Genomic DNA, 66,259 nt, shown 5'->3' with positions numbered 1-66,259 from the left:
TGGTATTGGAGTAATCCAAAAGTAATCGAAAGTAATCAAGTTGAAGTAACCCTACCCAACCCTGTTTATTAGCATATTTGGTATTGGAGTAATCCAAAAGTAATCGAAAGTAATCAAGTGAAAGTAACCCTACCCAACCCTGTTTATTAGCATATTTGGTATTGGAGTAATCCAAAAGTAATCGAAAGTAATCCAGTTAAAGTTACCCTAACCAACCCTGTTTATTAGCATATTTGGTATTGGAGTAATCCAAAAGTAATCGAAAGTAATCAAGTTAAAGTAACCCTACCCAACCCTGTTTATTAGCATATTTGGTATTGGAGTAATCCAAAAGTAATCGAAAGTAATCCAGTTGAAGTAACCCTAACCAACCCTGTGTGGAGAGTATAGGAGTCAACAGCGCTCATATATGCAGAGGAGATGTTAAGCTCTCTGTCTCCCCCTAGTGTTCAGACTCTGCCATTGCAATGCATACCGTGAGAACCCCTGCTCTCCAGCTCCCATAAAACCACTCACTGTGTTTTGGCATTTGATCAACATGGTTGGTTTTGGAAGACATGTTTTTTTAAAGAACACATTCATTTAGTTTTTATTATTCCAAGATCTAGGATTAAGGATTTGGAGAGCTTTATATCTGACTCATACTAGCTGACAATGATAGACCAGCGGTGTCAAACTCATTTGAAGTCGGGGGCCACACGATAGAAAAAACATTCTGTCGGGGGCCGGACGAGTAGATTAAAGAGAAAGAAAAAGAGATAAAGAAATAAGAGAAAGAGGGAGGGAAAAGGAGAGAGGGCGGGACAAAGAAAGAAAAAGAGAGAGAGGGAGAGACCGTGAGAAACAAAAGATAAAAAGTGGTGAGAGAGGGGGAAAAGAAAGGGAGAGGAAGAAAGAAATTCAAAGAGAAATAGAAAGACAGAAGGAGAAAAAAAAGAAAAGAAAGCGCGAAGGGGTATAAAGAGAGAAAGAGAAAAGAGAGAAAAGGTAAAAAAGGAAGTTAGGGCAAAAGAGGTTAAAAGACACAGAAAGAGAAAGAGACAAAGAGCAACAAAGGAAGAGAAAAAGAGAGACACTGAGAGTGAAAGAGACAGAGACAGAGTGGGAGGTAGGGGGTGGAAAAGAAAGTGACAGAGGGAGAGAGTGTGAGAAACAAAAGATAAAAAGTCGTGAGAGGGGGGGAAAAGAAAGGGTCAGGAAGAAAGAAATTCAAAAAGAAATAGAAAGACAGAAGGAGTGAAAAGAAAGCGCAAAGGGTATGAAGAGAGAAAGAGAAAAGAGAGAAAAGGAAAAAAGGAAGTTAGAGCAAAAGAGGTTAAATGACTCAGAGAGAGAAAGAGACAAAAAGCAACAAAGGAAGAGAAACAGAGAGACACTGAGTGTGAAAGAGACAGACAGAGTGGGAGAAAGGGGGTGGAAATAAAAAGAGAGAGAGAGAGGGAGAGAGAATGGAAGATAAAAAGAAATAAAGAGAGAGAGAGAGAGAGAAAAAGAATGGAAGATAAAAAGAAATAAAGAGGGAGAGTAAGAGAGAGAGAGAAAGAATTGAAGATAAAAAGAGATAAAGAGAGAGAGAGAGAGAGAGAGAGAGAATGGAAGCTAAAAATAAATAAAGAGAGAGAGAGAAAAAGAATGGAAGATAAAAAGAAATAAAGAGAGAGAGTAAGAGAGAGAGAGAGAAAGAATTTAAGATAAAAAGAGATAAAGAGAGAGAGAGAGAGAGAGAGAAAGAATGGAAGATAAAAATAAATAAAGAGAGAGAGAGAGAGAGAGAGAGAGAATGGAAGATAAAAATAAATAAAGAGAGAGAGAGACAGAGAGAGAAAGAATGGAAGATAAAAATAAATAAAGAGAGAGAGAGAGAGAGAGAGAAAGAATGGAAGATAAAAAGAAATAAAGAGAGAGAGAGAAAGAATGGAAGCTAAAAATAAATAGAGAGAGAGAAAAAGAATGGAAGATAAAAAGAAATAAAGAGAGAGAGTAAGAGAGAGAGAGAGAAAGAATTGAAGATAAAAAGAGATAAAGAGAGAGAGAGAGAGAGAAAGAATGGAAGATAAAAAGAAATAAAGAGAGAGAGGGAAAGAATGGAAGCTAAAAATAAATAGAGAGAGAGAAAAAGAATGGAAGATAAAAAGAAATAAAGAGAGAGAGTAAGAGAGAGAGAGAGAAAGAATTGAAGATAAAAAGAGATAAAGAGAGAGAGAGAGAGAGAGAGAGAGAGAGAGAGAGAGAGAGAGAGAGAGAAAGAATGGAAGCTAAAAATAAATAAAGAGAGAGAGAGAAAAAGAATGGAAGATAAAAAGAAATAAAGAGCGAGAGAGAGAGAAAGAATGGAAGCTAAAAATAAATAGAGAGAAAGAAAAAGAATGGAAGATAAAAAGAAATAAAGAGAGAGAGTAAGAGAGAGAGAGAGAGAAAGAATTGAAGATAAAAAGAGATAAAGAGAGAGAGAGAGAGAGAGAGAAAGAATGGAAGCTAAAAATAAATAGAGAGAGAGAGAGAGAGAGAGAGAGAGAGAGAGAGAGAGAAATAAATACAAGTACAGTGTCTTTGTCCGAGGCACCTGGCTTTGGCAACATCAAGTTGACATATTCCAACCTGTTGCTTGTCTTTCTCTTGCGCTTCTCTGAGTGTTGTCTCGCGGGCCGGATTCAATCCCTTAATGTCCCGATCTGGCCCCCGGGCCGCCTGCTTGACACCTGTGAGATAGACTCATCTGAAATCTAGAGCCATACTCCTATTTTTTATATGACTTGCTTTGTTCCTACAGAGCTAATATTTTACACCAGTCCGAATATACAACATGGATATATATTGAAATAGCATAACTCACCAATTTATCTCGCTTTAATACATAGGTTCCCTTGATGTTGTGTCCTAAATGCGGTATTTTGAAGTCGAGTCGAAGTCGAACGAAGTTGAGTAAAGTTAGTAGAGAACCGGCTTCTTCGGCTCGGCTCACTAAAAGGAACCGGCTCTTTCAAGTCATAAACGGCTCTTCGGGGTTGTTTTTGCTTCTTTCATCCCAACGTGACCAAATATTATGTCAAATGATGCATAAAATGACTTCTGGCAATCGCGACAAGACATTGTGAAAGAGTTGTAAACGTGTGACTTACTGTTACAGAATTCCCTCACTGATTGTTCACAATTGCGTGTGATAACCGCACATAACAAATGGATCATGGGTTGCATTTACGCATGTCTGTTTTCGGGTCTGAAGAGTTTCCAATAGTGACTATTTGGGGACGACCGGTTTACAGCACAAAAAACTTTGCAACCGTGCATTTCATTTTGGCCAATCTTAAGACATGTCACAGACCAGAACAGACACAGGAATCAATAGCAGTGTTCCCTCTAAGCTGCGTGTATGCGCAATTACACACTGCCCAGAGCTTTTTCGCGCACAAGAAAATCTAGCCAGCGCACAAAAATCAGGGCTCAAAATTACTCATTAAGAAGCGATTTAAGTCAAAGTTACAGTGCATGAAGGTACAAATACACGGGTTCCCCTGACGTTGTGTCCTAAATGCGGTATTTTGAAGTCGAGTTGATGTAGAACGAAGTTGAGTAAAGTTAGTAGTTTGTCGAGAACCGGCTTCTTTGGCTCGGCTCACTAAAAGGAACCGACTCTTTCGGGTCCTAAACGGCTCTTCAGGTTGTTTTTGCTTCTTTCATCCCTACACGACCAAATATGATGTAAAATGATGCACAAAATGACTTAAATGAAGGGGGGAATAGAACAAAAAAGAAAAAAAATACCAAAATGAAAAGTAGTGAAAAGCTGAGGAAAAAAAACAAAAGGAAGAGAAAAAAAGAAGGAAAAATTTAGAAAAAAGCCAGAAAAGAAAGAAATGTAGGAAAAAAGTAAATAGAGAACAACAAGAAAAAAGTAACAGCTCGGAAAAGAGATTTTTTTTAAAGGAATTTTTTTTAAAAAGTAGAAAAAAACACGGAAAAAAGAAGAAAAAGTATGTGTTGCATTCAAATCATTTCCAATTATATCAAGTGAATCTTGTAGCCAACATTGTACTTCCACTCAAAAATGTGATTAAGTACCGTTCTGTATCTTACAACCGACAAAATAAGACCCCAAAAATGTTAATATTATGCGACAAAATATATCATTAAAAAAAATGTAACACAAACACAAAATGAACCCAAACCCGACTCTAAGTCCCGCGATTGAAACTGAATTTTTTTGGTTTGAACAATATTATTGACGCTATTAACAGCAAATAAACAATGTGAGGTTTGAACAATGTCCTTCATAAAAGTACACAGTCCAAAAATCACAAAATCAAAATGAACAGAAAATGATACCGGTACCTAAGGTTTGATGCAGACCTGCAGAGTCCGGGTCCCGTTGAAAGTAATCCAAGGAAAAAAGTGTATATTTCCAAAGGTAAGGCTGGGGAAAATATATATCCACTATTGTCCGCCGCGTCCACAAACACTCACCTTTACCGGTCCCCACTTCCCATCAGCCAGCGTTTTTTTCGCCCCTTTTTTTTTATTCGCCTGTGCAAAACATATCAGAATAAGTGTCTGACATAAATACATGACAAAAATATACAGTTGCAAATACATATACATGGTTACACATATTTACAAAGAAAGACGGTTCACCGAGAGAGTTTTCAAAGCTTTAATAATTAATAATATAACGTGCTTCGTTTTGCTTTCGCTCTTAATACAGGTGTACGAAGTGTTTTAGCCCTTTTTTTATTTTTACATGTTCCCGTTAGCGTAATCTTTCGTACGGAAGATTACGATAACGCGAACGTACGATTAGCCTGGGTTAGCTTTATGTTTACGTTAAACATTCAACATTCAAATACCACCACTGAAGCAAGTTATCACATTGCTCACTGCATAGCAAAGCACAGAAAACCATTTACAGTGGAACCTGGGTTTTCGAACGCCTCTCAGTTCAAACAAATCGGTATCCGAACGAAAATTTCGAGAAATTCTTGCTTCGCTGTTCAGTCAAAAAATCGGAGTTCGAACACCGGTAATGCGTGAGTGCGTACGCTAGGGTACGATGCTGTGCAGCGTACGGGTGTTTTAGTCCCTTATTATGCCTCCGAAGAAAGTCAGTGCAAGCGGCAAAGTTGCTAAAGGTGAAAAAAGAAGAGTAGTGCGTACAACTATTGCATTTAAGAAAGAAATATTAGCAAAATATGAAAGAGGTGTGCGAGCGCCTTCTGCTGACCACCACAAAGGTAAGAAATCCTATTCATAAGATTACGATGACGCGAACGTACAATTAGCCTGGGTTAGCTTTAGGTTTACATTAAACATTCAAGGTATTGGAACGGAGCCCAACATTGAGGGTGTTGGAACGGAGCCCCCTTTCCAATGAACCGCTCACCACTTGTGGAGACCCGAGTGCTAAATGACTTGTAAAGGACCTGATTTTTTTATTTTTACACGTTCGCGTTAGCGTCATCTTTCGTACGGAAGATTACGCTAACGCGAACGTACGATTAGCCTGGGTTAGCTTCATGTTTACGTTCATGGTAAGCATTCAGGGTGTTGGAACGGATTAAAACGATTTACATTATTTTCAATGGGAAAAATGATTTCGGTGATGGAACAAATCGGTTTCCGAACAGGGTTCTGGAACCGATTATGGTCGAGAACCGAGGTTCCACTGTATGCGCAAGCCAAGAAGTTACAGTCTTCCTCGGCGCATATATTCCACCGGTCTAAATCTTACCTTTTGTACTGGAGCGCCCCTGGTGGCCGTTAGAAAAATGACATCAATTGGCCGCACCACTGAATAAGCCGCAGGGTGTGGGAAAAAAGTAGCGGCTTATAGTCCGGAATTTACGGTAAGCAAATGTGTGATAACGGAAATATTTTTGGGTGTCATGGTTTCCGCAGAACGCTTCTCCAACAGCTCCAGAAACTCCAATCGCTTGTTTCCGGGAAAGTTGTCCAGCGCGCTTGTAAAATGGCCTCCACTCAAACGGGGACGTGCCTGATGGTAGGTGGTCTTCTCCACTTGGAAATGGACAGAAAGGGACAAAGTTTGACTGTCTCTGTCCAGGTGGTGGCGCTGTGTTTCGTGCTGGTTTGGAGCTCCTTTTCTCCTTGCCCCTCTACGCTCTCGACTTCCTCCTTCCATACTTCTACTCTTCCTTCTTCCCAGTCAGAGGAGCTCTACATTACCAGTGAAGGTAGGTTTAACCCACTGAGGCAAACAGGCGGCCCGCGGGCCGGATCTGGCCCGTTAAGGGATTGAATCTGGCCCGCCAGACAACACTCAGAGAAGCGCAAGAGAAAAACAAGCTGCAGGTTGAAATATGTCCACTTGATGTTGCCGAAGCCGGGTGCCTCCAACAAAGACGCTGTACTTGTATTTATTGCTCTCTCTCTCTCTTTTCTCTCTCTCTCTCTCTCTCTCTCTCTCTCTCTCTCTCTCTCTCTCTCAAACGTTCCATCGATATATCTCTCTCTCTTTTCTCTCTCTCCCTCTTTCTTTCTTTCTTTCTTTCTCTTTCTTTCTCTTTCTTTCTCTTTCTTTCTCTTTCTTTCTTTCTTAATTTCTTTCTTTTTTGTTTCTGTCTTTCTTTCTTTCATTCTTTCTTTCTGTCTTTCTTTCTTTCCTTCTTTCTTTTTTTGTTTCTGTCTTTCTGTCTTTCTTTGTTTCTGTCTTTCTTTCTTTCCTTCTTTCTTTCTGTCTTTCTTTCTTTCTTTCCTTCTTTCTTTCTTTCTTTCTTTCTTTCTGTCTTTCTTTCTTTCCTTCTTTCTTTTTTTCTGTCTTTCTTTCTGTCTTTCTTTATTTCTTTCCTTCTTTCTTTCTTTCTTTTTTATTTCTTTCTTTCTTTCTTTTTTCTCTTTTCCACCCCTTTTCTCCCACTCTGTCTCGGTCTCTTTCACTTTCTGTGTCTCTCTTTTTCTCTTCCTTTGTTGCTCTTTGCATCTTTCTCTCTCTCTGTGTCTTTTTAACTTCATTTGCTCTAACTTCATTTTTTCCTTTTCTCTCTTTTCTCTTTCTCTCTCTTTCTTTTCCACACATTTTCTCCCACTATCTCTCTCTCTCTCGCTCTTTCTTTTCCACCCCTTTTCTCCCACTCTCTGTCTCCCTCTCTTTCACTCTCTGTGTCTCTATTTTTCCTCTTCCTTTGTTGTTCTTTGTCTCTTTCTCTCTCTGTGTCTTTTTAACTTCATTTGCTCTAACTTCCTTTTTTCCTTTTCTCTCTTTTCTCTTTTTCTCTCTCTTTCTTTTCCACCCTTTCTCTCCCACTCTGTCTCTGTCTCTTTCTCTTTCACTCTCTGTGTCTCTCTTTTTCTCTTCCTTTGCTGCTCTTTGTCTCTTTCTCCCTGTGTCTCTTTTAACCTCTTTTGCTCTAACTTCCTTTTTTTCATTTTCTCTTTCTCACTTCATACCCTTCGCGCTTTCTTTTCTCTCCTTGTGTCTTTCTATTTCTCTTTGGATTTCTTTCTTCCTCTCCCTTTCTTTTCCCCCTCTCTCACGACTTTTTATCTTTTGTTTCTCACGCTCTTTCCCTCTCTTTCTTTGTCCCGCCCTCTCTCCTTTTCCCTCCCTCTTTCTCTTATTTCTTTATCTCTCTTTTTCTTTCTCTTGAATCTACTCGTCCGGCCCCCGAGAGAATGTTTGTTCTATCGTGTGGCCCCCCGAGTTCAAATGAGTTTGACACCCCTGAACTAGAGTAATCCTACTAAAACATTCCAGACTACTACAAAGATTCTAGTATGGAAATACTACAAAAATAAAGGAAGTTGCACACTTTGCCAAATATTCAGACGGGAGCTTAACGGGACAGGTGGGAGTCAGGGTCGAAAAAGGCTTGCCTAGTATACACTGAGGTTCGCAGACGGACTGACAACAGGGGACAGATAGGAGTGGGTTTGAATAGGGAAAGGAGCCAATCAGAGTCCGTCGCAGTTGGTGCCAAAGGAGAGGGCACTGGTGTTTCATCTCGTCTCCCATCTCATTAGCTGCACCGCTTATCCTCAGTAGGGTCGCGGGGGTGCTGGAGCAGCAATCATCGGGCAGTGGGCAGGGGACACCCTGAACTGGTTGCCAGCCAATCGCAGGGCACACGGGGACAGACAACTCGCTCGCTCAGTCACACCTAGGGACAATTTGGACCGGCCAATGAACCTGACATGCATGTTTTTGGAATGTGGGAGGAAACCCACGCAAGCACGGGGAGAACATGCAAACTCCACACAGGAAGGTTGGTAGCTGGATTTGAACCTAGGACCTCAGAACTGTGCCGCACATGCTCTAACCACTGCGCCGCCATGCTGCCCTCGACCAATTCATTGATTATAAAAAAAAACATGAGTTCTTATTTGAATGCAACACAAACTTTTTCTTCTTTTTCCCTGTTTTTTTTCTTTTTTTTTTTTTTTCTATTTTTTCCTAGCCGTTACTTTTTTCTTTTTGTTCTCTACCGTAAATTTCGGACTATAGAGCGCACCTGATTATAAGCCGCACCCACCACATTTTAAGAGGTAAACCGATTTCGTACATACACAAGCCGCACCTGTATATAAGCCGCATGCGCCCACTTTAAAAAAAAATGTAACACAAACACAAAATTAACCCAAACCCGACTTCTAGTCCCGCGATTAAAACTAAATGTCCTTCATTGAAGTCCAAAAATCACAGCCGGCAAAATGAACGGAAAATGATACCGGTACTTAAGGTTTGATGCAGACCTGCAGAGTCCGGGTCCCGTTGAAAGTAATCCAAGGAAAAAAGTGTATATTTCCAAAGTTAAGGGTGGGACAAATATATATCCACTATTGTCCGCCGTGTCCACAAACAGGTCCGTCTGTTCCTCACCTTTACCCCACTTCCCGTCACCCCCCGTTTGTTACGCCCCTCCTTTTTCGTTCACGCGTGCAAAACATGTCAGAATAAGTGTCTAAAATAAATACAAATAAATACAATACAAAAATATACAGTTGCAAATACATATTATACATTGTTACACATATTTACAAAGAAAGACGGTACACCGAGAGAGTTTTCAAAGCTTTAATAATAATAATATAGCTTTGAAAGGGCAGTTAATGGTAGCAACACTCGAGCGCCGCTAGAAAAATGACATAAACTGGCCGCATCACTGAATAAGCCGCAGGGTTGAAAGATAGGGAAAAAAGTAGCGGCTTATAGTCCGGAATTTACGGTATTTAATTTTTTTCTTTTGTTTCTGTTAGGTTGAAGTCCCCAACATTTTAATAAAACGCTCTGAAATAAAAGAAGACATAGAGAATCGGTCATTGAGAATTGGTTAGTTTATTAATCATTATAATGAGAGCGGCGGAGACCGGGCTGTTACAAATCTCCTCACTCTGAAGAAATCTCCGATCCCTCCCTTCTTAAGGTTCGCACTGTTGCTCTGCGGAGTTAATTAATCTTCTTTCGCACGGCATGCTTTCCACCCGATGATGACAGTTGACCTCTGTCCTCCTTTCTTCTTAAAAACAACTTGAGTTATGTCATGCACAGGTCAGGGTGCACCCACTGGAATGTGAGACAGACTGAACAAAAAAACCTACACAAAGGGCTGAGAACACTTATAACACAGGTGTCAAACAGGCGGCCCGCGGGCCAGATTAGGCCCACTAAGGGATTGAATCCGGCCCGCGAGACAACACTCAGCAGAGAAGCACAAGAGAAAAACAAGCTGCAGGTTGAAATATTTCAACTTGCTTTTACCAAAGCTAGGTGCCTCTCACAAAAACACTGTACTTGTATTTCTTTCTTTCTCTCTCTCTCTCTCTCTCTCTCTCTCTCTCTCTCTCTCTCTCTCTCTCTCTCTCTCTCTCTCTCTCTCTCTCTCGCTCTCTTTCTCTCTCTCTCTCTCTCTCTCTCTCTCTCTCTCTATCTCTCTCTTTTCCACCCCTTTTCTCCCACTCTGTCTCTTTCACTCTCTGTGTCTCTCTTTTTCTCTTCCTTTGTTGCTCTTTGTCTCTTTCTCTCTCTATGTCTCTTAACCTCTTTTGCTCTAACTTCCTTTTTTCCTTTTCTTTCTTTTCTCTTTTTCTCTTCATATCCTTCGTACTTTCTTTTCTCTTTTCTCTCCTTCTGCCTTTCTATTTCTCTTTGGATTTCTTTCTTCCTCTCCCTTTCTTTCCCCCCTCTCTCACGACTTTTTATCTTTTGTTTCTCACGCTCTCTCCCTCTCTCTTTTTCTTTCTTTGTCCTGCCCTCTCTCCTTTTCCTTCCCTCTTTCTCTTATTTCTTTATCTCTCTTTTTCTTTCTCTTTAATCGACTAGTCCGGCCCCCGACAGAATGTTTGTTCTATTGTGTGGCCCCCGAGTTAAAATGAGTTTGACACCCCAGACTTATAACATATTAATGTCAACTGTAGGATAAATATATGTATATAATTCCAACAGTTTATTTTCTTTGTTTCTTAGCATTATTCTTAACACCGGGAACTGTAGGTTGTGTATCTGTGTATGTTGCAGTTCGCTCCCGCAACCTCCTTTTCTTTGAGGAGAGGTCTCCGGCGGAGGAAGCCCCTGCCGGAATCTTCATAGAAAGACCTCCGTCACAAAAGCATTCCCAGACACGCCGTGAGGTACTAGATCATGGCAGGAACCAAACAAAACCACCCAAGTCAGTCAACATCGCCGCAACAAAGTATCGGAAGTTAATCCATTACAACTCACAGATTAACTTCTACTTAATCCTCCTCAGAGAAGCAAATCCAAACGGCGGAGTTTTCTGACAGGCATCTCGGCGTTTCTTCCTGAATCCGTCCGACCCTCGACCAATCTTCCCGCACACTCCATGGCACATAATATACAGGGTTTCCCAAAAAGTCTTGGGCGCATTTTGGCATTGAATCAGAATCTATTCAATGCCATTTTGTTAAAAAAGTGGAGCCACTAGGGTTTGCCAAAGAGCCAAGTATTTAATGGGGGTGTCTTGACACCAATGTTCCCAGTAATTTTCCATGGGTCTGAGCATTCACACAAAGTCAGTGAGCAACGCTTGAAACAACAGTGAGCGACAGCAATCCCAAGTGTGGCAACTAAGTCATTATCAAACATGTCCAAAACTTGACATCAAGTTACATTTTGCTGAGTTTCCGGCAATGCAAAATTATTTTTCACTTTTGAATGAATTGACTCATGTACGGTTGCAAAGGTTGCAGGCTCACAAACGTCATTTGTTTTTACAATTCTTTCACAAGATTTCCATTTCTTTTTTTTCCTGATATATTTTGTCGCATAATATTAACATTTTTGGGGGCTTATTGATGAGTCGGTTGCACGATACAGAACTGTATTTAATCACATTTTTTAGTGGAAGTACAATGTTGGCAACAAAATTGACTTGATATAATTAGAAATTATTTGAATGCAACACAAACTTTTTCTTCTTTGTCCCTGTTTTTTTTCTATTTTTTTAATTCCTTCTAAAAAATCTCATTGTGTTTATTTTTTCCGAGCTGTTACTTTTTTGTTTTTGCTCTCTATTTACTTTTTTTCCTTTGTTTCTTTCTTTTCTTTTTTTCTGTCTTTTTTTCTGATTTTTTCCTTCTTTTTTCTCTTCCTTTTGTTCCTTTTTTCTCAGCTTTTCACTACTTTTTCATTTTGGTATTTTTTTCTTTTTTGTTCTATCCCCCCTTCCTTTAAGTCATTTTGTGCACAATTTTACATAATATTTGGTCTCGTAGGGATTAAAGAAGCAAAAACAACCTGAAGAGCCGTTTGGGAACCGAAAGAGCCGGTTCCTTTTAGTGAGCCGAGCCGAAGAAGCCGGTTCTCGAAAAACTCTACTGACTTTACTCAACCTCGATCTACTTTGACCTTGACTTCAAAATACCGCATTTGGAACACAACGTCAGGGGAATCCTTGTATTTTTACCTTCATGCACTGCAACTTAATTCGCTTCTTAATTAGCAAATTGGAGCCCTGATTTTTGTGAGCTGACTAAATTTTCTTGTGCGCTACCAAAATGGAAAAAGTAGTGAAAAGCTGAGAAAAAAAGAAACAAAAGGAAGAGAGAAAAGAAGGAAAAATTCTGAAAAAAAGCCAGAAAAAAAGAAAAGAAAGAAACAAAGGAAAAAAGGGAAATAGAGAACAAAAAGAAAAAGTAACAGCTAGGAAAAAATAAACACAATGAGATTTTTTTAAAGGAATTAAAAAAATAGAAAAAACATCCCTATATGACCAAATATTATGTAAAATTATGCAGTGTACTTAACTTATTTGGAAATTGTCTAAGACTGCATTACCAAAAAATAATAATAATAATAATCCCCAAAAGTCCAAATCCTGCACATAAATTTGCTGATTTTAGACAACAGAAAAAAGTTAGAAGTACCGTATTTTCTGCACTATAAGGCGCACCTTCAATGAATGATATATTCTTAAACTTTTTCCATACATAAGGCGCACCGCATTATAAGGCGCTATAAGTGCGTGCTGGGTTAAGATCAGGTAATTGTGCAATTTTGTAATTGGTATCCTGTGCAGTCCTTCGAGACATTTTTGTGATTAAGGGCGTCATAAATAAATGTGACGTAACTTGACTTGGCTACAGTAGAGGATGTAGTTACGTTATGCAACCGTTAGATGGTGCCGCGCTAAAGGGAATGTCAACAAAACAGTCAGATAGGTCAGTCAAACTTTATTAATAGATAAGAAACAAGCTTTCCACAACTTCATTCACTCCCGAAATGAATAAACAGCCGTTTTATTATTTTCTCTGAGGTAAAGCATTTTCGTGACACATCTTTAAACAACAGCAAGGCATAACATTTTACTTTTCCTCCATTTAGTCAACACGCAATACTGTTATGGTAAATCAAACAATATAGTTGTAATATAGTGACACTCGTAATGTGCAAAAAACAACAAGTGCAAAACAATAACAGTAAAGCAATAACAAAATAACTGTAAAATGTAAAACATTGTAGTGGGTTTTACATAATTCACACATGGAACCATTGTTCAGTTAGCGAGTTCCTAGGGGGACTCTTGATTCTGCCGGCTCGAGCCACTCTCGTGTTCGATTAATTAATGTTGAACTCTCTCGCTGCTGCTCTATTCCCGTGTTCTACTGCGTGACTGATCGCCTTGAGTTTAAACTCTGCGTTGTAAGCGTGTCTCTTAATAGGAGTCATTTCAGGGTCTTTATACAAACGCACAAATAAAAGAGAATCGTCGTTTAATATTTCCCAGTATGCACAGCGCACTTCTTCTTCTACGCGAAAAATGGAGTCGGTGGCTGCTTCTCTTAGTTGCGAGACCTTGTAATTCAATATTGATCCATATATAAGGCGCACCGGATTATAAGGCGCATAGTCAGCTTTTTTTAAAAAAAATCAGATTTTATGTGCGCCTTATAGTGCGGAAAATACGGTAGTTCAACATTTTTCGTTCCACTTGCAGATACTTTGCTTAGATTAAGTATTTTGTTTGCTATTTTTCTCGAAAATAATTGGTGAAAATATGGTACAACTTAAAAAAAACAGTTTATAAGGGTAGGGCACAGTCTTGACTACAGTTTACAATCAAGGTGTCATACCAACGGACCTTCTTTTGGTCGTAAATCGCTGAATAATCCTTTATATGGAAGCCCCTCAAACTATCTATGTTCATTGTTGAGTCACTTTATGACAAAAAGCCACAAAACAAACTGTTAACGCCTTAAAGCTCCAGCAAAACACCCAGAGTAATTTGATTGGGTGAGCGGTAGGAATGGGCAGAGCTATACACACAGCACGCGCATTCCTTCTCGCCCGGCTCCGTCTGCGCTGAAGGTAAATATCTTCGTTTGCAGGATTTTGTGTCATTTTTCATAATGACTTTGCTTGCACCTTGTTTTAAATCGGTTGTGTAGGACAAAAATGACAGGGAGACTCATTTTAATTGGTATATTAACATTGATGTAGGACACTCTTTCATCGATTTTATCGGAAAGCGGAAAAGTAGTGTAAAGTAGGCTTAAACGTATTTGCTCACGGTGTGTATTTCTAATCAGTTTGATGTTCCCTTTTGGCGTCTTAGTCTCCCTGTCTTTGTTTGAAGGTGTTGGTAACTTTCCAGTCTTTTGTCTTGTGATCTCGATAAAACACAAAGGCAGGCTGGGGGAAAGTCAGAAAGAGCGTGGCCAGCGAGACGGTCCTTCTCCAGCTGCAGTTGTAAAAAGAACTAAACAAGTCTTTGCCTGAATTTCCTTCTACGCTTAGCCAATATTTTTTTACTTCTCCCACACTTCAGTGGTCGTTTTAGACCCAACAGTAGACAGGTGAAAACTGAAAGGGAAGAATGTTGAATTTTGTGTTTAAATGTATGGGAAAAAAAATCTTGATATATTTGCTTTTATAATTCTTTGGGTCAAAAAGGCTCCCCACCCCTGGTTTATACTGCCAATTGAGTGATAGTTAAAGCTTTGCCAACAGGAAACTGGTGCCAGGAATACATTTTTCAAAATAATTTTGTCAAAAAGTGTGCCTTGGCTCAAAATTAGGTTCTTGTGCCTTCCACCTCATGACTTCTCAGCTTGAATTAAAATGATTCACTCCTATTCAAGCCACAGGAGAGTGGAAAACTTGATCCAATATATATTTATGAACCAGTGTATATACACCCCTATATAGTTGCATTTTAAAAAGGCATATTTCAATTATGCAAGAAAAATAGATGTTTTTTCGGTTGATGTACTTTCTTTTATAGAATGTCGCAATGTAAAGAATATGATACGAATAGTGCTTTATAATATATTCCTCGCATCGAAAAAATAGCATATTTATTTTATGCGCAAAAAAAGAGAAGGGTATCGCCGATTTGTCGTTTTGGTTTTGTTCTATGGGTTTTTGCTGTATTTATTTGTATTTCATGACAACGATTAATGCCCCGCCCACCCCACCGCCCTAATTACACATTTTCAAACGGGTGCTGTATTTTAGTATATTGAAAACCAGAGAAAGAATACAAACTACAGATACAGTCAGGGTTGGGTAGGGTTACTTTAACTGGATTACTTTCAATGACTTTTGGATTACTCCAATACCAAATATGCTAATAAAAGACAAAAGAAACTAAATATGAATAAAATGACTACATTTTGTGCAGGCTCGGGGAGTAACGGATTACATGGAAGGGCAAAAATGGCGAGCTGTCCGGATTTATTTTCATTTTGTTTCTGTTGCATTTTATGTTCGTTTTGCCGGAGATCAAAGCCAGGAGAGAAAGCTTACCACGTGTTGTGAGTCATCATTTAATTCATATTTAGTTTCTTTTGTCTTTTATTAGCATATTTGGTAATGGAGTAATCCAAAAGTAATTGAAAGTAATCAAGTTAAAGTAACCCTACCCAACCCTGGTCGCATTTGATGTTCGTTTTGCCGGGGATCAAAGCCAGTAGGGAAAGCTTACCATGTGTTGTTAGTCATCATTTGATTCATATTTAGTTTCTTTTGTCTTTTATTAGCATATTTGGTATTGGAGTAATCCAAAAGTAATTGAAAGTAATCAAGTTAAAGTAACCCTACCCAACCCTGGTCGCATTTGATGTTTGTTTTGACATAGATAGAAGAGATCAAAGCCAGGAGAGAAAGCTTACCACGTGTTGTGAGTCATCATTTAGGTTATTTTGTCTTTTATTAGCATATTGGCTATTGGAGTCATCCAAAAGTAATTGAAAGTAATCAAGTTAAAGTAACCCTACCCAACGAAATTGGACGTGGCACTCCAGGTTCACATTTAACAGTGAGGATAAAAGAAAACAAAGAAGATAAAGGAACAAATAGAATAGAATAGAATAGAATATACCTTTATTGTCATTGTGACAAAATGGGTTGAACATATTGTGACAACCAGGGTTGGGTAGGGTTACTTTAACTGGATTACTTTCAATGACTTTTGGATTACTCCAATACCAAATATGCTAATCAAGTAAAAGTAACCCTACCCAACCCTGGTTATATATTATATATACACACCCTGTCCCTTTAAGTTAAATTTAGCATAACTTGGATTTGAAATATATAAGGCTTGCGTGTAGAAATTTAGTTTTGCGTGTATATCAAAATGTTGAAAACCACTAACACTTTTTTATGGAACAGTCTTTTCAATAGATTTTAGCGCCCTCTGTTGACCAACAGGACGATGTGTTTGTAAATCCATTGACTGTATTTGACACCGTTGTTTCAATAATGCATCCGTGTAGAGCACAGGTGTCAAACAGGGGGCCCGCGGGCCAGATCAGGCCCACTAAGGGATTGAATCCGGCCCGCCAGACAAGACTTGGAGAAGCGCAAGAGAAAAACAAGCTGCAGGTTGAAATATGTCAACTTGATGTTGCCAAAGAAAGGTGCCTCTCAAAAAGATACTGTATTTGTATTTATTTCTCTCTCTCTCTTTTCCACCCCTTTTCTCCCACTCTCTCTCTCTCTCTTTCTCTCTCTTTCTCTCCCACCCCTTTTCTCCCACTCTGTCTCTGTTTTTTTCACTCTCAGTGTCTCTCTTCTCTTCCTTTGTTGCTCTTTGTCTGTTTCGCTCTCTGTGTCTCTCTTTTTCTCTTCCTTTGTTTCTTTCTCTCTCTGTGTCTTTTAACCTCTTTTGCTCTAACTTCCTTTTTTCCTTTCCTCCCTTTTCTCTTTCTCTCTTCCTACCCTTTGCACTTTCTTTTCTCTTTTCTCTATTTCTTTTTTGATTTCTTTCTTCCTCTCCCTTTCTTTTCCCCCTCTCTCACGACATTTTATCTCTTGTTTCTCACGCTCTCTCCCCTCTCTCTCTTTTTCTTTCTCTCTCTCTTCCACCCCTTTTCTCTCTCTTGCTCTCTCTATCTCTCTCACTCCCTCTCATTCCTTTTCTCTCTCTCTTTCACCCTTTCTCTCTCTCTCTCTTTCACCCTTTCTCTCTCTCTCTTTTACCCCTTTTCTCTCTCTCGGTCTCTGTCATTCTCCGTGTCTGTCTTTTTCTCTCTCTCTTCCACCCCTTTTCTCTCTCACCCCTTCTCTCTCTCTTTCTCTCATCCCTTCTTTCTCACCCTTTTCTCTCCCCCTTCCACCCCTTTTCTCTCTCTCTCTCCCTTCCACCTCTTTCTCTCTCTCCCACCCCTTTTCTCCCACTCTGTCTCTGTCACTCTGTGTCTGTCTTTTTCTATTTCTCTCTTCATACCCTTTGCGCTTTCTTTTCTCTCCTTCTCTTAGGATTTCTTTCTTCCTCTCCCTTTCTTTTCCCCCTTCTCTCACGACTTTTTCTCTTTTGTTTCTCACGCTCTCTCCCTCTCTCTCTTTCTTTGTCCCACCCTCTCTCCTTTTCCCTCCCTCTTTCTTTTATTTCTTTATTTCTCTTTTTCTTTCTCTTTAATCTACTAGTCCGGCCCCCGAGAGAGTGTTTGTTCTATCGTGTGGCCCCCGAGTTCAAATGACATCATTAGCAAAAGCCTTAATGTGTGAGGACGACAAAAACAAAGTTTTTGGGGTATATTTGGCTCACAAATACTTGAATGGAGTCAAGTCGTGCTCACAAAGGATTGTTGTACAGTTTCTTGCATGTTCCTCCGTATATCTGATATATTCGTGCCGTCCGTAGAGTAGAAAACAGCAAAATATTAAAAATCTGCATCAGCATCAATGTCTCGTGACTTTTTTTTTGCTACAAATAAGATTCAAGCACCTTTTAAGGATTTTAAGGCCAAATTTTGATTTTTTTTCCATTACCTTCAAAGGCCGAAATCCAGTGATGACCAAAGAATGTATATTTTTTGTGTCTGTTGACTTTAATGATTAAAATAAAATCGCTAATTGGCTGCTAGCTCATACTTTCTGCTATTTTGTGTCAAGAACAGGAACAGGACCCAAACGCGTGACGTTCTCACACAAGCCTTTTATTTTACGGGAAATTGGGAGTCATGCTCGTTAGGCAGCAGTCTGGCGTGAAATGATAGGAAGCCAGAGGCTGACGAGATCGATACCAATTGCCCGAGTTGATATCGGACACATGGGGTCAAAACCGGACAGGACGGGACAGACGGGATAGATAATGAATCAGGATATCGAAAATAAACAGGACAAACTAGCCGGGAACGAAAACTGGAGAGAATAATAAACAGGACATAAATAGACGGGAACGAAACTGCAAACCGATATTAAACAGGACAAAATAAACGGGAACAATACCGTAAAGGAAATACCAACAGGGACAGGACCGAGTCGAAACCCACGTCTTGCGGGGCAGAAGTTCGTTGACGGGCTGACAAAGGAAGCGTGAGAGTGCTGAGCTTAATATAGACAGAAAGACAATCTGTTAACCAGACAGACAAACAGGAGCAAAAAACAGGACAGGTGAAAAAGGGCTTCACGCGTAAAAAGAGAGATTCGCAGACGGACCGACAAAAGGGGACTGACAGGACAGAGTTGAAATACTGACAGGGAGCCAATCGGTCAACGAGCTGCAGCTGGTGCCACACGGGCGGGGCCAATTGGGCGCCATGGCAACAGTGACATTTTGAACTATTCGAATATATGATCTACGTTCTTTTTTTTAATATTTTAATCTTAGAGACTGCTGATATTTTGCTTTTTGTTTTACTTATTTTAATTCATATTTATTATCCGTTGTGTTTCACAGAGGATCTGTGTCTAAATTTGTTCAAATAGAATCATAAAAAGTTGATCATAGATCTGAAGAGTTCATATTTTTAACTTATTATATCATTATTTTGCATATTAAGGAATTGAGTCTTGTTTTTTTACTTTAAATCTGTCCAGTGTGTAAAAATACTGAAATTATGTATTTTTGTCAGGACCAGAACGGAAACAGGACCCAATTGCGCTACGTTTGTCACAGGTTTTATTGGAGGAAAGAGAAAGGGCCGCGCCCACGATCCGGTGTTTGCTCGACGCGGGAAGCAAGTCGCTCTCGTACTCGGATTGTGCTCCGAATGTGGAAGTGGATCTTCCATAGCGAGCGATGGCGGTGTCAGGGACGGAAAAAAAACGGTCGTAGCCGGGACTGGGAGAGCAAGGTGTGGTCGGGGTCGTAAGCGAGTCGTAAGCCAGAACGGGAGAGTAGACGTAGTCAGGGGACAAAAAGAGATCGTAAGCCGTCACGGGAGAATAGAAGTGGTCAGGAGCAAAAACAGGTCATAGCAGGAGACAGATGGGAGAAAAACGGGACAGGAAGGCTTGCCTTGTTAAAACAGAGCTTCGCAGACGGACTGACATCAGGGGACTGAAAGGACAGGGTTCGAATCCTGACAGGGAGCCAATCAGAACCCGCGGCCGTTGGCGCCAAATGAGCGGGCACAGCTGAGTCACATCAGTAATCATGACAATTTTACAAATAGCTTTTCAGCAGATCTGTGAATATTGTCATCATTTGATTTATTTTTCATGGATCCTAGCAAAAGATATAAAATTACTTATTCCTAAATAGTTTGCAAAATAGTGCAGTGGTTAGCAAAGATCAAGAGCGGGTGGAAACATAGGTTGGCTTCAAGAAGGATGGGCACTACCAGCCTGTACTTACCTAAGACACACCACAGGAAATAGTGCCCCAACAGCCATAGTGGTTAAGGGATCCGACCGACTAACCAACCATATTATAAGTTGCAAACCGGCTCTTCTTCGTGAGCTGAGCCAAGAGAGCGGGTTTTCTAAATAGGGCTGTCCCTCAGGGTGCGACAACGCCACAACAAGCAACCAGAAAAGGTGTGTGGGCATCATTTTCACACACTTTTTAAACAAAATGTCTTCATTTATTGCGTGGTTTATAGAGTCAGTCTCTTAGCTAGCTTCTTTTTAGGTTTTTACCCGTTTACTTTTCTATCCAACCTTCAAGCTACTTTTTAGCTATTAGGCAGGCGATCTAGCTAAGTTGCTAGTTGAGAGGTTAGGAACAAAAAGAAGCTTGATGCTTGAAAAAGCTCGGAGGCCCCTACTATAAAGCTACAGAACAAACTTTTGTGTTGTAAAGTTTTAACATTTATTCTACTGAAATCTGACTCCGACAGTTGAAGCATGTCCAGAAGCTGGAGAAGTTATTGAGCTGAGTATAGTCCACATATTAATTTATTTAGCTGTATCAAAGAGTTGAACATATCGGATCTTTCTTCCTTGCCAATTACAATCGTGTGGAGAAAGACAGCGACGGGGCTCCAGGGTTACCCGTTTTTATGACACATGGCGATGAAATGTTCACGCCTCATGACCAAGCAGCTGGCTGATTGGTCCGTGGTCGTCGATGCAAATTTCCCAGTAGTCCTTTGAAGCTTGGGAGAAGGGTGATAGGTCATCGCCCTACCCCCCCAGGCGAGGTGATTAGTCATTGTTATCTGCACAGACGGAAACCAAAGACACAATCCAAAGCAAAACGCGGTTTACGACACCCTTCTCTCAGAGTTTGCCCTCAAACACTGAAGTCAGATTTTAGAACAAGTATATTTGACTTTACGTAAGATAAAACAGTGTATAAAATAGTATATAACTTCAGTGTCGCCCTTCAAAATTGAGTTAAAATGGCTGTCACAGAATCTCTCAATTTGAGACAAATGTCTGGCATTAATGAGTTCATGTTGGGAAGAACCCCGCAGAGTTCAGCGCGTCAATTAGCCAAAGTGTTTGAGGATTAGCTGTTTCCGCAGTTCCTCAGCTTCTATGTCACGGTCCTCGGGTCTAAGATCCAGAGATTCCGGTTGCTCCAGCGGGTCCGTCCTTTCCAAAGTCCAAGCATCTAATCCCGACTGCAGGGAGGCGTTGTGGAGAACGCAACAAGCCAACACGATGGATGCACTCCTTTCCGGTGAGTACTGTGCGAAAAAAGTTGTATTAGGTGGTTAGGGATTTGCAGAATAATGTTTTTCAAATATTCACTTCCTCAATGTAAGCCAAACGAGCACCTGTAAGTAACCTTTGGTGCCGTCTAAGCATCGGAAACGAGTCTGGATGGCCCGAAAGGTCCTATCCACAATCTCGTGAGTAGCGGTGTGAGCCAGATTGTACCCAAACTCTGCGGGGGATTCCGGGCAATCCACCGGTGTCATCAACCATTTCCTGAGGGGATAACGGCTATCACCTAGTAAGCAGAGAACCGTAACACCTATCCCTCGTCGATGAACTCAAATTCTTGATATTTTTGCGACGCAATCAATTCTCACCCAGTAAATATCCCTCTGCAGTGTCCTGCATTTCTTTGGAGAGGGTCGATCTTTCAAGAACATCTAGACCTCTGAGCCCACCTGGCCAGTGAGTTTCTGCACTGAGTAACAATCCCCGAGCGTCACAAACCAGCTGACAGCCAATGGAATGAAATCCTTTCTTGTTTACGTAGGATGAGTCTTCACTGTTGGGAGCCTTGATGGCCACCTGAGTACAGTCCAGAACTCCTAGAACATCTGTCAATCCTGCCACGTTCTGGAACTCCTGAAAGGTCTGCTCTCGGATAGTGGCCTCTCTGCATAAGAAACACCATTCTTCTACATAAATACTGTATTTTCCGCACTATAAGGCGCACCTAAAAGCCTTTATTTTTTTCAAAAGCTGACCATGCGCCTTATAATACAGTGAGTCTTATATATGGCTCAATATTAAATTCGCAAGGTCTCGCAACTTACGCAACAGCCGCCGACTCGATTTTCCCCCGAACGTGGAGTAGTCCGCGGTGTATGCTGGGATTTATATACCGGCGTTTCATTTCCTAACCAATGTGTCAATCATCATTTGAATCAGTCACTATTGGCTAAAGTTATTCAGAGGTAAAGGGGGCGGATCTTTTTTATCATTTACAGGCTCGCATAGGCTAAAGGGGCGAAACAAAGCCTGCAATTGGCCAAAAAAGATGAATGCGAATCACACGTTGGGTTGCACTACGGCATAGAGAAAACATTTTTTACTATTCTGTATTTGTAAATATTTGACTCTCCCGGATTGACTACACTCACGGTTGTAAGAAGACCAAGGTTACGTATTGTTATTGAAGGTGATGGCTGCAAGAGAACTTAGGTGAGCTATGCGGCTTTATATTTTCCCGGTATCTTGTTTTAGAACGATCTTGATGTTTCTGTGATGAGTCTATTTTTAAACTCAATTCAATTCAAAGTGTTTATTGTCATATGCACAGTAAAGAACCCCGTTTCCCTGCACAATAAAATTCTTACTTTGCTGTCCACACAGTTGCCAGCAAAAAATAAAATGGAAACTAAGATATGTTTGGCATTTCTTGAATCCCGAGACTTTAACCTTCCGAATGATATTTGGAACGATGCATTTGAGTGACATCGTACAGACACTGTTTCCGTACATGTCTGAGACACGTATTTGCAGGCTTTGGGAATGTAAAGGGGGTAAGAAGTTTGACTGAACTATCTGACTGTTTTGGCGACGTTCCCATTGTAGCGCCTTATAATCCGGTGCGCCTTATGTATGGAAAATATAGGACCAAAAACGATTTTTTTGGGGGTGCGCCCTATAACGCGGAAAATACGGTACATAAATATTTTGAATTATCGAGTTACCTTTTCAATGTGATAAACTGGGGTGCTTTCTCAACCAGAGCCTTGGTGACATTGGAAACACATCTGGACATTGACGCTTGGCTGATTCCAATAGTATCACCCATCAATGTCTGAAAAGAGCCTGATGTGTAGAAGCCCAATGCCGCAAGTACCTGGACCTCAGGGCTGATGGCTCTGGATCTTTGTGTCCTTCTAGAGAGGGACTGTGAGAAAAGATAAACACGTTAACAGTATAGTCACCTTCAATGTTCCCTCTAATTTTCCTTACGGGTCTGAGCGTTCACACCAAGTCGGTGAGCAACGCTTGAAACAACAGTGAGCAACGGCAATCCCAAGTGTGGCAACTAAGTCATTATCAAATATGTCCAAAACTTGACATCAAGTTACATTTTGCTGAGTTTCCGGCAATGCAAAATTATTTTTCTCTTTTGAATGAATTGACTCATGTACGGTTGCAAAGGTTGCAGGCTCACAAACGTCATTTGTTTTTACAATTCTTTCACAAGATTTCCATTTCTTTTTTTCCCTGGTATCTTTTGTCGCATAATACTAACATTTTGGGGGGCTTATTTAGTCGGTTGCACGATACACAACTGCATTTAATCAAATTTTTTGTGGAAGTACAAGTTGGCAACAAGATTGACTAGGTATAATTGGAAATTATTTGAATGCAACACAAACTTTTTCTTCTTTTTCAATGTTTTTTTCTATTTTTTTTAATTCCTGTCAAAAAATCTCATTGTGTTTATTTTTCCTAGCTGTTACTTTTTTCTTTTTGTTCTCTATTTCCTTTTTTTCCTTTTGTTTCTTTCTTTTCGTTTTTCAGTTTTTTTTTCTGAATTTTTCCTTCTTTTTTTCTCTTCCTTATGTTTCTTTTTTTCTCAGCTTTTCACTACTTTTTCATTTCTGTATTTTTTTCTTTTTTGTTCTATTTCCCCTTTCTTTAAGTCATTTTGTGCATAATTTTACATAATATTTGGTCATGTTGGGATTTAAGAAGCAAAAACAACCTGAAGAGCCGTTTGGGAACGAAAGAGCCGGCTCATTTTAGTGAGCCGAGCCAAAGAAGCCGGTTCTCGAAAAACTCTACTGACTTTACTCAACTTCGTTCTACTTCGACATTGACTTCAAAATACAGTTAGGGGAATCCTTGTATTTTGACCTTCATGCACTGTAACTTTGACTTAATTCGCTTCTTAATTAGCAATTTGGAGCCCTGATTTTGGTGAGCTGGCTAGATTTTCTTCTGCGCGGAAAAGCTCTGGGTAGTGCGCAATTGCACACGCGCGCAATTTAGAGGGAACATTGGTGACCTTAATGCTCACAGAAACTTCTGATTGTGTGCTCTTTAACATGTGAATAGTTGACCTCTCGGAGTAACTCCACCAAGTAGAGGATGAAATTTCTCGGGAAGCCGAATTGTGTGAGGAGGAAATCATCTGATACAGAGTCCAAGTCAAACCGGTCCAGGGTTTTGTGACCACGGCCATGTAGCAGTAGATCACAGTCCAAAACAGCTATTGAGATCGCCATGCTCTGTGAAATAATACATACAGATCATACACACAGGGTTAGGTAGGGTTACTTGAACTGGATTATTTTTCAATGACTTTTGGATTACTCCAATAGCAAATATGCTAATAAAAGAAAAAAGAAACTCAATATGGATAAAATGAATCAATTTTGTGCAGGCTTGGGGAGTAACGGAACACATGGAATGGCAAAAATCATGTCGGCAAGCTGTTTGGATTGATTTTCATTTTGTTTCTGTCGCATTTGATGTTCGTTTTGCCGGAGATCAAAGAGATCAAAGCCAGGAGGGAAAGCTTACCACGTGTTGTGAGTCATCATTTGATTCATAAAGTAAAGTAACCCTACCCAACCCTGCATACACACGTAAGTCTTGTGGAAAGAATTGTGAGTCTTTCATGGTTCCTTCTTTTTTTGGCAGAGTCTATGGCCGGAAAAGGTTAAGGGGGTGTATTTGTGGCGGCAGTAGCTCAGGAGGTAGAGCGATCGTTTTAGGATTAAGGGATCCCAGTTCGAATCCCGGCTTGTCCGTGTTACATGCCGAAGTGTCCTTGGGTAAGACACTGAACCCCCAATATGCAGGTTAGCGCCTTACATGGCTGCACAGATCACGTCCGCTATTGGGAAATGTGAAGCACAATGTAAAGAGCTTTGGGAAGTCATTGACTTGAAAAGCGCTATATAAATGCAGATCATTTCATTTCATTTCAATAGATTTCCCCTACATACATATATTTGGTATATATACCAATTAACGGGAATTCATTTAAACATAACCTGTTTAAAGTCAATGGTTTTACATAAATAAACTTTACCTAGATGTTTTGAGCAGTGTTCTCGTTTGCTCGCGTCCCTGCGTCTTAGACGCATCATTTTTTCTGGGGACGCATTGTGTCAAATCAACTTGCGTCCCCGGGACGCAACTTTTTTGACACCAAATTGTCATTATTATCCGATTACTTTTTTTTTTTTTCAAACAAAGATTTACCGCACTCCAAACTTTTTGCCAGGCAGATCCGCCATTGTTGTTTTGGTCTCGCGCCGATCTCGGCCAACGAAATCTCGATGCTTCGAGATGAAGTCATTGTTTTGGTGGTTGTTGAGTGAAAGAGAAGTATGCCTCCGAAAAAACAGTTGGTATTAGGTGCAAATACACACAAAAATTGGTAATTTCTTCAGTGTCGGTAATAAGTCGAAACATAATACAGAAAGTGGTAACAACGGCAATCATTCCGGCGCGAAAAAAACGGCGGAGAAATTCTTCAGAAGACCGCGAAGGCAAGGAAAACACGTGTTTTTAAGCGAACGATTCGACGAAAGATAAACAAAAGAATACTAGCAAGAAAAGGACATTTCTGCCAAAATGGACTCAATTCTATTCCTGGTTGCGCTATGAGGAGGATGATAACGGAGGCGACATGTTCTGTGATGCGTGCACCCAGCGTGACAAAAAAACTGGGTTGCATAAATCATTTCGCAATACGAACTTTCATAAAAGCACATTGGATCGGCACAACGACAATAAAAACCACAAATTAGCTATGGAAATTCCGTTGCTGCAATTGGACCTTGAGAAGGCATTAAAATTGTGGCAGGACGGCAAACCACGAAGAATATATGAACTGAAAAGTGATTAAAACTGCATGAATATATACAGTGGAACCTCGGTTTTCGAACGCCTCTCAGTTCGGACAAATCGGTGTTCGACCAAAAATTTCAAGAAATTCTTGCTTCGCTGTTCAGTCAAAAAATCGGAGTTCGAACGGCGGTACGCTAGGGTGCGATGCTGAGCGGCGTACGGGTGTTTTAGCCCCTAATTATGCCTCCAAAGAAGGTCGGTGCAAGCAGGACAGGTGAAAAAAGACAAGTTGTTCGTACAACTATTGCCTTTAAGAAAGACATAATAGCTAAATATGAAAGAGGTGTACAAATTTCCGATCTTGCTAGTGAATCCAGCATGGCTAAATCTACTATCAGTACGATTGTAAAGAATAAGGAGGCTGTGAAATCGAGTGATGCGGCTAAGGAAGTTAGCGCTATAAGCAAGCAACTGCCGCAAGTTTTGGAAGAGGTTGAAAAACTTTTGATGATTTTTCTCTCCCCACCGTCCACCACAAAGGTAAGAAATCCTATTCATAATCCTTTTTTTTATTTTTACACGTTCATGTTAGCGTAATCTTTCGTACGGAAGATTACGCTAACGCGAACGTACGATTAGCCTGGGTTGACTTCATGTTTACGTTCATGGTAAACATTCAGGGTGTTGGAACAGATTAAAACGATTTTACATTACTTTTAATGGGAAAAACGATTTCGGTGATGGAACAAATCGGTTTTCGAACGGGGTTCTGGAACGGATTATGGTCGAGAACCGAGGTTCCACTGTAGACTAATATTTTGTATAATGTACAATATTTTTGTGAACTGAAAAATCGGAAGTGATAACTGCTTTGTATTACGAATTAAGTGTGATGATTAAAACTGAATGAATATATAGATTTATATATTTATTTATATATTTGTCGCCGATTTACAATTTCAACCTCGATAACACTAAATTTTGGGGTCCCATAAATCTCTGTTGGGACCCATAGATTTTTGAGCATGCGAGTCCCCGGGACCCATCACTTTTCAGAGGAAAAATGAACACTGTTTGAGTTGGATGGCAACATTATCTAGAATAGTGTCTCTCAACTGGTAGGTCAAGACCCAAAAGAGGGTCGGGAACCCGTATTCAGTGGCTCAGTGGCCTCTGCCGTGGCAAAATAATGCTAAGAGAAGATAAAAATTGAGTCTTGCCTCCACAATAGATGACGATAATGCCTTACTCGATCTCTTCATCCTCTTAAGTCAATCAGCGCTGTCCCAATTGTATTTAAGAAGGACCACATCTCATTTTATTGTGATTTTATATGTTTCGTTTCCCTTTGCTGCCAAAAATAACGGATCCCAAGAAAATTAGAGATAACGGGAAGGAAAAGTGGAAAACAGTGACAACAATCGAGTCAAAGTAGAAAAAGATTACGAAATACGAAAACATCGTTCAAATCTCTGCCATTGAAGCACTGCTTGAAGGTAAATGGTTCACAATGTTGTATTTACAGATTTTTTTTACTAGTATATTTATATATATTAACTATAATTATGTAATCATCGTTTTCAAGGTACGGGATTATATTTTATATCTCGGGTACGAACTTTGTATTGCTAGTTGAAACTATGTGGATATTTAAAGCCAGTTTTAGGGGATCAACAAACGAAATGCATTGTACAGAAAAATTGAAATACAGTATTCAAAATAATAAAGACACCATGGGTAGTTATATTCAAAATAAAACGCATACGAACGATAAAAACATGTATTTGTGTTTTTACCGTAACAACGTACCTTAGCAGCAAACTGATGTCACTTCGAAAAAGTACTTGACTATACTGGATCCTAGATTCGGCAAAAATAGGGGGGGGGATTCGAGCTTCATACATATACAATCATATAAAAACAACTGATTATAATTTAAATTGCATTAGATGAATACTTTACGTGTTATTATTTTTCAAAAAATATTTCTCTTTTATGCCCTGCGTGCATCAATTCGCGAAAGTGCTGTTGAGAAATCGTTGATATCTAAACACGTCGACATGAAGAGATAAACATCCAATGTACAGTCAGTGTTTACGTTGTTTACATCGGAATATGCCATATTGGTGATTCGGGACATTTAAATTATTGAGCCTGGTTATTGAACTATATTGTGTCTCACTAAAGTCTGTTTTGTAAAGGAAAAGCTCATGTAAGTTCACCTTTTTTGTGACAGGGTTAAAGTACGCGACATATGGCTAGCTTGTTGTCCAGCCTAGCATTAGCTTTTTACCAATGATTCATCAGTTCTAGATATTGACAACCAAATAACATTTTGTTTTCTTGCTTAGCTCTACGCTTTATATAATATGTGACTTCAAAGCCTTAGATCATAAACATTGAAATATGAATAGCGACGCAAAAGCAGGACTAGCTTAACCTTAAACGTTTCTGCTATCATATTTTTGTTGATTTTACGTTGACTATGTCAAATATGCGCAATGTATGTAATATCGGAAGTGTTATATCCGCAGGGGTTCTAAATAGAGGTAAAAATTAGGCTTCTAATCCCGTGCGATATGTTCAAGAGTACATTTCTGAGGAAACATTGAGAAGGTTGGTAATGGAATTTGAAAGAGTGTGATAGGCGTAAGTTGTGTGAATGTTGGGAAGAGTAAGGGTATGAAGTGTGGAAATAAGGTTACATGGACAGGTTGCATGGACAGATGCTGGAAGAAGTTGAAAGCTTTAGGTACTTGGGTTGTGATGTGGCTGCAGTTGTTGGAATGGAGTGTGAGGTATTGCACAGAGTCAATCAAGGAAGCAAGGTTTTGGGTGCTCTGAGGAGAGTGATGAGCATGGATGTTAAGAGGGGACTGTATGAGAGTCTGATTGTGCCGACTGTGTTGTATGGTGCAGAGACTTGGAGCCTGAACGCAGATTTGAGAAGGAAATGAAATGTTTTTGAGATGAAGTGTTTGAGGAGTATGTTACAAGATTGGATAGATTGAGAAATGAAATTGTGAGAGACACAACTGGAGTCGCCGTGGAACTGAACAAGCGTGTGGATATGAGAGTACTCGGTTGGTTTGGACACATGGAGAGGATGGATGAGGAGCGAATGTTGAAGAGGATCTACAGAGCAGAAGTCAATGGAAGGAGACCAAGAGGAAGGCCGTGATTGACGTGGATGGTGTTATGAGTGCACTGCAGGAAATAGGTCTAAATGTAGTGGAAGCTAGAGCTCTTGTTGGTGATAGGAATGAGTGGGGAGGTGTTGTAAAAGGATAGTGGGATGTTTGGACGCTCGTATGATGCGGCAGGGGTAAACCAGCGAAAGCTGTCGGGCCTTGCTGTTGAACAGAAGAGTGTGTTGTGTCACCCTGACCCGAGTGACATGGCCGCTTTCTTGTGTCCTGTTTCATCTGGAGGGACAAAAGCATGACCAACTTGGGTGCCGAGGTGCTTAACTTGTTAGGGTGTTTGCACATTTGGGTTGGCCACGGTGCAAAAAATGTTTGTGTGTGTTTTTTGCTACAGTTTCCCTTTTTATTTTCTTTGTTTTTGTGTATGTGTTTGTCTTGCTGTTGATCAACCCTCTCGAGGGATATAACCAGGGTAGATGGATAGATAGATAGATTCTCTCATATGTAGTGTAGGCAAAAATCTCTTCTTCGTGTTTTGAAACTGACCACTATTACAGCATTGCAATATACATCAGTTGATGTCACTTGTGCTTTTTAAACAGCGTCTACATTTCGTCTCGATTGCAGGGTCCCCACAACATGGACAGCGATCTGAATCCCCAGGATAAAAAAGACTTGGATAAGTTCATTAAGTTTTTTGCCCTAAAGGTGAGGTATATCAGGATCACATTGTCTCACCAATAGGAAAAAAAGTAATGGATCTGTTTTTGTTTATGTTCAGTAACATTTTCTATGAATTGTTGATCCATATGTAGACTGTCCAAGTGATAGTCCAGGCTCGCCTTGGTGAGAAGATATGTACTCGTTCGTCTTCATCCCCCACTGGCTCTGACTGGGTATCTAAAATGTTTTTTATTGTTGATGACAGTAACTCTTAAGGATGTGTGGATGGCATGAAAAAACATGGAAACAAGTCTCTAGGTAACAAAAGAAGGAAAGGAAGACATATGCGAAAGTTGTATTGAGAAAAGACCAAAAAAGGCACATGCTCCACCACAAGAATTGATATAACTCCTTTAGGATACAAGCAAATATTTTTAGGAGCTATGGCGCAGAGGCCTCTGTAAAACAATATCTTCTTGGATAGAATCGGCCTATTATATCTTTTGGAAAGGATTAGAGCATTTCTTTTTAGTTTGAAAACAAAAAATGTGTCTAAATGATCATTCCTATTGTCAAGCTGAACTGCGTTGTTGTTTTGATTGTTTTCATTTTGAGTGTGAGTGTAATTTAATCAGACGTGTTCATTTTGCAGTTTAATGTGGCAATTAAAGACATCCCAGAAGTGACCCATGAAGCCAAGAAAGTTTTGGCTGGTCAACTACCAGGCGTCGGACACTCTATGTGCGTGGAGATCTCATTGAAAACTTCAGAGGTAAACCCTTCATTTATACAGTGCATTTTCTATTAAACAGTTAGTGATTCTCTACTACAACAAAAAATACACATTTTGCATAATTCTTATTTGAAAATATAGTGTTACTTTTCCACAATACTGGTTCCGCTGCCCGGTGCTTATTTTAAGAGTTGCTTGTTGGCTCCTCTATTTGACTTTTTCGGGGATAATTGGGTCCAATGGAACATCCAATTTTTGCACCATCTCTGGTAGTTCTGCCACAGTTGATCTTGTCTTGTAATGGCCGAGTAAGTAGGTGTTATGTTTTGCTCCCCCACATCCATGCCATTAGATTAGGCAGTTGGTTGTTTTGTTTCGGTAATTGGATTTTAAAAAGTTTGTGTTTCATTTAACACGTAAAATACTGCCACTCTGAAGATCCATTTATACTTGGGACATGAGCGTCCCTGTTGACCACTGGGAACTTAAGCATCAAATTGCAAATAGTACTGTTGTTTCCCTCCAAGTCAAGTTGTGTCGCTGCAGATAGCAATGAGTGCGACTCCCCTGTTGTGGTTGCATCACATCCTTTTAAGCGAATGCGAAAGTGGTTGGTTAAGTTCTCGGTAACGAAAAACAAAAGGACCTTTTGAATACCACAGTGGTACATCTTCTTACGATTGACCCATCTTACGAATGTTTCGGCAATCCCAAATTTACCCCTGACTAATATTTTCCTCGTTATACGATCAGTTTTCCAGCATCTGAAGTCAGGGATGATACCAGTGCTGCCGGAAGAGTATTCCCCCCAAATATTTCCAAAATCCAAAACCTCACTTTCCCCCCGTTAAATACTTTCCGTGTTTTCGTCCGCCATGGTGTGTTGATTCCTATGATTCGGGGAAAAACATGGAAAATGAGCAGCCGCGAAAGAATTGAAGATGAATCGATGGGTCGCAAGTGGAGGAAGCTGTAAAACAAACTCCAACAATCTTTTATCCGTGTGTGTTGCTTTGTAAACAATACTTAAATAATCCAAAACCAAACTCAGTTTTGTTTCTGTTGTATTTCTAAATAGACACACTTGTATGCGTGTCTGTGTTATTGTAAGGCAACCGCGGCAACTCTATCGTGCGTTGCGCTCTGTGTAATATTCGATACAGAAATAGAACCAGTAACGGAGACTGCTTCTTTTGACACGGTGCGCCCTATGCCCATGAAAATCCGATGATTAAACCACCAACATATCTCATTTATTGTACACAGTCATATGTACAAATTTGGAAACCAAAATATGTTACACAGTCCTCCTGTATGCATTCTTCTAATGCAAGAGTTGGGTAATCAAAAAACAAACATTAAAAATAATCCCCCCATGTTTCTGTTTGGGCGCCTGTTGTGGACAGTGAATCGGTATTGTGGAAATTATGAATAAGAATGAAACACAAATGTAGCTAAAAATGATCTCATGGTCAATTAGTTCACTCTGTTTTCACCCAGGGGGACTCCATGGAGTTGGAGACTTGGTGCCTGGAAATGAATGAAAAGTAAGTGATTTTATACTTGTGTATTTCAAAACAATCTTAAACATGTTAACATAAACAAAGCATTTGAGCTCAAAGGCAAATTGCCTAATTATGTAGAACTCAGTAAAAACAGGTGCTTGAAATGCTTACATTTTAATGTGCTTTCTAGGTCAGGAAAATGCTTGAATTGTAGGTGCTTGAAATTGTTGCCATTGCCATGTTTCTTGTTGGTCCAACTATAGACCAAGCGAGAAATGAAGAAAAAAGTGCATCAAAATGACGTCGACTCGCCTGCTCTGGTGGCAGCTCTTCATTATGGTGTTGTCATGTGAAGCATCACCGCCACCTACTGGCTGCTCTATTTAGTCAAGTCAAGTCAAGTCATTTTTATTTGTATAGCCCTAAATCACGAAGAGTCTCAAAGGGCTTCACAGATTATTACACTATATTACACAGACTATTTTTCAGCCGACGAGAAGAGTAGGTTATTCATATGCTATGGAGTAGAAGTGAGTTTAGATAATCAGCTCATCAGATTTTTTTTTTTTATTGATTAATTATCAATAATAATAGAATAATATGCAGCAAATTATTTAGTAATTTCATGTTTTGCTGGGGATCTCTGAAAAACACATCAAATATGATTGAAAATAGTCACACCAAGGGACAATTTGGATCGGCCAATTCACCTGATAACCCACGCAAGCACGGGGAGAACATGCAAACTCCGCACAGGAGGTTCGATCTCATGACCTCAGAACTGTGCCGCACATGCGCTAACCACTGTGCCGCCATGCTGCCCCTAAAATGCGAAATCATGATGGGTAAATATGTTTTTTACTTTTCAGGTGTGACAAGGACATAAAAGTGTCGTATACCGTCTACGACCGTCTGTCCGTCCTTCTGAAATCTCTGCTCGCCGTCACCAGAGTAACACCAGCCTATAAACTGTCCAGAAAACAAGGACATGACTATGTCATATTATACAGGTGAGTTACATTGCTTCCCTGTCACTTTTCACACAGCTTTCCCCCTTTCTCATGCTTGTCACCTATGTTTCCCGTCTAGAGTCTATTTTGGAGAAGTTCAGATGAGAGGATTAGGAGAAGGTAGCTATTTCAGGTTGTTTTTTATTTGTGGTAATGATTTACACAGCAGGTCTAAGACTGCGTATTCCATACTGTGGTCTCGACTAAGGATCGACCGATTTTTCAGGGCCTAACCAGGGGTGTCAAACTCAATTATACAGAAAGCCAGAACTCAAACCACACCTTTGGTCGCGGGCTGAACAGGATAAATATTTATTGAATACACTAAAACTTCCCTTTTTTTAAAAAAAATATGAATTTAAAAAAAGTCAGGAATATTATTCCAGAATAAACAAACTTAAACATTAAATGAATTAAAAATCATTGCTCTCCATAAAAATATCTCCTGTCCTGAAAAAATGGAAATATAAATAAAATTTGTGCCTTTCACTTTGGGAATTTGCTTTAGTGAAAAACATCTTCATATTCTTCTTTAACCTTTCAACTTTCTGTATCTTTTCTCTGGATTCAAGTTTTTCAGCTTACTCTGAAGTTTTGTCTCGTAGTGCCGTTTTACATTAAATTCTTTAATTACGGCCACAAAAGCTCCACCAATAAGACACACGGGTTTACAGGCAATGTCAGTTACCATAATTCTCTCGGCCATTGTGGTTTTTAGCATCCGAGTATAGTTTGGAAGTAATCAGCGTTTCATAGACCCGGATCATTATAGTAGATGTATATAAAAGGATTTCACGGGCCGGATATAATTGTACGCCGGGCCGGATGTGGCCCGCGGACCGTTGAGTTTGAAACATGTGGCCTAAACGATACCGATTTTTAGTGTTCAAAAAGGGCGGAAACCGATATTTGATATTCATTTACTGTTAAAACGTAAGAATTGGCGTCATGAAAAAAGAAACGAAGAATATTTGTTATAGATTCAAATTAATAGCTCTCTGAAACCTTTTACAGTAAAGAAAATGTGAATTTCATCACTACTAACATGACTTATCTTTCACTCAAACAAAAACGGAGTAGGAAATAAAAGTAAGTGTAGCAGCAACTTGTACTAGATTTTTTACAGTTAGTAAATAAAAATGCCAATGCAATCAACATGACTTAAAATAACTTAAAAAAAAAAATCAGCGAAGCTCGCGGATTGAAAAGTGGGCACTCTCTTAGAGCCAGATTGACGAACTAATGTTATGATAACAGCTAATCACTCAGCCTTCCACTTTAGCGTGCTTTTTATGCTCTCTCTCAATCACAAACACACACTAATGTTATGATAAAAGTTAATATAGCAGTCTCCACCTGAACGTTCGGCCTTTCGAATAAATATAAATGAAGATATGGATATGCTTCAAATTCCTAAATATCAGTGCCGATAATCGTCCCGCCCGATAAACGGTCGACCTCTAGTCTGGACAAACCTCAATTCTTGCTCATTAAAGTTGTTCCTCAATTTTGAAGGTTTCCAAACTGTGCGAATCGGCGTGGTGGGAACTCCTGTCGGCACGGTCACGCTTTCCTGCGCCTATCGCACCAACCTGGCTTTAATGGCCTGCAGGTATTAACATTTGCCTCATACTAAATCTGCTTTTACAGAATAACACTAGAATGTTTTACCTCTTTGTGAACAACAATATTATGTTGGGTTTGCAGACAGTTTGAACGGTCGGCACCCATCATGGGAATCATTGTGGACCACTTTGTGGACCATACCTGTGGCAACCAGCTACCTGCACATATGGGTCACCCTTGTAACTACAGGTACCCTTGTAGCTCACTTTTTTGATTTGCTCATGATCCCATTTTAAAATACACATGAGAAAATATGTCTCTGGTCTTACAAATTGTTAAAGGGATACCCAAATTCTTAAACATAAAAAATGTGAGAAAATAGTACATGTTTTTGCATTATCTATCCATCTCAACATCTATCTAGACATCTATCTAGACATCTAGACATCTATCTAGACATGTGTCTAGACATGTATCTAGACACGTGTCTAGACACGTGTCTAGACATCTATCTATCTAGACATCTAGACATCTATCTAGACATCTAGACATCTCTCTATGTAGACATCTAGGCATCTATCTATGTAGACATCTAAACATCTATCTAGACATCTTGACGTCTTTCTATCTAGACATCTTGACGTCTATCTATCTAGATGTCTATCTAGACGTCTGTCTAGACATCTAGATGTCTATCTAACCAGACATCTAGATGTCTATCTATCCAGACATCTAGACATCTATCCATCTAGACGTCTATCTAGACGTCTATCTATCTAGACATCTAGACGTCTATCTAGGTGTCTATCTAGACGTCTGTTTAGACATCTAGACGTCTGTCTAGAAATCTAGATGTCTATCTATCTAGACATCTAGACGTCTATCTAGACATTTAGACGTCTCTCTAGACATCTAGACGTTCATCCATCTAGAAGTCTAGATAGCAAGACATGTGCCTATCTAGACGTCTGTCTATCTAGACGTCTGTCTATCTAGACGTCTGTCTATCTCGACGTCTGTCCATCTAGACATATATATATATATATATATATATATATATATATATATATATATACACATACATATAATATATACACATGTGTGTGTGTGTGTGTGTGTTATCAGTATTTTCCAAGATAATGAATTTGAAGCCTGTCTCGTCTTTGATTTCCTGAGCTGTGACGTCATGTGAGGCACACCAGCATCCTAGCAAGCCAGTCACCATAATGCTTTATGTGTTAATTAGTCCAATAGGTCAAGAGTGTTTGAAGCCAAGTTTTGGTTGTTTTTGTGGAGAATGCCTAGGCGTTGTGTTGTAGGTGGGTGCAGCAATAGTACAACATATGACGCGCAGCAAAAGTGGGCGAACTGGCAAAAATAACACACAGAGATCTCACAAGGGCTAACCCAGCCAGAACAGGGCAGGATAGCCAGCTGCTAAAGAGGGCTTACCAGGGCCGATCGGTGGAATAACGGGAGCCTGTCTGACTGAAAACATGCAGTAAGCAGCCAGTATAACGGCGAACCAACAATACTACAAAAATATTAAAAAGAATTCAACTACAGTAATATTAAAATAAACTAAATATCGAATAAATTGCTTGAAACAGGGACATATTATTCTGCTTGAATGTTAAACGTTCCGAAACAAATTTGATGAAAGAAATTTCATGTGCTTGTATTTTTATTCATAATTGAAAAAAATCGGAGCGGTCTCCAGGACGGGCCCCTTGGCCAAATTTTTTAACCCAATGCGGCTCCCATCTGCAATATATTGGTCGATATATTTTGATTGCGAACCCTTTATCCACCCAAAGCATGTATTTGACCACACTACCACAAGAAAAAGATGGTCCTGTCTCACATATGAAGTGTAAAATGCAAAAGACAACAATGATTGTATTCCCTTTCTGCCCCTAGAGCACCAGATGATGAGGATAGAGAAACATTTGCAGGGTTTCAGGATTCACAGGAGGTTTGCACGACTTCTTTCTCCACATCGCCGCCCTCTCAGGTACAAATGCACGCTTTCAAGTTCTCTAAGCACACTTCCTATCTTTTCTACTTATCTGCGGAAGAATATTTTGGAATAAGGTCTTCGGAGTGCCATAGTGTAATCGCTAGACAGTGCGTTTGTTTCAAGGATTTATTGTTAATTTGGCCAAACAACAAACATGAAAATCCTGGGGGAAGCCTGAGCCCTAATAGGGTCCATATCCCCCTCTCATTCATAAGTATGACTGGAAGTCAAAATTCTTTTTGAAGTGAAGCACCACAATTATTCTTCTGATTTAATGTATCTCACTAAAGCTTTGCTCTGGACTCACTCTTGACTTGCTTGTTTTCTGTTTCACACTCTCTTGTCTCCTTCCTGACTGTTGCTGGACAGTGCATCTGCACGCTTAGTCCCTCTCCTTCTAAACTGTCTAAGGCCCTTCTTCTGGACAATCCGCAGTTTCCTCTGGTTCCAGGTCTTGTCACTACTGTGAGTCCGTACCGGCGTGCGTTTTGCCTTTCGCAGTCTGCTTTACGCTTTAGCTGTCAATTGTCTCTTTCCAATCTCGGTTGGTTAGAACTGACATTACCCTAAAGCTTAATCAACCAACATTGAATTTGATTGATCCCGCTGTTGTGTGCATTTGCAGCTGTATGCCTCCAGGCTATCCTATCAGCCTACTGGTGTTGCAGGACCGACTGAGATTTGCTACAATGCTGCCAATCCGAACCAGGTAAAACTATTGAATACGGGATGCAATGTTTAAATAAGGTAAATGTTCACTGTAGATTGAAACCAAAAAAGCTATTTTAATATAGTGGCATATTACATTTAAAAAAATTACTGAATTTCCCTACAGGGATGAATAAAGTACAGTGGAACCTCGGTTCTCGACCATAATCCGTTCCAGAACCCTGTTCGAGAACCGATTTGTTCAATCACCGAAATAGTTTTTCCCATTAAAAATAATGTAAATTGTTTTAATCCGTTCCAACACCCTGAATGTTTACCATGAATGTTTAACGTAAACATGAAGCAAACCCAGGCTAATCGTACGTTCGCGTTATCGGAATCTTCCATACGAAAGATTACGCTAACATGAACGTTTAAAAAAAAAAAAAAATCAGGTCGTTTACAAGTCATTTAGCACCACAAGTGGCTAGCGCTTCATTGGAAGGGGGGCTCCGTTCTAACACCCTGAATTTTGGGCTCAGTTCCAACACCCTGAATGTTTACCTAAATGTTCAACGTAATCATAGAGCTAACCCCGGCTAATCGTACGTTCGCGTTATCGTAATCTTCCGTACGAAAGATTACGCTAAAAAAAGATGGTGGTCAGCAGAAGGCGCATGCTGTATTCCCTAGCAAGATCGGAAACTCGCACACCTCTTTCATATTTAGCTATTATGTCTTTCTTAAAGGCAATAGTTGTACGAACAACTTTTCTTTTTTCACCTGTCCTGCTTGCACCGACCTTCTTCGGAGGCATAGTTAGGGGGCTAAAACACTCCGTTCACCGATATTAAAAGCGAAAGCAAAAAGAGGCAAGTGCGCTCGTTGGTCACGAGGGGTGGGGGCAATCTACACCCGTACGCCGCTCAGCATCGCACTCTAGCGTACGCACTCACGCATTACCGGCGTTCGAACTCCGAATTTTTGACCGAACAGCGAAGCAAGAATTTCTCAAAATTTTTAGTCGAACACCGATTTGTTCGAACTGAGAGGCGTTCGAAAACCGAGGTTCCACTGTATCTATCTATCTAGACTTCTATCTACCTATCTAGACATCTATCCATTTAGATATCTATCTATCTATCTAGACATCTATCTATCTATCTAGACATCTGTCTATCTATCTATCTAGACATCTGTCTATCTATCTATCTATCTATCTATCTAGACATCTATCTATCTGTCTATATATCTTTATCCATCTAGACATCTATCTAGGCATCTAGTAGATTTATCGTACTGGTGATTCGGTCCGTTTCCTGGCCGATACGATACCTTTAAAGGGCACAGCATCGTAAAAACAATATTTATTGCTCGTCTAACTAGATGACGAGCAGCTTTTATTTTACTTTTTGGATCAAACTCTAGTCTCATTTACCATAATATGTGAGTGTGATTTGTTTGCTGTGCCGTTGCCTTTCATAACTAGTGTATTTATGAGTCAATAGATTACAAGGGCCAGTGTCTGAAATAACGTCTGCCTGGACGCCCGGGGCGTGCATCTTTTACGTCGGGCGTACAACTTACACAACGATGTTTGCCCGGGTTGCCGACAACTTTTTCAAAGAAAAGAAAAAAAAAGATTTTTTTTTTCAATTCAAACGTTTGCTTTATTCCAATCTGGAAATCTTTGTTCAGTTTGGAAATTTCGGAATCTCAATTTCGGTTCGTTTGGTAATTTGCATACTCGGCAGCCAATCAGAAGCCTGCATCGAATTACTTTGTGCTTCCGGACGCTCCCGAGCCTTATAAGGTCGTGCATTTGCATATCGTTTTCCAAAGTAGACGCACAGAGAACACAAAAAAATGGATACGTGGTTAGGAATCACGCCAAAATCTCAGCCCCAGAAGAAAGATTCAAAAGAAGCTAACAAAATGTATGACGCTACAAAACTTAAACGTAGATGAAATGCATGGTGGAAAGAGTTCACGTGGCTTGTAGCAGACGACGCAACGCAAACATTGCACGAATGAAGAGTCAATACAGGTACATACTGATGGCAGATGGAAAACAGCCATGTCACATGAATGTTATAAGTATATTTAGAATAAACTTAATTTTAAAGTGTTGTTCTGTTATATATACTGATTATCAATCCTTAATACTGCGATTAGTCGTCTTAGTGTGTTTCAAGTTGTGAAAAATGGGCCACAATGCTTTTAATGTGCGTTTACGTTTTGTAGCGTCATGAATTTTGTTAGCTTCTTTTGGATCTTTCTTCTGGGGCTGAGGTTTTGGCTTGATTCCTAACCACTTCTCCATTTTTCTTGTGTTCTCTGTCTACTTTGGAAGATGATATGCAAATGCACGACTTTATAACGCTCGGGAAAGTCCGGAAGGACGAAGTTATTCGATGCAGGCTTCTGATTGGCTGCCGAGTATGCAAATTGCAAAACTGATGGCAGATGGAAAACAGCGATGCCATATACATGCAATGAATGTTAAATGTAGATTTATAATAGACTTCATTTTAAAGTGTTGTTCTGTTATATATTCTGATTATCAATCCTTAATACTTTGCACAATGGTTTTTTTTGCAATGAGTCGTCTTATTGTGTTTCAAGTTGTGTAAAATGGGGCAGGCAACTTTTCAGACTTGTCTGCTCTGGTGTCCCGTAACTTTTTGGCATGAGTTTCAGACACTCATTCACGTCCAAATGATTTTTAGAAATTGCATCCTGGCAAAGAAGACGAAGATGTATCGTGCACAGCGCAGCTCCAGCACGGCACCGATGCACATCTAACACTGGACAACATGGCCAACACACCGAGCAGCAGGTACCGTAAATTATAGAGCGCACCCGGTTATAAGCCGCACCCACCACATTTTAAGAGGAAAACCGATTTTGTCCTTACACAAGCTGCACCTGTATATAAGCCGCATGCGCCCACATTAAAACATGTAACAATCACAAAATTAGCCCAAACCTGGCTTTGAGTCCCGCGATTGTAACTGAATATTAAGTACACAGTCCAAAGACCACAGCCGGCAAACTGAACAGAAAATGATACCGGGACTTAAGGTTTGATGCAGACCTGCAGAGTCCGGGTACCCGTTGAAACTAATCCAAGGAAAAAAAAGTCTATATTTCCAAAGGTAAGGGTGGGAAAAATATATATCCACTATTGTCCGCCGCGACAACAGGTCTCACTCACCTTTACCCCACTTCCCGTCAGCCCGCGTTTGCGCCGCCCCTCTTTTTTTAATTTGCAAAACATATCAGAATAAGTGTCTCAAGTAAATACATTACAAACATATACAGGTGCAAATACATATTATACATTGGTTACACATATTTACAAAGAAAGACGGTACACCGAGAGAGTTTTCAAAGCTTTAATTATAATATTATAACTTTCATCCCAAACAGTGCCTGTGACAGGGCAGTTAATGGTAGCAACACGCTCACAACACAATAAACGGGTCTGGTAAAAGAAAACATACCGTACTTGTAAAAATCACGGTAAACCGTCCTCATCTTCCTCCTTAGAACTGAAGCCATCAAAGTCGTCTTCCCCAGTATGGGAAAGAGACTTTGTCATATAAACGTCGTCCCGCGCTCCCTTATTCAAAAACACGCTAGCAACACGCTCGCAAAGTGAAGTTTACGTGCAGTAGCTCTGTTTCCTTCTTTATCGGACTGCTCGTTTGCTTTTAGCTTGAAAGCTACGTCATGTGCCTTTCTTTTTGCAATTTGCATGATGAGGATATGTCTACGCTAATTTAATTTATGCACAAGCCAAGAGGTTGCAGTCTTCTTCGGCGCATATATTCCACCGGTCTAAATCTTACCTTTTGTACTCGAGCGCCGCTGGCGGCCGTTAGAAAAATGACATAAATTGGCCGCATCACCAAATAAGCCGCAGGGTTGAACGTTTGGGAAAAAACTAGCAGCTTATAGTCCGGAATTTACGGTAGTCGTTTCCCGAGCCGATTCACACATATTCTGGCATCCAGGCAGCCGGTCGACTTCGACTTTTGTGTCTTTTCTCAGCGGAGACAACGACATTTTGTCCCTCAGCGCAGAAGGAAGGAGGAGCGCTTCGCCTTGTGACCCGGTGGAGTGTCTTCACACGTTCACCAGGAAAGCTGGAGCTTTTGTCAACAAACCCCACACACAGGTAGAGAGGACTACAACCAGTATCTTTTTCGGAATTTTGCGGTAGAAAAAATGTGTATGTCGCATGGACAGTGTTGACACCAGTCTTGCCTTGAGCCTGCTTGTATCATACTCTTTGAGCAGGGTTGGGTAGGGTTACCTTAACTGGATTACTTTCAATGACTTTTGGATTATTCCAATACCAAATATGCTAATGAAAGACAAAAGAAACTGAATATGAATTAAATTATGACTCACAACACGTGGTAAGCTTTCTCTCCTGGCTTTGATCTCTTTGATCTCCGGCAAAACGAACATCAAATGCCACAGAAACAAAATGAAAATAAATCCAAACAGCTTGCCAACATCATTTTTGCCGTTCCATGTATTCCGTTACTCCCCAAGCCTGCACAAAATGGAGTCATTTTGTGCAGGCTTGCCATGTTTTTCAGATGGAAAGTTTTCAACTGGACCAAAATGTGGTGTCAAACAAAAAAAAAAAATAAACATTTGTTTAAGATGACCTCTAATTCATTTGGTGGTTTTATTTTCTATTGTTGGTTTCATTTGTTTTTTTGGTCTTAAATTTGATTGCAAAAAGCATTAAAAAGTCTTTAATTGAACTCACCTTAAGCTGTAGGAACACTGAAGAAAGTACAGCCGTTTTGCTCCCATTTGAACCCCCAAGCGCAGTCCACAACTTTTTCTTTAGACCGGTTTAATGTCTAACACTATTACCACGGTCCAGACCAAGGTCGCTGTTGAATATGTTTGTAAATCGTAATTAGCTTGGAAATAGGCCCCCATCTCATAACCTTTCCCGATTGTATTTTTTTTGTCTCAGTGAAGCTTTCCCTGTTCTGATTTCAGCCAACGTCAATGGACCTGCCGTTCGCTTTGTTTGCTCCCAGAGCCCTGGAATCTGAGGACAATGATCCAATGGTTAGTGCCTCTGCCTATTGGGGTTGCAATTGGCAAAATCTCGCCAGAAGAATTGTATACCTTCGTAAATTGTAGGGGGATTATGGACCCATGTGGGGGAGGTGGGAACTGGAGGTAGTGTTAAAGTCAATCATTATTACGACTATTTCGTGGCCATATTTACACAAATAAAATACATATATATTGTTAAAGTCTAATCATACCCAAGAGCAGATTTCACTCACGTCCCCCATGATGTTGAAGAAGGAGGGAAAGAGACCCCGCCCACAGCGTCGGCGTGATTTATTATAATGAAACAGCACACATGAGCATTTCACAATAAAAGAATATAAGATTGATAAACGTACAAGAGATGCAATTAGACTGATTATTGAAACGTTACATCATGTGTGTGTGCGTGTGAAAGATTGTTTTTATATTTTGGAATATAAAAACAAGTTATATTCACACAGTGAATTCTGAGAAATTTTACAACCAAAACGACCAACCTATTAGGTAGAATTGTTCAAAAAGAGGGATTGCATTCAATAACTAACCGAGTTACTAAGTGGCAAAAACCAAACACGGGTTTACAAAACAAGAAAATGTTAAAACTAGAAACAAAGACCAAAACTGGAACTGGAAAATACATGGAGCAAAAAAAACAGTAGTGGTGGAAGTTGTGGGGTCTAAAAAAAGACCACTGACGTGTGGGAGAGCTATAAAAGTTGGCTGACGCTAGAAAATACACCAGGCAAGAGACTTGTTTAGTTTTTTTTACAACTTAGTTAGAGAAGGAGGTCAATTAACTCGCTCTCGGCTTGCGAGTCAAACTCCCCCCTTCTGCCTCTGTGTTTTATTGAAGTCACAAGAGTGGAAAAGTAGTGGTATGTTGAGACAGAGAAAAGATCACCCCCCCCTGGAAAAATACCAAAACCATTAAACAAAGACAGGAAGACTAGGAGACGCCAAAGGGAACATCAAACTAATTAGAAATACACACCTCGAGCAAATACGTTTAAGCCTACTTTACAGAAGTGACCATGACACAATGATATAACAACGTGTTACGTTCAAAATGTCCTTTTGAAAGGCTCTGTATTATTGGGTAAAGTTGTGTGGTAATATTTCAGTTAGGAACAGTTTTACTTTAGGTGGTCTTGACTTAATTCTAAAACAGTTGTGCAGAATAAGTGATTTATTGTAAAAGAATAAGTTCTTCACTTGGGGCAGCACGGCGGCGCAGTGGTTAGCGCGTGTGCGGCACAGTTTTAAGGTCTTGGGAACCTCCTGTGTGGGTTCAAATCCAGCTACGGGACTTACTGTGCGGAGTTTGTATGTTCTCCCCGTGCTTGCGTGGGTTTCCTCCGGGCACTCCGGTTTCCTCCCACATTCCAAAGACATGCATTTCAGGTGGATTGGCCGGTCCAAATTGTCCCTAGGCGTGAATGAGCGAGCGAGTTGTCTGTCCCCGTGTGCCCTGCGATTGGCTGGCAACCAGTTCAGGGTGTCCCCTGCCCACTGCCCGATGATTGCTGGGATAGGCTCCAGCATCCCCGCGACCCTACTGAGGATAAGCGGTGCAGCTAATGAGATGAGAAGTTCTTCACTTGATTTCATTCTGTTCTATTAAAGCTTTTACATTGTCCTGTTTACTTATTTACACTTGACCTTATTTCCATAACTTTGTGTAACAATGGAAGATTTTCAGATATAAATACTTTTTACGACGGGTGAACACATTATATATATTTATTCTCTCGTTATACTTTAAATTTTTTGCCAACTGGAATGCAACTTTAATCTCGTAGTAACTGTTCAATGATACTAAGGATGATGATGTTTCTGATTGGACACTTCTGTGCCCAGTTCAAACCCCGGTTGGGGCTTTCTGTTGGTAGGAGGTATGTCAAACCCTAACACATTTGTTCCTATCAGATCAATCCTCCAGATTCTCCTTCGCAGACGTCCCCTATGCAGGCCAGCCTCCATTCTCAAGGTTCAGAGGATTCGGGGCAGCAGGACGACTTCATCATGGTTGACTTTGTACGTTGCCATGTTGACTCTTTTGGAGAAACCGCATGGCTCATGGATTTTTACTATTTTTATTTTTTTCTAGCGGCCAGCTTTCTCTAAAGATGACCTGTTGCCAATGGATTTAGGCACCTTTTACAGGGAGTTCCAGAACCCTCCGCAACTGGCCAGCCTCTCTCTTCACATCAGTTCACAGTCCATGGCTGATAATCTTGTGGTATCATCTATTTTTTTTAACCTTGCCCAAATATTAGCGCAAACTCGCTGTAAAAACTGTCGGCGTTGAGTTGGGCTGGCGCAGCATGGCTAAATGCTAACTGCTTCATGCTAATAAATTATGCTAATGGGTACATACTAACGATTTCATGTTTACAAATTATGCTAATGATACATGTTAATGAGTTATGCTAATAGTTACATGCTAAATAGTGATGCTAACGGCTTAATGCTAACTGATCCTTGCTAAAAAAATGATGCTAATGCTAACATGCTAAGGACTCATGTTTTCAAAGTGTTATTACTATGTTATTACCATGAATGTGAATTTTAGACCTCCACAAGGCATATCGTTGTTGGTAACGATTATGGGCCCATCTGAAATGAACTTGCCAGTACAGAACCAAGTTAAAAATACAAATACATCTCTCTGAGTTAATAACTTTATGCTGACATTTAAATGCTAACAACTCAACACAACACTGGGGGCGGCGGGAGGTAGAGCGCTCGTCTTGGGATCAAGGGATCCCAGTTCGAATCCCGCCTCGTCCGTGTTACGTGTCGAAGTGTCCTTGGGTAAGACACTGAACCCCTAATACCTCCAATAAGCAGGTTAGCGTCTTACATGGCTGCAAGGCCGCTATTGGGAAATGTGGAGCACATTGTAAAGCGCTTTGGGAAGTCATTGACTTGAAAAGCGCTATAGAAATGCAGATCATTTCCGGTTCTCTACCATCATCTCCCAGATCCATCACAACTCTCACAATTGCCGCGGGAATTGTCTAGTCATTCGTTATTATCCACATTGCACAACAGAATGACCGCCGCTCCAAGTGGAATTCGCGCCTCATCAGGAGTTTTCTCTGCAGGACTCGCTACCCGAAAAGCTGGCCGTCTACGAGAAGAACATCGACGAGTTTGACGCCTTCGTGGATATGCTCCAATGAAGATCCGGCCGTCGGCGAGTGAAGGCCAGCCGGAACCCAGTTTGTACAGAATTTCGACTGTAAATACGAGCGACGCTGCGATCGGCTGCTTGAAGTAGTCCAGACTAAAAACCGACCATCTTGTAAATAAGGTAAAGTGGCCCCTCTACCTACCAGATTCAGGTGTTCCCGGGTCGAGCTCATCTTGAGAATTTCTCGTATCTTGAACGCATCTTCCCCATAAGGTATATATGAAAACCCATTCATCCGTTCCTGGCCTACCCCAAAACATCCAAGTTATCCACATGCAGCTATGAACGGTGTTTGTACGGGTGCTCGAAATACTCATAATTTAATGAGGTGTTTTTGAGGTCTGGAAAATGCTTGGATTTTGGTTGAAGTGCTTGAAATTGTTGCCATTGCCATGTTTCTTGGCAGTCTGACTCGATAGACCACGCAATAGTCATATTTATTTATTTATTTGTTAATCACAAAGAGTCTCGAAGGGCTGCACAGACCACAGATGATTGCAAACCATACTATTATGACACCATCCCCTGATCTAAAACCTACATGAGGGCAAATAATACACAGATATTGTCAACATAAAATATAGGTTAATCATATGCTATAGAATAGAAGCCAGCAGTAGCTCAGGAGGTAGAGCGCTCGTCTTGGGATCAAGGGATCCCAGTTCGAATCCCGGCTCGTCCGTGTTACGTGTCTAAGTGTCCTTGGGTAAGACACTGACCCCTAATACCCCCAATAAGCAGGTTAGCGCCTTACATGGCTGCAAGGCCGCTATTGGGAAATGTGGAGCACATTGTAAAGCGCTATATAAATATAAATGCAGATCAAGTCCGGAGCCCGAATGGAGAACGCTCTCGAACCTGCAGATTTCTTCTTGGCTCTTGGGATAACTAGCAGACCAGTGTTTTCAGAGCGAAGGCTCCGGACCGGAACATAGTTGGGACGTTAAACCTGAAAGATATGAGGGAGCAAGTCCATGCATGATTTGGTATACTACCAACAAAACCTTGAAATCACATCTTAAGCTAACAGGGAGCCAATGCAGGTTAGCTCAAATCGGGGTCATGTGATCAAACTTTCTTGTCTTAGTTAAAAGCCTCGCTGCAGCTGAAGGCTCTTGATCTTGGACTTCGGGAGACTGGAGATAAAAAATGAAGAACATTTTTAGAACTCGATGTGAGAATGTTATGGTCGCACCCAGGAAGACAGCTCTATTTAGAAAACCGGCTCTTCCGGCTCCCAAACAGCTCCTCGCATTTATTGTTGTTTTCATGATATATTATCAATAATAATAAAACACTATGCACCTAATGATTTAGTAGTTCCTAATTTCCTATTTTTTTGAAGGGGATCTCTGAAAAAAAACATAAAATATAAACTATAATATTTACAAAACAGTTTTAGCTTTCGAACAACAACGCAAAATGTAAAACAAAAATATTAAAATAAAAAAGAAAAATATGAACTCTTCAATGCTATGAATAATTAAATACAAAACAATCAACTATAATTCTATTTAAACCAGTTTAGACACGGATCCTCTGGAAAAACATGCAAAAAATAGAAATTAAAATAAGTAAAATTAAAAAACCAAAGATTTGCAGTCTAAGATGGAAAGATTGAATGCACTCTGCTACGGAGCAATCAATGTCATTAAAAAGAGTCCTAATTTGGCTCATTTTCCCTTCTACTTTCTCTAATTTTGTCCTCCTAATTAAACTTCATTATTTCCCAACACCTATAGAGCCCTTCCCGTCTTTGTAAACAAGCGTGACGTAGCCAATTGTTGCGGCAGAACGGCAGAATTCATGTCAGTTTAGAGCAGCCCATTGACACAAAAAGATCGTAGATAGGAACAGCTCAAGCAAGAGCAGCAAGATAGCGACTTTAGTTATCAAAGTCAACCCAAAAATTGAATTTGCCTTGAAAGTGATGAAAAAGTGCTTGAGTTTGGCCATGAAAAGGGCGTACGAACCCTTTTCAAAGCACAATGCCGTACAAACTAATGCCGGCTGCCGTTCATCTCGAGGGAAGAAGAAATCCAATGGCAAAGCAAAGCCGAGTTGTTTTCAAGCAGACTTGTTAAGCAACATTTTCAAGCATTTACAAGCACTTCAACCAAATTTCAAGCACCTATCAACCCTTGAAAAGCAAAAATTAAATTTCTAGCATTCAATGATGGCAAGCACTTGACAAACCCTGAAGGATTGACCAATCACATGCGCCTACAAGCTGGCGGCGTCGCGAGTAGAAAGCGTGTCAATGAGATGAAACCCGATGCCTTTTCCTATGTCATCTGTGAGGCCCCGGTCCTAACACTCGGCCCTCTAGCGCAGACGCGGGGGACCACATAACAGCCCCCCAACCCGCTCATCGAAAATGGTCAAATTAGAATGACAATGTATATAATAGCAAACATAGTACTACTAATAAAAAATGTTTTTGGGTGCCGACTTTGTCCCCGGTGTCCCTTTGTGTCTACTACAAAAATACTCGACCTAACGTGTCGTTTTTGCATTCATTTTGCAAAGAAAAAAAATACGACAGAAATACTACAAAGTACTACTAAAGTAATACAGAAATACTACAACAGAAATAATACAAAACACTCGTAGAAATACTTCCAAAAAAATACTACACTGATAATACAATATACTATTACAATAATACTACTACAACATAATCACAACAAAAATTCAAGTACAGTAATATTACAAAAATACTACAGATATACTACAAAATCTGCTATGGAAATACTTCTACATAGATACTACAATATTACTTTGAGAATACTACAAAGTACTACTAAAGTAATACAGAAATACTACGACAGAAATAATACAAAACACCCGTAGAAATACTTCCAAAAAAATACTACACTGATAATACAATATACTATTGAAATACTACTACAACAATATCACAACAAAAATTCAAGTACAGTAATATTACAAAAATACTACAGATATACTACAAAATCTGCTATGGAAATACTTCCATATAGATACTACAATATTACTTTGGGAATACTACAAAGTACTACTAAAGTAATACAGAAATACTACGACAGAAATAATACAAAACACTCGTAGAAATACTTCCCCAAAAATACTACACTGATAATACAATATACTATTACAATAATACTACTACAACAATATCACAACAAAAATTCAAGTACTGTAATATTACAAAAATACTACAGATCTGCTATGGAAATAATTCTACATAGATACTACAATATTACTTTGGGAATACTACAAAATACTACTGGAAAAAAAAAACAATAAAACTAATACTACAAGAATACTCCTATGGAAATACTTCATGAATAAAAAAATACTTCAAAAATACCAAATTTAGTGTTTCAAAACAGGGGCCTAACGTGTTGTTTTGCATTCAATTTGGAAAAAAAATACCATAGATATACAACTAAGAATGACTAAAGTAATACAGAAATACTACGACAGAAATAATACAAAACACTCGTAGAAATACTTCCAAAAAAATACTACACTGATAATACAATATACTATTACAATAATACTACTACAACAATATCACGACAAAAATTCAAGTACAGTAATATTACAAAAATACTACAGATATACTACAAAATCTGCTATGGAGATACTACAATATTACTTTGGGAATACTACAAAATACTACTGGAGAAATAAAAACAATGAAACTGAACTGATACTACAAGAATGCTCCTATGGAAATACTTCATGAATACCTCTAAATAGCCTAGATGGTAATGTGCCCGCTTTGAGACTGGGAGGTCGCTGGTTCGCGCCTCGGCCGAGTCATACCTAATTGGTAAAATGGCGGCGCCCTCTGTTGGCTGCGGCTGCATTGGCTCGCTACAACGGGTCAGGTGTATCGACATTTCGTTCTGTGTACATTGTTACAAAGAATGACAATACAAAGGAAATTATTATTATTATTATTATTAAAGAAATACTTCAAAAATACCCAATTCAGTGTTTCAAACAGGTGCCTAACGTGTTGTTTTGCATTCAATTTGGGAAAAAAAATACCATAGAAATACAACAAAGTACTACTAAAGTAACACAGAAATACTACGACGGAAATAATACTCCTATAGAAATACTTCCAAAAATCAACACTGATGCTATAATAGAATAATACTACTACAAAAATATGAGAAAAAAAGTGGTGAGAGAGACAGAGAGCTTTCTTTTCTCGTTTCTCTCCTTCTGTCTTTCTATATCTCTTTGGATTTCTTTTTTCCTCTCCCTTTCTTTTTCCCCTCTCTCACGAATTTTTATCTGTTTTGTTTCTCCCTCTCTCTCTTTTTCTTTGTCCTGCCCTCTTTCCTTTTCCCTCCCTCTTTCTCTTATTTCTTTATCTCTTTTTCACTTGAATCTACTAGTCCGGCCCCCGACAGAATCTTTGTTCTATCGTGTGGCCCCCGAGTTCAAATGAGTTTGACGCCCCTGTTTTAGGGGTTCTGTGCCGGCCCGATCAATTAAACTAGAAATATTTCTAAGGGTGGCCTCCAAATGAAAAAAGGATCAATACTATAAAGATCCAATAGGGGGCAGCATTTGAAGCTAGCATACGCCTGCTCAAGTGCCTTCAATACACCATTTGAGAACCACTGGCCAAGCCATTAGGGCCAAGATGGCGCATCTACTGTACAGACACAAAATATTTCATTTGCTTGTTGCCGAAAGGAGAAAAAGCCTTCCTCTGTTGCTCAAGGGCCCCAAACTCCAGCGCTACCAAATAGTATGAGTATTCTGTAGTTTACAACATCTATTTAAGGCAAAATACGAAATACTTTCTTTTTAAATTTGAAGATTACGGAATAAACCAAGCAATTCCCATTTTTGCATTGACAGTGTTGAGTGTTCCTTGGTTATTTATCGCGCATGAGTGCCATCTGCTGGACAGATGATTTTGTGTCCGGTTTAACATAATCTAAAAACCAGTTTCAACATAAAAACAGCTCACTAGAATGCGAAAAAATTTAGAAATTCTCAATCCGTTCTGAAAAAAAAAATCATTTAGAATAGAATATACCTTTATTGTCATTGTTACAAAATGGGTTGAACATATTGTGACAACAAAATTGGACATGGCACTCCAGTTTCACATTTAACAGTGAGGATAAAAGAAGGTTATAATTTACACAATATTTACACAAGAAATGTGGGCATGTAGGATGTTACATACAGTTTTGGGATCGTATTAGCAAATTCCTAATAGTATTTAGGAAAGCAGAAATGTCAAAAACATTGACACAAACCTCACCCAAATGTCATTGTTTGCCAAAAACCTCAAAAAGGCTAGGGAGTAAACCCAAAATAGGTACAGTTCAGTCACTCAGTCGACATAGTTTGTATTCTTCCATGTGCTTTTTAGCACTCGTTTTCAGTTGCACTGGACTACACCATCCAGAAAAAAATCGTAATTATTACAGTTTCCTTTGTATTGAATTTGTGTGTTTAAAATCGTAGTTCTCTTCTGCCACAGTTATTAACCATGTCCAAAAATCACCAAAAATGAAATCAATCTATGCAACTTCGATCATATTCTTCAAGTTGACGCCATCTTTTGGCTGAAATCGTCATTGCGGCAACTTTTGTTGAAATTCTTAGATCCCCTCGAATAAATTCCATACCTGTCAACCTCCACGGCTCCATGCCCGTACAAACTGTCGTATTTTCCCGTAGAAAATACTAAATCGTACACCCTATTTTTTTTTTTTCCGGAATGATGCATGATGGGAAATCCCCAGGGAGCAGACGCATGCGCACAGTATCATCAAACCGCTGGCTTTGTTTGCAACGAAAAAAACGATACCGAGATAGAGGCTTCCGCGGCGAACTCCTTTGACTTGATATTCCGTTTGGTGATAGTCGGTGTATACCAAATCATTGACAAATTTGTGTTTTTCTGTACAGATTTCCTTGTAAGTCGTAATCGTCCTAAAATGCATAAAAAAAAAAACGTACTTTGTACGGCAAAACCGTACAGGTTGACAGGTATGAAATTCCTCCTTTTTCATCCTTTCGAGTGTTTAGGGTTGGCATTTGGACTGGATTTGAAACGCTCCTTTTCTTACTTTCGCCATTTTCATCCTACAATTTCGTGGAATCGCTCTCCTTCCCACTAGTCTCACGCTGCCAATTTTGTTTGGCTTCTCTTAACACAAAATAATAGTACTTAGGTGATGCTAATAACAACATTTGGCAATCTCGAGAAAGTTTACATGCATCATACATGGCAAGACACTCATTTTCACAAGGAAGTCAAAAAGATTGGAATTTTACACAAGTGTGAGAAGTAGAATTAAGCATTCAGGCACAAACAACTAAGGTTGATCGGTTATCGGGCGGGGCGATTATTGGCACCAATATTTGGGAATTTGACAGGTATCGGTATGGGCAATTTTATTCATGGGACGGGACGATTAAATATATTCAAAACTGGGCTATTTAGACTCAGACGCAGCAGAGCCTCTCTCTCCCTCCTTCCTCGTGCGCTACGCTACCCACACCTTCTGATTGGATAAGCGACCGAGGGCGGAGCCACTAAAGCAGGAAGAATAACGATAGAGCAGAGTAAAAGCCTGTGAATCAAGACCTCCGATAATATTGAGGTTTAAAAGAGTTCGTGGTAGAAAAACGTGTACATGATTAGGACATATCGTAAAAAGTGTGGGTGACTTCCTTTAGGGAAGCACATTCAAGTGGAGACTCGTATATTAGCTCTTATCATAACAATAGTGTGTTTGTGATTGAGAGAGCATAACAAGCACGCTAAAGTGGAAGGCTGAGTGATTAGCTGTTACCGTAACATGAGTTCGGTCTTCTGGCTCTAGAACAAGAGCATCCACGCTTTTTAATTCGCGAGCTTCGTAGAAATTCCAATAGACATTTTTGTTTTAAGTTCATTTAAGTCATGTTGGTTCTATTGACATTTTTATTTATGTATTGGAAAAAAAAATCTAGGAGCTATTTAGGTTTTTATGTACCTTTATACGGGTTCCTGCTAAGCCCAAATTCTATTTCTTGCACTGCTAATTTTCAGTTTGAAGTGAAAGATTAGTCATGTTAATTGTGTTGAAATTGCATTTACTGTAAAAGGTTTATTTTGCATGATTGACAATTTCTTACAGCAAATAAATATCGGCTCCAAATATCGGTTATCGGACTCCTCTTAATACTAAGAATCCGAAAAACCCATATCGCTCCGTCCTTATAACTCAGGACGGTGGAGTGTTCAAGCCAGCGATTTTCAAATGAAAATATAAACGCGCAACGGCATTAAATATAAAAAAAAAATGGCACCCACGATTCCGAGTTGGAAAGGAAACCTAAACGAGAAAAACAGAAAAAATGATGGACTTGGAAAGTCTTTTAGGAAGCCAAACCCACAAAAAATCCTCCGACGAAACCACTGGACAAGACGATGTTTCTCTTGATGAACTCCGTAGCCTACGGGACGGGGGGAGGGACAAAAAGGACAGATCAGCAACGTTGAGGAATACATAAAGAAGACATTTTGGGTTAGAATTCTTCAAAAACTGAAAATGAATTCCAAACCTCCAAAATGTCTCTTTAACAATCCAAATTGGCCTCAAATCCCAATCTAAGACAATTGAATCATGTTCTTGGAGAAAATGGACGCTTTTGGTCTCTCTAGAAAAGGAACACTCTCAACGTTTTGTCCCCAATGCAAGTGCGACTAACATTAAATCATCGAAATTGAAACATACGGAAATAGAAGGTTTTTTTTCTCGCCTGAATTTGTTTTTGCAGTCGAATGCCTGCCAATGAGTGTATCTTAGCTGGAAAACAGCCAGGACATTAGGTCTGGAAAAAACGTATGCCCGGACACCCGGGGCGTGTATTTTTTACATCGGGCGTACAACTTAAACGTCTCCGCCCGGGTGGCCGACAACTTTTTCAAGAAAGAAAGAAAAAAAAAAAATTTTTTTTTTCTTTTCAAATCAAACGTTTGCTTTATTCCGATTTTGAAATCTTCGTTCGGTTTGGAAATTTCAAAATTTCGGTTCATTTGGCAAATTGCATACTCAGCAGCCAATCGGAAGCCTGCATCGAATAACTTCCTGCTTCCGGACTTTCCCGAGCGTTATAAGGTCACGCATTTGCATATCATTTTCTAAAGTAAACGCAGAGAACGCAAAAAAAATTGAGAAGTGTTGAGGAATCAAACCAAAACCTCAGCCCCAGAAGAAAGATTCAAAAGAAGCCGACAAAATGTATGACGCTCCAAAACGTAAACGTACATTAAAAGAATGGTGGAAAGAGGAGTTCACGTGGCTTGTAGCAAACATTGCATGAATGAAGATGAGTCAATACAGGTACATACTGATGCTTTATTCCGATTTCGACATCTTCGTTCGGTTTGGAAATTTCAAAATTTTGGTTCATTTGGCAAATTGCATACTCTGCAGCCAATCGGAAGCCTGCATCGAATACCTCCGTGCTTCCGGACTCTCCCGAGTGTAGTAAGGTCGTGCATTTGCATATAGATGCACAGAGAACACAAGAAAATGGATAAGTGTTGAGGAATTGAGCCAAAACCTCAGCCCCAGAAGAAAGATTCAAAAGAAGCTAACAAAATGGATGACGCTACAAAACGTAAACGTAAATTAAAAGCATGGTGGAAAGAGTTCACGTGGCTTATAGCAGATGACCCAACGCAAACATTGCACGAATGAAGATGAGTCAATCCATACATACTGATGGCAGATGGAAAACATGCAATGAATGTTATAAGTAGATTTATAATAAACCAGTGTTGTTCTTTTATATATTCTGATTAGCAATCCTTAATACTTTGCAACAATGGATTTTTGGGCGCTGAGTCGTCTTATTGTGTTTCAAGTTGTGAAAAATGGGGCAGGCAACTTTTCAGAGTTGTCTGCTAACTTTTTCTCACTAGTTTCCGACACTGACATTAGGCAGGTCAAGTGTTATCACAGTCTGAAAAACTAAACATTGTATTTATCACATTCTCCTAATGGTAGGTCGCGGGGTTTCAAAAGTTGCCATTTGGCTTTTATCACTTTACATCACTAAAAACCTTTGCAACTGTGTATTTGACGCTGGCCAATTTTTGGACATTCCGGAAGTCAGATCACTGATTATGCATACATGCGCTTTATAATCGCGCGTAAAAATTTGAATCGTTTCTCCGGCGCCGTCACGAATGGCAGCCACTCCAGCAGCTCCCGTGTTATTTTCGATTGTTCTCAGTTATTTTCGATTGTTCTCAGCTTAGGGATGCTGCTGGAAAAGTGAATTTCCCTTCGGGGATGAATAAAGTATCTATCTATCTATCTAAAAATGGATCCCGAGTTTATTTTTGGCACTACTGACATCTTAAATCGAAGTCAATTTATGTCGAGGATTTCATTGGAGAATCCAATGTGTCAATCATTTGAATCGGTCGGATCAAACATTTTCAATTATTGGTAATGAGTCTTGCACAACACTGTAAGGAATTTTGGCCCATTCTTCTTTGTAAAAGTCTTTCAAATCTGCCATATTGGAGGGTTTTCTAGCAGGAACTGCCCGTTTAAGGTGACACCACAGCATCTCAATTAGATTTAAATCCAGACTTTGACTTGGCCAGTCCAGGACCTTCATTTTGGTTTTCTTTTGGTGGCCATTCAGAGGTGGACTTGATGGTGTGTTTCAGATCAATGTCCTGCTGCATGATCCAAGAGCGAGAGAGTTTGAAGGCACCAAGAGATGGCCAGATGTTTACCTTTTAGGATCGTAACACCAGAACTCATGATTCATTTGACCAGAGAATGTTGTCGTATTCCTGCGGCAGCAAAGCAGCCCCAGACCACCACACTGCCACCACCATGCTTTACAATCGGCATCATGATGTTTTTAGCAAATGCTGTGCTATTTTTACACCATATGTAACCGGCTGCCCACCTTCCAAAAAGTTCAATTTTGGCTCATCAGTCCACAGAATGTTTCTCCAAATGTCTTGAGGATCATCAAGATGCTTTGGGGCAAATGATGATTATTTATGTTTTTACGTGGCAGCAATGCTTTTCTCCTGGGGATTCTCCCATGGAGGCCATTTTAGCCAGGGTCTCATTGATTGAAATGAAGGTTTCGGAGTGACCAAGACAAGATCTGGATTCCAAATCCGATTGCTTCCAATATAACCGATTTGCAAACACGCTAAGTTTTAATTTTTGTCTGCCTTAATAGATAAAATTAACATTACAAACTGCGTTTCCTGTAGATATAGACCCACACACACAAAAAAACTAATAATCACGAGTTGAAAAGACCAAATTTCTCAATAATGTGTGGACTAAACTGATGAGAGGGAAGAATAAAACACCTAAGCGTGAATGACGGCAGCATTTACCTCCTCAATAAATGAATTTATTTCAGGGGCTCCTTTTTTCGCTTTCTTCTTTAGGTGTTTCTTCGCTTTGTTGACATCCTTCTCCACCTTTTTCCAGTCCACCTGCACGTAGCCACTGTGATTTGCCATCTGGGTGGAAAAGTTCAAAATTAGAATTCACCAGATGAAAAATGAGTCATTCCATCTTCATATTGTAAAACATATTTCATTAGTTATTTGAATTGGATTGTTGTGGATTAACTGTAAGTCAGCAGCCTTGGGGCTGCAGTGGCTCAGGAGGTAGAGCGCTCGTCTTGGGATCGAGAGATCGCAGTTCGAATCCCGGCTCCTCCGTGTTACATGTGGAAGTGTCCTTGGGTAAGACACTGAACCCCTAATACCCTCAATAAGCAGGTTAGTGCCTTACATGGCTGCACGGCCGCTATTGGGAAATGTGAAGCACACTGTCTTGACTTGAAAAGCGCTATATAATTGCAGATCATTTCATTTCATTTCCGAGCTGACAACAGACATCTGGCAGGACGTTATGAGATAATGTTGATACAAGAAATCACAAGTTGTTGACTAAGCGAGCCGAATCCGAGAAAAAACACTTTCGATTCCGAGGAAAACATCACGTGATCTTGTTGAACACAGTATAAAAAGCCCAGCGTCTCTTGGACGAATTTTGAACGTGGCTTGAATGTTGCTGAATAAAAGGACGTTCCCTTTTTGCCATATATCTGTCTCTGCGTGTATTTTGGGTTTTTTACTTCGATTGGCTGTCTCGTTGTAGGGCTAGGGGTAACACCTTCTAGTACTTGTGGCTGATGTGGCTGTTTAACCTATGTAACATTTTCCTGTATTTTTGGTTGTTGCCGTGTTGTCACCTCACTCTCCAGTGTTGTTGCTGCGGGTGCAGTTACCTTTGATTGTTGCTGTGTTGTTACCACACTCGTCTGTGCCGTCACTTTAGGTGCTGGAGTGAACCACCAGTTGGTCCACCAGTTGTTTGTTGCTTATTAACTGTTTCTTTATTTTGTACTCTCGTTAACATATTCAGTTTTCGGTGTTCAGTCGGCACTCTGTTTGGTTGTACGTCTCTCTCTTGTCGAACTAATCCCATAATGCTCGGGATCTTGGTGGTTACAATTTGATCTCTTATGTCATACCCAATGCGATTTTTATTCTCCAAATTTTCAAATTTTTGGGCATGTTGCTCGAAGGCTGCTGGCTTGCAGTTAATCCACAACAGGTTTTGTATTAACCCCTTAACAATTGTGTTAAATCTGTCTAAAACTCCCAATCCAAGATGTACCCAAAGTCAATTGAATACTCTTCTTGAAGCATTTGAAGAATATGGACGATTTTGCTCTTTTTTGCTACTAACATGGAGTAAACAAAGTTGGAACACACAGAAATAGAAGGGTATTATTTTGCCTGAAGTATTACCTCGTACCAGGTCACATTTGATCACAATTCTGAAAACTAAACATTGTAATATACAACATTATTGAAAAGTATGTCACGGTTTTACCATTACACATCTAGCAGTTTCCATAAGTGGCCATTTGAAATGACAAGTTTACAGCTATAAAATCTTTGCAAATCTGTATTTTACTTTGGCCAAATTTGGAGACATTTTGAAAGAGTTGTAAATGTTTGACTTCTCTTTCCGCATCTCTATCACTACTGTGCACACTTGCGCGCAAAAATTATGCGTGTTCTCGACACGTATTTGTGTCTTTGCAAGCTTTGGGAATGTTAAGGGGGTAATCAGTTGGACTGAACCATCTGACTGTTTTGTCCACGTTCCCATTGTAGCGCCTTATAATCCGGTGCGTCTTATGTATGTCAATTATGAATCTTATTGGGTAACCAATGTGTCAATTATCATTTGATCCGGTTACTACTGGCTATAGATATTTAAAGCTAAACAAGGCAATGGCTGTTTTATCAGTACAGGTCCTTATTGAACCGTGACAAAAAGCCTGCTATTGGCTGAAAGTGGTGTCAGCCAAAAAAGTTCAGAGGCTAACGGCCATATTGGATATCGTTTTACGAGTCTGTTTATTTGTAAACAGAAATGATGTGGCGAAATGAACGGATTACAATGAGGAAGAAATGTGTTTAGGTGGATTTTAGTAAATATTTTACACAGTTGGATTCACTGGATGGTCCTGTAAGTAACAAGTCCATGTTTGCGGGGAATCCTATAATCAGCTGACTACGAGAGCACGTGATTGGTGATTATTGGAGAGGATGTCGTTGGGCGTCGCTCCAAAATATACGCAGAGACAGAAATATGACGGAAAGGGAACGTCCTTTATTGCATCATTCATTAAGCAACGTTCAAATTAGTCCAAGAGACTGTGGGCTTTTTATACTGTGTTCTTGTGATCACTTGATGTTTTTCTCAGAACAGAAAGTGTTTTTTCTCTGAATCGGCTCGCTTAGTCAACAACTTGTGATTTTTTTGTATCAATATTGTCTCATAACATCCTGCCAGATGTCTGTTGTCAGCTCCAAGCTGACTTACAGTTAATCCACAACATGATCACTCAACATTAGTAGCACTTGAAGTGATTATTTCAGCGGGGGTACTTAAGCCCTCTTCAAAGTCTTTCCTTTCAAAACTGTCCATTTTCTCCAAATGGTTCAAGAACAGAATTTAATTTCCTTTGGGTACGTCTCTGATTGGGATTTTAGGCCAGCAAATGAATAGTGACACCAAATACAGTGGAACCTCGGTTCTCGACCATAATCCGTTCCAGAACCCTGTTCGAAAACCGATTTGTTCGATCACCGAAATCATTTTCCCCATTAAAAATAATGTAAATTGTTTTAATCCGTTCCAACACCCTGAATGTTTACCTTGAATGTTTAACGTAAACATAAAGCTAACCCAGGCTAATCGTGCGTTCGCGTTATCGTAATCTTTCGTACGAAAGATTACGCTAACATGAACGTGTAAAAATAAAAAAAATCAGGTCGTTTACAAGTCATTTAGCACCCGGGTCTCCACCACAAGTGGTGAGCGGTTCATTGGAAAGGGGGCTCCGTTCCAACACCCTCGATGTTGGGCTCCGTTCCAACACCCTGAATGTTTACAGGGATGTGATTTTTCCGCTAATTCGCGGAATTCCGCTTTTTTTATCTCCAAAAATAAAATTTTAAAATTTCCGGTGTTTTAATTGGTAAAAAAAAACGATTTCGTCTCGACAGCATGCCATTTGAGTGTTTCCGTAACTGAAATGAAACGTACTTGCGATTGGTTGAAGTCTCGTGTTGACCAATAAACGCGCTTGTTATAGGAGTGTGCCATTGTTCATTTCTCACACGTTTTTGCCGGGTGTTTAAAGAAAGATGTCCGTGATCGAACGCAAAGATGCTCCGCGAGCTAAAGAAATTGATAAGATTGTAAAAAACAAGTTTCGATGGGACTGGTTGGAGAAGGAATTATCTACGAATGTTGGAAAGAAGACTGTGACGAATTTGTTCAATGACTTTATTCGGAAGATCGATCGTGCCGGGAAAGCACTTTGCATTTGGTGTCATGATACCATCGACTATGGTGGGAGAGGTTTCAAAGCTCTTGAAAGTCACGCAAAGAGCAAAAAACACGTGAAAGAACTCCAGTCAAGAACGACAAATTATTCCATCGCTGGAAGTTTCGGTGCCCAAACGAAAACTCCAAAACTTTACGGCCTCCATCCCTTATTGACATCACAATCGGAAGCGGTAATAAAGAGACGTGATCCACCCCAACAACCTGTACCAGTTGCTGATAGAGTCGTGAATTTTGAGGTAGGTGGTAAACTTTTCAAATTTATTTGACAGTTTTCCCATTTTTTTCGAAAATATTATAACGTAATAAAAATGGCCATAAATATTTAACAATTACAATTAAGATAGTGGCGTTGGGGAAATGTTTTTTAATGTGACTGATTTTGAGTTGACTTAAACTGTAATTTTATATGGGATAGTTCAATATACATTGAAAATTTATGCTGTTGTCTTGTCTATTTCTTTGTCATCTGAGTGCATTGAAAGTACTTAAAAAAACCCATGAGCTCCGGGGGGGGGCTTCGCCCCACTTTTCCCCCCACCAGGGCACTGCCCTGGTCCTACCTGGTTTCCCCCCCCCCCCCCCCCCAGCTAGCAATCACCCCCCCCCCCCCCCCCGCTAATTTTCAGATAATTTCACTTTGGTCAAATCACATCCCTGTGTTTAGCATAAACATGAAGCTAACCCAGGCTAATCGTACATTCGCGTTATCGTAATCTTCCGTACGAAAGATTACGCTAACATGAACGTGTAAAAATAAAAAATAAAAAAGGATAAAGAAAAGAATTATGAATAGGATTTCTTACTTTTGTGGTGGTCAGCAGAAGGCGCAGGTGGACGGTGGAGCTAATATTTCTTTCTTAAATGCAATAGTTGTACGCACTACTTTTCTTTTTTTACCTGTAGCAACTTTGCTTTCTTCGGAGGCATTATAGGGGGCTAAAACACCCGTACGCCGCTCAGCATCGCACCCTAGCGTACGCACTCACGCATTACCGGCGTTCGAACTCCGATTTTTTGACCGAACAGCGAAGCAAGAATTTCTCGAAATTTCTGGTCGGACTCCGATTTGTTAGAACTGAGAGGCGTTCGAAAACCCAGGTTCCACCGTACCAGGTATCGGCCTTGAAAACCCCATTTGGGTTGATCCTTACTAAGGATTAAAAAAAGGAATTCTTGCCTGTAAGAGGAGAAATCCCCCGCCGACAGCAGTAGCCGCTACTTTCCCAACTCTCTGGAAGACGTAACCTGCACACCTGCATGGATTGAATGGAAAAACAAACCGATGTTGAATGCTAATATTGTGCACAGTACGGGTCTCCGCCAAAGCAATTCAACTACCATCCAGTGAGTCCTCCCATCGTGAGCTGGGTCGTCACAGAGTACTTCTGGGCAATGGGCCCCGAGTTGTTCCCAAATACTCGGCTCCACCACTGATGTTGCCGAGCATATTCCGTCAAATCCACCAGCTCGTACACCTCTTCATCGCTCTCTGGCTCTTCCTGGCCTGTTGAGAAGAGATGAAAAGCATTCCCACAAGAGGTGTACGGAACTAGAAGCCTTGTTACTCTCTGCCGCCATCCATGCTTGGAGTGTGATTGCAAACTCATTCAGCTCGTTTATGATGCTTGCGCAAGTACTGTATTTTCCGCACTATAAGGCGCACCTAAAAGCCTTTATTTTTTCAAAAGCTGACCATGCGCCTTATAATACAGTGCGCCTTATATATGGAACAAAATTAATTCGCAAAGTCTTGCAACTAACTTGCCGCCGCCGACTAGATTTTCCCCCGAACGCCGAGTAGTCCGCGGTGTATGCTGGGATTTATTTACCGGCGTTTCATTGGCTGACCAATGTGTCAATCATCATTTGAATCGATCACTATTGGCTAAAGTTATTCGGAGGTCAAGGGGAGGATCCTTTTTATCATTTACAGGCTGGCATTGGCTTAAACGGTAAAACAAAGCCTGCAATTGGCCGAAAAAGATGAATGCGTATAGCACGTGGCTGACGGCATACAGAAACAGAAAGCATTTTTTTCTATTCTGTATTTGTAAATATTTTATTCTCCTGGATTTACTACACTCACGGACATTGGCTGCACATTATTATGAACACAACGACTTCGGTGAGCTACTCCGGGTTTTCTATTGTCCCTGTATATTGTTTCAGACTGAACTCGATGTTTCTGTGATAAGCGGTGCAGATAATGGATGGAATGGAGTGTCTATTTTTAAATTCAACTCAATTCCAAGTGTTTATTGTCATATGCACAGTAAAGTTGCGAGCGAAAAAGAAAATAGAAACTAAGGAATGGTTGGCATTTCTTGAATCCCAAGACTTTAACCTTCCGAATGATAGAACGATGCATTTGAGTGACATCGTACGGACACCGCATCCGCACGTGTTCTCGACACGTATTTGCGTCTTTGCAAGCTTTGGGAATGTTAAGGGGGTAATAAGTTGGACTGAACCATCTGACTGTTTTGTCCACGTTCCTTTTAAACGATAATGCATTGTATTTATTATATCGTTCTCTAGTTCCGCCATACTTAACATATTGTGCAGAAGTCTGGGGCAATAATGACAAAAAGTTGACTCCAGCCCCTTTTTATCCTCCAAAAACGGGCAATTACAACCATACACAGGGTAGGATATCGGCATCATATTCATATTTTATTCCTGCAGTCCAAATGATTAAAATTGGATGATTTAGTAAAATGTTCCACTTCACAACTGCTATTTAAGGTCAACAAAAACACATTGCCAGAAAACATCCAAAAATGATTCACTCGGAAAGAAGGAAGTTATAACTTAAGGGGCTGTCGTGAATTCATAATCCCGAAGGTGAGAACCACCAGGAAAAGTATGTGTGTGTCTGTGTGTGGAGTCAAACTTTGGAACAATTTACAAGACGAGATCAAACAATGTCCAACTATTCCCCTGTTCAAATATAAATACAAAAAAAAAACATTACTGGCGGAATAGAGATGAAGAAAATGGGGTATGAGTGATACTAGAGATTGGAAATACTGCGTTTACAACTATAGTTAACCTTGTTGTTATTGTTGCTATTATGATATCATAACTGTTATTATTTATACTGTTGTTATTATCATTGGTGTCACAATGATATTTAGTGACTAGTAGCATTATAACGTTAATAGATGGGTACTACGATGATTAGTGTATATGTGACTATTGTTATTATGATAATTATTGATATCTGACCTATGTAATACATATATCAGTGAGATTTTGTTATGTTAGACACACGAGGAGCTATCTGTAAAATGTAATTAATAGGGAAGATGAAGGGGTAGGGAAAATAAGTGTCTGCTTCTTACTACCCCTTTTCGAACATGTTATGTAAGATTATTTTGTTGTTGTCATTGTTTTTTCCCCGTTTTTATTTGATCATGTTCGAAATAAAGTTTTCATTCATTTATCTTTTCAGGGGTATGGGTTGGTATTTGGACTCTCTTACTTTCACCATTTTCACGCTACACTGACAAAGGGTTCGTACACTTTTTCATGGCCAAATTCAAGCACTTTTTAAGCCCTTTCAAGGCCATTTTTTTTTACATTTTTCCAGTACCTTCAAAGGAATACATTTGTCGCAGACCAAAAGAAATATTCCTTTTTCTCGACTTTGATGACTGAAATAAAATTGCTTACTTGCTGCTAGCACATACTTTGTGGTATTTTGAGCCGTTCCTATCAATCTATGATCTACGATACTTTTGTGTCAATGCTCTGCTATAAAATGACATGAATTCTGCCAATCTGCTCCAACAATGGTTACCCTGCTTGGCTACGTCACACTTGTTGAAGAACCCAGGAGCTGTATAAGTGTTGGGTAATAATGGAGTTCAATACGGAAGACAAAAAGTACTGTATGTATATAAAGCAGGTAAACAAATTTGGACTTTACGGTGGCGCAGTGGTTAGCGCATGTGCGGCACAGTTCATGACTTGGGAACCTCCTGCGTGGGTTCAAATCCAGTTCCAGACTTCCTGTGCGGAGTTTGTATGTTCTCCCCGTGCTTGCGTGGGTTTCCTCCCACATTCCAAAAACATGCATTTCAGTTGAATTGGCCGGTCCAAATTGTCCCTAGGTGTGAATGAGCGAGTCAGTTGTCTGTCCCCGTGTGCCCTGCGATTGGCTGGCAACCAGTTAAGGGTGTCCCCTGCCCACTGCTGGGATGGGCTCCAGCGCCCCCGCGACCCTACTGAGGATAAGCGGTGTGGCTAATGAGATGGGACAGAGACAACCCAAGGAGGCTGAACGGCGGCGCAGTGGTTAGCGCATGTGCGGCGCAGTTCATGTCTAGGAAACCTCCTGCGTGGGTTCAAATCCAGCTCCAGACTTCCTGTGCGGAGTTTGTATGTTCTCCCCGTGCTTGCGTGGGTTTCCTCCCACATTCCAAAAACATGCATTTCAGGTGAATTGGCCGGTCCAAATTGTCCCTAGGTGTGAATGAGCAAGTGAGTTGTCTGTCCCCGTGTGCCCTGTGATTGGCTGGCAACCAGTTGAGGGTGTCCCCTGCCCACTGCCCGATGATTGCTGGGATGGGCTCCAGCACCCCCGCGACCCTACTGAGGATAAGCTAATGAGATGAGATGATATTGATTGCTCCGAAGGATGGTCCTTTCAATCTTTCAATATTAGAGACTACCAAACGTTTGATTATTGGTTTACTTATTTCCTTTGCTCAGGATATTTCTAATAATATTAAACTAATATTCTGTACAAAATAAGATGTCTATATAGGATCAGGGGTGTCAAACTCAATTTAACTCGGGGGCCACACGATAGAACAAACATTGTCGGGGGCCGGAGTAGTAGATTAAAGAGAAATAAAAAGAGAGATAAAGAAATAAGAGAAAGAGGGAAGGAAAGGGAGAGAGGGCGGGACAAAAAGAAAAAGAGAGGGAGAGCGTGAGAAACAAAAGATAAAAAGCCTTGAGAGAGGAGGAAAAGAAAAGTGAGAGGAAGAACGAAATCCAAAGAGAAATAGAAAGACAGAAGAAGAGAAAAGAGAAAAGAAAGCGTGAAGGGTAGGAAGAGAGAAAGAGAAAGGAGAGAAAAGGAAAAAAGGAAGTTAGAGAAAAATAAGTTAAAAAAGTTAAAAAGACACAGAAGAGAAAAGAGACAAAGAGCAACAAGGGAAGAGAAAAAGAGAGACACAGAGAGTGAAAGAGACGGAGACAGAGAGTGGAAGAAAAGGGGTGGAAAAGTCAAGTCACATTCATTTATGACGCCCTTAATCACAAAAATGTCTCAAAGGACTGCACAGGATTACAATTACACAATTGCACAATTACCTGATCTTAAACCAGACAGAGATCTTAAAAAGACAGAGAGAGAGAGAAAGAAATACAAGTACAGTGTCTTTGTTCGAGGCACCTTTCTTTGGCAACATCAAGTGGACATATTTCAACCTGCAGCTTGTTTTTCTCTTGCGCTTCTCTGAGTGTCTTCTCGCGGGCCGGATTCAATCCCCTAGCGGGCCTATTCTGTCCCGCGGGCCGCCTGTTTGACACCTGTGCTCTAATATATTTTTATATATATTTTTTTTTTAATCCCGTACAAAAAAAACATAGGCCGACAGCATCACGGTTTGTAATGACCCAAAATGTAGAAAAACAAGAATAACAAATAAATGACCAAAACTAATAATTGAGGTATATAACAGTGGGTTGGTCGGGCGCTGTATTAGAAGGAATATATCCGCAAATATTTCGATAACAATTACGGGATGGAACGCGCCGAAAGAACAATCCGCAAATACATATATATGACAAAACGAACCAATAATTAAACAGAAAACCGCCGATGATTAGAATGAAATGTTTTCTCACCTTCCCTTCGGTCCACAGTCGCCATTTTAAAGGGGCTGGTGGTTTTCACAGGATGTTGACAAGTTAGGCCGCGCCTCCCCAACCTCCCTTAATGTCGTCATAAAATTTTAGGATATTAATTTTTTTGTCAGCAGTGAGTTTTTTGTGATAAATTGTGATGAATTGAGACGAGACGTGTTGGCATGGACGGGTATTTACTTTCGTGTCACTCGCAACTCAACTATACATACAATGGTCAATTTTAAGGGACAAACTGCGCATGCGCAGTAGTAATGTGGCGTTATGGGTAACGTAGTTTCTGTGTTGTTACGCATTTTACATCATAGAAAGGGGGTTGGAAAGCAGGGTTGGGTAGGGTTACTTTAACTTGATTACTTTCAATGACTTTTGGATTACTCCAATACCAAATATGCTAATAAAAGACAAAAGAAACGAAATATTAATAAAATGACTCACAACACGTGGTAAGCTTTCTCTCCTGGCTTTGATCTCCGGCAAAACTAACATAAAATGCGACAGAAACAAAATGAAAATCAATCCAAACATCATTTTTGCCGTTCCATGTGTTCCGTTACTCCCCAAGCCTGCACAAAATTTATATTTCTTCTTGACTCGTGTTTCGGGTTGTGAGAGTTTATTTATTTTACAGTGCAGTGTTACCTACACTTTATATTGTTGTAAAAATACATGAAGTACAGTGGCATATGTCTACTTGATTGTGATTTATTCCAGTGTTTTCAATAGAATAGAATAGAATAGAATGTACCTTTATTGTCAGTTACAAAATGGGTTGAACATATTGTAACAACGAAATTGGACGTGGCACTCCAGTTTCACATTTAACAGTGAGGACAGAAGAAAACAAAGAAGATAAAGGAACCTGGTCTAGTGTGCCTCTGGAATTTGCCCACATTTATCTTTCCAAAAAATCAGGCCATTATTCAGTATTTTTGCCATTTTCAGACAAGGAACTGTAACAGTCATCCATGTCAGTAGGTGGCAGTAGATTTTTATATACTTATTATCTGCTCATGAGGTTGCACAGTACATTGAATAACTTATTTTTTTTAACAAAGCGGTTTAAGATTGCGCTGTAAACAAATAAAAACAAATAAAGCACATCATTATTTTGTATTTGAAGTATTCATTTCTTCTTTTTATATACTAATTCTCTGCTTATGAGGTAATACAGTGAAATATTTGACATAACTTCATTTTCAAACATTTTCGACAGACGGTGTGCCTCCGAACTTTTTTTATACAAAAAGTGCTTGGTTCAAAAAGG

At 39.9% G+C, this 66,259-nt stretch overlaps 4 protein-coding genes across 7 annotated transcripts in view; 2 read left to right on the top strand and 2 right to left on the bottom strand.

The window, feature by feature from the left end:
- The window catches only part of creb3l1 (cAMP responsive element binding protein 3-like 1), a 126,965-nt gene extending 116,136 nt beyond the window's left edge, over positions 1-10,829 (top strand). For both annotated transcript variants that reach the window (XM_088329737.1, XM_088329736.1), the window contains exons 10-13: positions 5,890-5,992; positions 6,056-6,185; positions 10,463-10,613; positions 10,695-10,829. In XM_088329737.1, coding sequence (XP_088185863.1) covers positions 5,890-5,992; positions 6,056-6,185; positions 10,463-10,613; positions 10,695-10,725 — 415 coding nt within the window. In that variant the 3' untranslated portion in view covers positions 10,726-10,829. The remainder of the gene's footprint in view (positions 1-5,889; positions 5,993-6,055; positions 6,186-10,462; positions 10,614-10,694) is intronic.
- A 9,553-nt stretch (positions 10,830-20,382) lies between these two features.
- harbi1 (harbinger transposase derived 1) lies at positions 20,383-27,532 on the bottom strand. Its single transcript, XM_088330407.1, has 6 exons — positions 27,392-27,532; positions 23,842-24,009; positions 22,474-22,676; positions 21,118-21,413; positions 20,860-21,035; positions 20,383-20,769 (listed from the first exon to the last, which is right to left on the bottom strand). The coding sequence occupies exons 2-6, from the start codon at positions 24,004-24,006 to the stop codon at positions 20,569-20,571; spliced, it is 1,041 nt and encodes a 346-aa protein (XP_088186533.1). The 5' UTR covers positions 24,007-24,009; positions 27,392-27,532; the 3' UTR covers positions 20,383-20,568.
- A 102-nt stretch (positions 27,533-27,634) lies between these two features.
- Positions 27,635-47,018, top strand: atg13 (ATG13 autophagy related 13 homolog (S. cerevisiae)). 3 transcript variants are annotated; one of them, XM_088330403.1, is made up of 18 exons: positions 27,635-27,794; positions 29,356-29,436; positions 29,544-29,624; positions 30,044-30,163; positions 31,625-31,671; positions 32,499-32,639; positions 32,719-32,759; positions 34,155-34,251; positions 34,347-34,454; positions 36,126-36,219; positions 36,595-36,690; positions 36,851-36,934; positions 39,603-39,712; positions 40,930-41,056; positions 41,905-41,976; positions 43,894-44,001; positions 44,075-44,206; positions 45,075-47,018. In XM_088330403.1, the coding sequence occupies exons 2-18, from the start codon at positions 29,368-29,370 to the stop codon at positions 45,150-45,152; spliced, it is 1,605 nt and encodes a 534-aa protein (XP_088186529.1). In that variant the 5' UTR covers positions 27,635-27,794; positions 29,356-29,367; the 3' UTR covers positions 45,153-47,018. The 3 variants fall into 3 exon arrangements, with proteins under 3 accessions (XP_088186529.1, XP_088186532.1, XP_088186531.1); XM_088330405.1 differs by lacking the exon at positions 27,635-27,794 and adding an exon at positions 28,036-28,198; XM_088330406.1 differs by lacking the exon at positions 36,595-36,690.
- Positions 47,019-50,196: 3,178 nt separating this feature from the next.
- Positions 50,197-65,225, bottom strand: LOC148368376 (FUN14 domain-containing protein 1). Its single transcript, XM_088330402.1, has 5 exons — positions 64,975-65,225; positions 60,451-60,616; positions 60,290-60,365; positions 55,563-55,691; positions 50,197-52,633 (listed from the first exon to the last, which is right to left on the bottom strand). Exons 1-5 carry the CDS (start codon positions 64,997-64,999, stop codon positions 52,556-52,558), a joined length of 474 nt encoding a protein of 157 aa, XP_088186528.1. The 5' UTR covers positions 65,000-65,225; the 3' UTR covers positions 50,197-52,555.
- Between the last annotated feature and the right edge of the window lie 1,034 nt (positions 65,226-66,259).

This window comes from Urocampus carinirostris, chromosome 3 (genome assembly GCF_059441175.1).
Source record: "Urocampus carinirostris isolate Australia breed hairy pipefish chromosome 3, RoL_Ucar_1.0, whole genome shotgun sequence".
NCBI classification, from domain to species: Eukaryota; Metazoa; Chordata; class Actinopteri; order Syngnathiformes; family Syngnathidae; genus Urocampus; species Urocampus carinirostris.
Note: the sequence above shows the minus strand (reverse complement) of the source record. Positions and strands in the feature narration are given on the sequence as shown.

What these genes read in the sequence shown, in the direction of transcription:
- harbi1 (XM_088330407.1), bottom strand. Translation starts at nt 24,006, where the DNA reads ATGGCGATCTCAATAGCTGTTTTGGACTGTGATCTACTGCTACATGGC. An exon ending in TGGTGGAGTTACTCCGAGAG is followed by an intron (nt 22,677 to 23,841) that starts GTCAACTATTCA and finishes CTTTTCTCACAG; the next exon opens with TCCCTCTCTAGAAGGACACA. An exon ending in CAGTTTATCACATTGAAAAG is followed by an intron (nt 21,414 to 22,473) that starts GTAACTCGATAA and finishes TTTCTTATGCAG; the next exon opens with AGAGGCCACTATCCGAGAGC.
- LOC148368376 (XM_088330402.1), bottom strand. Translation starts at nt 64,999, where the DNA reads ATGGCGACTGTGGACCGAAGGGAAG. An exon ending in GGGGATTTCTCCTCTTACAG is followed by an intron (nt 55,692 to 60,289) that starts GCAAGAATTCCT and finishes TTTTCCACCCAG; the next exon opens with ATGGCAAATCACAGTGGCTA. An exon ending in TAAATTCATTTATTGAGGAG is followed by an intron (nt 52,634 to 55,562) that starts GTAAATGCTGCC and finishes CCCGTCCCGTAG; the next exon opens with GCTACGGAGTTCATCAAGAG.
- atg13 (XM_088330403.1), top strand. Translation starts at nt 29,368, where the DNA reads ATGGACAGCGATCTGAATCCCCAGGATAAAAAAGACTTGGATAAGTTC. An exon ending in CCACATCGCCGCCCTCTCAG is followed by an intron (nt 36,220 to 36,594) that starts GTACAAATGCAC and finishes GTTGCTGGACAG; the next exon opens with TGCATCTGCACGCTTAGTCC. An exon ending in GCCAACACACCGAGCAGCAG is followed by an intron (nt 39,713 to 40,929) that starts GTACCGTAAATT and finishes GTCTTTTCTCAG; the next exon opens with CGGAGACAACGACATTTTGT.